Source organism: Aedes albopictus, chromosome 1, assembly GCF_035046485.1.
Source record: "Aedes albopictus strain Foshan chromosome 1, AalbF5, whole genome shotgun sequence".
NCBI classification, from domain to species: domain Eukaryota; kingdom Metazoa; phylum Arthropoda; class Insecta; order Diptera; family Culicidae; genus Aedes; species Aedes albopictus.
This window is the reverse complement of record NC_085136.1, coordinates 192,528,182-192,600,270: the sequence shown is the minus strand read 5'-3', so window position 1 is coordinate 192,600,270 and position 72,089 is coordinate 192,528,182. Positions and strand designations below refer to the sequence as shown.

At 40.7% G+C, this 72,089-nt stretch overlaps 2 protein-coding genes across 2 annotated transcripts; both read right to left on the bottom strand.

The window, feature by feature from the left end:
* Nucleotides 1–12,863: 12,863 nt before the first annotated feature.
* On the bottom strand, nucleotides 12,864–67,031 carry LOC115266637 (peroxisomal carnitine O-octanoyltransferase). Its single transcript, XM_029873145.2, has 4 exons — nucleotides 66,364–67,031; nucleotides 13,771–14,697; nucleotides 13,274–13,701; nucleotides 12,864–13,217 (listed from the first exon to the last, which is right to left on the bottom strand). Exons 1-4 carry the CDS (start codon nucleotides 66,613–66,615, stop codon nucleotides 12,968–12,970), a joined length of 1,857 nt encoding a protein of 618 aa, XP_029729005.2. The 5' UTR covers nucleotides 66,616–67,031; the 3' UTR covers nucleotides 12,864–12,967.
* On the bottom strand, nucleotides 48,110–66,357 carry LOC134285407 (uncharacterized). Its single transcript, XM_062846053.1, has 2 exons — nucleotides 60,938–66,357; nucleotides 48,110–60,878 (listed from the first exon to the last, which is right to left on the bottom strand). Exon 2 carries the CDS (start codon nucleotides 57,746–57,748, stop codon nucleotides 50,918–50,920), a length of 6,831 nt encoding a protein of 2,276 aa, XP_062702037.1. The 5' UTR covers nucleotides 57,749–60,878; nucleotides 60,938–66,357; the 3' UTR covers nucleotides 48,110–50,917.
* Nucleotides 67,032–72,089: the final 5,058 nt, after the last annotated feature.

Sequence of the window (72,089 nt, the reverse complement as noted above, 5' to 3'; positions counted from 1 at the left end):
TTTTATCCTTTATTATTTATTTTTATTCTTTAAAAGGAATCAATAATAAAATCTCAATTTTTGGCCTAAGTTACCAAGCGTTTAACTTTTTCCATGAGCATCAGATCACTTTGCGTTCTTCGGCAAAGTTTTTCAGCATATCCTAGACTTCACTTCAATGTAATTAGTTACATGGTTTTAGACAAAAAAAATCAACTTATGAGTAAAATACGTTTTCCCATACTAAATTCCATACAAATTTCAATTGCAATGCGGAATACAGGGACGCAACCAATCGTTTTCAAATTTTGCACAGTTGTTTTGGACGCTAATATAAATTGGAAAAGCTTTGTTCCGAGTTGATGCGACCAAAGTTTAATTTTCCCTATATAACGTTGACTCACTCTAACAAATACATCTATGACTAAGTCACGGTTAGGTTTGAACAGGGTAATTAATAAAATATTTGTTTTGCAAGTCGTTATCACATTACGCTTTAAGACTTTGAAATACTCACGGAATCTTTAATCCGTTAACGCCCAAGGCGCCTAATAATTGTAATGTTAATTTCGTTATCAACAGCTTATCAATCAAGCTCATAATTTCACGAAAAAATGGAAGTCCTATAGAAATCCCGAGAGGAATCCCTAAAAAGTACAGAAGAAATCGCTGAAGTAATCCCGGAAGAAATCCCTCAAAGAAATCACGGAAGGAATCCCGGCTGGAAGCTCGGCAGGAATCCCTGAAAAAATAATTGATGAAATCTTGGTTGGAATTTTTGGAGAAATTCAGAGAAATCCCTAGAGGAATGCCAAAAAACGGGAAACATCCTTAAAAGGTCCCTAGCAGAAATCCCGGCACGAACACCTAAAAGAATCCCGGCAAGATTTCCTGGAGAAATCGTTTAAGGAATACCCCGAGGAATCTGTGAAGAAATCCTAGCAGGAATCTTTGAAGGAATCCTTTACGAAATTCCGGAAATAATCTTTTACACAATGGCAGCCGAAAGAATGCCGACTTACACGCTTGAAAGAATCTTTTCGAGATTTTCTAGCGCAGTCCCGGCAGAAACCCCTAAAGGAATCCCGGGAGGATTTATTAAAGGAATATCTGGTAGAATCCTGAAAGGAATCTCGACTGAAAGCTTGGCAGGCACCCCTGAAAAAATCATAGAAAACAAATCCCGGGAGGATTCCCTAGAGAAAATCTTGAAAAACTTCTGGAAAAAAATTTCTCAGGAAATACTTGCAAGAATCCTGGCACATATACCTAAAAGAATTCCACTAGCACTTCCACTGGACATATCGCCGGCAAGAATACATGAAAGAATCCTTCCCTGAAGAAATCCCTTGATGAATACCTGATGGAATCATTAAAAGAATCACGATACAAATCCCGGCTAAAACACCAAATCCCTGAAAAAATCATAGAATAATTCCAGGAAGGAATTTTTGAAGAAATCTATAAAAAATTTGGGAATTTTTGCAGGAATCCTATCTGAAATTCTGGCACGAATACCTTAAAGATTCCCTCCAGGATTACCTGAAGAAAAGTCGGAAGAAATCTATACATTTTCATAATCCTTTAAAGGAGAAATCCTTGGATGAATCCCAGTAGGAATCTAAAAAGGGGAGCTTTACGAAATCCCGGAAGAATCTTTGAAAGAATTCCAGCACGTATCCCTGAAGGAATATCGACCAGATTACCTGAAAATTCTTGCAGGATGTCCCAACGCAACCCCTGCAGAAACCCCTGAAGAAATCCCAGGGGAGATCCCTGCGGAAATGTCGGAAAAAACATGTGGGAGGATCAGCCAAGGGCTGAAAGTCTCTTTAATAAATACAAATCAATCAAATCAATCAATCAATGTAGGAGGAATCCAGGTAAAAGTCTCAAGAAGAATGCTTTATGAAATCCTGGAAAGAATTTCTGCAGTTACCTCGAGAAAATCTCATCTCATTTCTTCTTCTTACTCTTTACACTACCCTCTACCTTTCCGAATACTCTAATTCTCTACCCTACCCCATACCTTAACCTTTTACTCTACGCTCTATCCTAATCATCGATCCTGTCATCTACCCTACCCTTTGCACTCTACCCTATCCTCTATCCTTCCTTCTATTGTAATCTTTAACCCTTCACCATACCCTCCACACTCCTCAGAAATCCGGAGACGGTTCGATTCCCATTCCGGTTCGGAAAATTTTCTTGACTTCCTGGACATAATGTATCATTGTGCTTGCCTCACAATATACAAATTCATGCAATGGCAGGCAAAGATAGCCCTTTAACTAATAACTGGCCGGGGTTCTGCTAAACCGAACTAAGCGCCAAAAACATTATTCCGAGATAATTAAGCTTAAAGTTCAACCAGTCACAAATAAACAACAGTGAAGATTATTTGAAACTTTTCCGCACATATGCAACTTACAAGCCTTTATTAACCATCAGAGATGAAGTATACATGTAAATTATATGAAATCATTGATATAATTACATTTAATTTCTTAGTACTTTGCACTCAGTTCACTCTGGCTGAACAAATACATTGGAATATGGTTTATAGTTCAGTGTGGCTGACCGTGTTTATTTGTTTTAGAGGAAACCAGCCGGATTGTAAAAATAATCTCGATTTTTTCATCGTCTATGGAGTTGAAATCGATATCACTCACAATCCTTCACATCAATCAGAAACGACGCGTATAGTATGGTAGTACGGAGGTTTCAAAGTAGTTTGAAATATGAACGGCGGAAGCCCACCCATCTCAGCCCTCCCCACCCATGTTTTTTTTATAGGCAGTGTATGTGCAGGTACAGAGCAAGAGTGATTATGTCAAAAATGATGTCCTTGCATGTCCTTAGGTCCTGCGATGTAAAAGTGGAGCAATTTGTGTACTTCAAATTTATACTGGTCGAAGAAAACCATGAAAATGTTCTGCCAAAGTGAACTAAGACAAAACAAAATAAAAAAAAATATGAAAGAGATTCGAACTTGGATCATTTAAGTGATAACCTAGCGCGTTACCTCTAGGTCATTTTACCTAGCTGAAGGTCAGTCGTTAAGTCTGAATCAAGTTCTAAAAGTTCTTCTCAAGGATGGTTTTCGTGAAAACGCCATTTTTCGATCAGCCAAAGCGAACTAAGTGTTTGATTTTTTTTCAAGCTATATTATTCTAATTAGCCTTGTTGTTCAATGACGGCTCCTGTGTTAAATTATCAGTATGAGGAGTGTCGACATAATGCAGGTATTTAAAACCAGTTGATTTTTGTATTGTTGAGAAAAAAAGATTCTAAAATGCAGTGGATTTGGTTCGGTCTGGCTGAATGTGATTTGGAAAAATTGTGATCAGCGCCATCGAAACATAAGTGGTTTCTCCAACACCCATATTTCTAATTACGTGTTCAACTCTATCACAGTTTGCTACTATGAGTCGGTTAGAAGTTAGAAATCTGACGGCGATGAGGAGAACTTGAAATGTTCATCACCTGGACCAAAACTAAAATGTTTCGCTGATTCTATGGAATGGTTTACAGTTCGCTCTGGTTGGATGCAATTTTATTTTTTGTATGTTCTGCCAAACAGAAATTATGAATTTCCTCCACGAAGAGCTGTCAAAATTACTGGATTTTTATACGGAAGGAAGAGCATCTTATTCTTCATCCAATGGATAAGAAAACTCAATTTTTCACAAAATGGTCTTTGGTTCGGTTTAGCAGAACCCCGACCAACTGTGGAAATGCGAAGTTGAATAGAGGCAGGCCAAGCTCGAGGGAGAACGAAGACCCACATAGAAGAAGAAGAACCCACTACACTATCCTACATCTTACCGTCTATCTCCAACAGTCCACTCTGACATCTATTCAGCCTCTACCGTTACCCCCTACCCTAATGCTCCAGCCTACTCGCTACTCTAACCCTCTATCCTACCCTCTACCTTAGCATCTTCCGTCTACCTAACCCTCTACTCTGCCCTATCCTCAACTTTAAACCTCTACCTTAATGGCAAGTTTCCACTTCGTACGTACTGTGCAAAAAGATAGGACAAATAATGGTCAAGTAATGATTCTGCTTCAAAATTACTTGTGCAGTTCGCAGATGACAAGTAAGGAAAAAAGTGTAACACTCGTAACGCCTCCCGTGTGAATCAAATGGAGCTGTCACTTTTCCTTGCGGAAAAATAGTCCGCACTATTGTTCCGTAAGGAAAAGTAACGTTCTTCCCCATACTGGATCAGTTGTCAAAATTACTTGCGGAAAAAGGAGGAATTTTACTTGAGCGCTCTACTTGGCAACAAGAAACCTTCACTCTACCATGTACCCTAACTGTCTACACTAGCCTCTGCCCTACCATCTACCCTAACCATCTACTCTACCCTCTGCCCTACCGTCTACCCTACCCTCTACCCCACCCTCTACCCTAGCCCTTCACCATATTCTCTACACTACCCTCTACCCTAACCATCCACCCTACTATCTACCCTAACCCTGTACCCAACCCTCTACGCTAATCCTGTACCCTACCGTCTACAACCCTCTACCCTACCGTGTACACTATCGTCTAACCTACACTTAACCCTGACCTCCAACGCTACTCTCTACCCTACCCTATCATCAACCCTGACCCTCTACCCTTCCATCTATCCTAATCCTTCACCCTATCCTCTACCCTTATTATTCACCCTACCCTCTAACCTATTCTCTACCCTAACCCTTTATCCTACCTACTACTCTACCCTTCACCCTAACTGTCTACCCTACCGTCTACCCTACCCTCTGCCAGGAACCTCTACACTACTCTCTTCTAATACTCTACCCTACCGTGTACCCTACCCCTCTATCCTATGTTATACCCTATCCATCTACCCTACCCAAATGCTCTACTCAGCCCTTTACCATGACCCTAAGAAATAATAAGCTTGACCAAATAATTTCAGAAAACATCCAAAATGTATCGTTTTGTAGAGCTGAGAAATTAACGAATCAAATAAATTCTACAACAGTGCCATCTTGTAAGGAAATTTTCTACTAAGGATCAACTATATAGAAGGTTTGTATTTCCGAAGACATCAAAAACAAGACATTAGAAGACATATTTTTTGTCACAATAGAAATGCAGCTCATACATTGTGACAATATGTTATCTTTGCAACAGCGTGTACGCCATCTAGTGAACCAGTTACAAATTGTTTTGTCCGCTATGGAGATGACAGTATTCTAAAATTTTGCGTAATTCTGGGGATATTCACGTCGAAAGGACTGTCCTATGACCCTCGAGCAGTCGCTTATTCGACCACCTTCAACGACATCACGCTCACGTTCTGTACCACAAGCAGGCATTTTTCATGATGCGTGAACACGACGTGACCGCTCCCGGAATAAATATAGACTGTTTCAGAAATTATAAATACACTTTGTTTATTAAATTAAATGAACTGTTCTAATGATTTTTCCCAACTTCTTTCAGAGTATAGCATATTGTACTCCATATTTTTATATTTCCTTTCAATTGTCTTGATATTTTAAAGAACAGTGGAATTCTCTAACAAATAACTTAATTTTTCAAATTTGCAATTGCACAAAGGTGTTTTTTAATGATTTCAACATTATTCATCACTAAATACCAAAAATTATCTAAATTTTTATCATATTCGCTTTCTCAACAAGTTGTCTAAGGGATGCCTTGATCAAAATTTGGGAAAAATCGATAAAGGCATTTCCACAATATTTTTTCGGAGATCAAGTTTCTTATTTTTTAAGGTTTTCTACGAAGTATAAGAACTACCACACAGTTTCTTAGATTTCCTGAACGCATTTAATCTAAACAAATTTATTTTTTCTGCTCATTCGATCCTTCAGATGGCAAAGCTTGTCATACCATAAAAACGAATGCAGTAAGCAGTAATTAATGCATTCGTTTGCTAAACGTTTTTTACTACTGGTGTTGTTGAGAAATTTGAAACAAAAAATTTTGTATTGAGAAGGCCCGTAATGGTGGTTCTTGATCAAATATTCCAGTAAAAACTACTCATCCCAATCGAGAAATATCTTTTATTATAGATGCAGTCATTTTTAATGTGTTTGGAAATTAAATATTTTATCCGAGAGATTTTTTTTTTCTTTTCTACTATGCTACATTTCACGACCACTTTGTGCAACTTCAAATTTTAATCATCTAGTTTACAGAGCATTATTTTTTAACTTTTACCAGAAACATCAACTAAGTTGGTATTATTTGCTTCGTTAGCATGTTTGCTATATGAGCTAGAAGAAACTTTTTTTGATATTGTGCTCAAATTGAAATGACAGTTAATCGTTAGTGTATTTATAATTTCTGAAACAGTCTATAAAACACTGGGAATTGTGCCCTATAAATGAGGCACTGGGCCCCATATCCGCCCCATATCCCCAATCTACGGAACTAGCTTTGAGTGTAATACAGCGAACAACTCATTTTATCTTGGCACAGACTTTGAAGACCCAAGAAAGTTATATAGAGAAGCTTAGTGTATTTTTGGCAGCTTTGTAATGGGTCAAACGTGAGCGATTGCCATTAACAGCTGTACTTCGTACTTTGTACAGCGTCTAAATATATTAATTCTATTAAATCGAACCGGATGCCGTTGTGTTGCTTTCACTTTTCTACTCTACCCGTGGTAGAATGATAAGGCCCTCTCCATAAACTACGTTCACCTTTTTTAGACCATCTCAGACAAGCATGTGTTATGGTGTTCATTTCAGCTCATCGAAGTATTTTATTTATCAACTCATAACAACATGTTATCTGTTAAATTACATGCATTGTTTTACCTGCATTAGCTGCATTATGCAGCTTATTCAGCTAAAATTTTATTCATCCACTGTACAGCAATGTTGTTTTTTGGGAAGTTGGCGCCTATGCTCATTGATCCTCAATTGCATTGACCATAGGAATTGTTTAGTCTCGTCAAGTGGTCATCAATCAATTATTAAGATTCGCATCACCAAGCTGCGAACCGCTTCAACGTGTCTCAAAACGATAATATTTTAAGCTAGATTTATCAGCAACTGATAACCGGAATATAAAGATATAAATAAAACGTACCAATGATGCGAAAAGCTCAGTTCTTACGTATAGCGCAAACATGAAGTCCGTTGTCGTTTTTATATTTGTTTTGGTTGCTGTCCTTGGAAGTCCTGTACCCCAAGCGGATCAATGGCATACGTTTGGAAAACAACTGGGAGCTCGCATTTCGAACACAGTCAAGGGCGACGATTCAAGTTGGCAAGATGGAACCAAAGCCATTCAGGGCTTGTCACAGATGATGTTTATAAATCCGGAGCAGATTCAGAAAATTGTTGATGCAATTCAAAACTCTCAGCCACATTCCCCTGAATCATCTGCACCGAGTTTGCCGAATGCACCTATCTTTGATTTTAAGCTACCACCTTTCCCTATGGTAGCAGATATTGAAAACAAAATTGACTAATTTGTTGATATTTTAAATTGAAATAATAACATCCCAAATTTGAATATCTGCAAATATTCCCCTCTAGTCGTTAGACTCGTTCATTAATAAATGACAAATGTATATGATAGTTTCATTTACTGTTCCATCGCGTGGTTCAATATCACAATGCCAAATCAAACCTTCTGTTACGTAAGATCGACGACTTTCACATTGAAAATGAAGCTTCAATTTTGCAGCAGTAAGCCCACTATAACCGCCATTAATTTATCCACCGTTCTATACAGTCCTATTCAAACGTCGATCTCATCACCAAAACATGAAAATTTGACCGCTCCACATTTGTATTGGGAGTCTCCAGTTAATCTAGTAGTTAAGGCGGGTTCGATTCCCGTTCCGATCGGGAAAATTTTCCCGACTCCTTGCGCATAGTGTATCATTGTACTTGCCTCAATATACAAATTCATGCAATGGCAGGCAAACAAAGCCCTTCAATTTATAACTGTGGAAGTGCTCGAAGATCACTAAGTTGAAGCGAGACAGGCCAAGTCCCAGTGGGGACGTCGAGCCACAATAAAGAAGGAAAACATTTGTATGGCGAGAGAAATAAAGTTCTCAAAATTCACGGGGCTCTGAAATCGTGCCTTTGGATGAGCAGAACAATAAGTGAAAGTTTTAGCTCAATCGGTTAAAAACTGAGCTGGCGCAAATGCGTTGAAGATTTGTATGGGATTTTCAGGCCAAATAAATAGGAAATTGGATGACCTCCAGTTTCTCATTCAGTACGACTTAAACAGATTGTTCTTCTTAGTCAAAGGCACAATTCTACAGGGTATCCCGTGGAATTTTACGACATTTTTATATTTTGGTGAGTCTAATGAAAATGAATTAATATTCTGTTAATTCGTACAGGTATAGCTGTCTTACGCAGGTGAACTGCAACTAAATCTTCCTGCTATCAAAGAGGTACAAAGTAACTGAAACAATCGAACGCAACGTAGAATCTTGAGTAAGCATTTTCGGTGAAAAGCAATTTTGATGGATCACGGTTATCAAGATCTAGAAGACAGAATAATTATCAGATAAATTTACTCTACTCCAACCACAAGAAACGTGATAAGGAACGGGTATTTCCAAGCGATGATTATTCCAAATACCCTGAATATAATGCTTTTCTGAATCATGCATCATTGAGTGATAATGCAAATGAGCAGTGCTGTCAAGATGAATTCAGAGCTGGTCACTCAAGCGCCATATTTCAGTGCCCCCTATACTGGTATGCCCTCATGGAAACGTCTTTAATATTGCGTTTATTTAAGAATACTTCCAGAGAAACCTCTGCATGAATTATTTCAATCAGTTCCACGCATCTGTTCTGTGATTATCGCGGAAGGGGCATTCTTGCAGGAGTTCCTTCTATGAACTCAACAAGAATTCTTTTAGAAGTGCATCCGAGAATTCTTTAAGAATGTACTCCATTTATGCTCTTCTTTAGAATATTCTTCACCTCCAGGGTGGTGTCCCTGGATGATTTTATCGATAGTTCCTGCAAGGATTTTAGAATGCATGTCTGTCTTCGTATTACTTCGAAAATTTCTCGGGGTACTCATACAGAGATTCTTTCAGGAATTTCTCCAAGAACTTTTCTTGGGTCTTCTTCAGGAGTTTCTCAAAAGATTCATCTTAAGACTAAAGACTTAAGAGTTTTTCGAAAGATTCGTCTTAAGACTAATCCACGAGTTTCTTTAGAAATTCCTTTTTGGAACTCCTTCAGGGATTTTTAAGGAAATTCCTGCAATGATTGGCTTCAAAAGCATGTGCATATGAAAGAACAATATATTTCTTGAAATATTTTGAGCGAAATCCTTCAGGAATATTATCAGAATTTTCTACATGGGTTGTAACGATATCTGTTTCTTTTTTCTTTTTCTTCTTCTTCTCTTTATGGCTCGACGTTCACATTGGAACCTGGCCTGCATCGCACTTCCTCGCCTTTGAGCACTTCCTCAGTTATTAATTGAAGGGCTTTCTTTGCCTGCCATTGCATGTATTTGTACATTGTGTGGCAAGTAAAATGGTACACTGTGCCCAGGGAGTCGAGAAAATTTTCCCGACCGGAACGGGAATCGAACCCGCCGTCTCCAGATTGGCGATCCAGAGCCTTAACCACTAGGCTAACTGGAGTCCCTTTTTTATTGTATTTGAAAAAATATTGATATCGATATGTTTGGCAAAATTCTTAGCAAAACACAGTTTCCCGAAAAAAATATAACGCTGGACGGAATGGTGTTGTAAGCTTTCCCCTATATAATGTTGCACGTTATAGATGGCGCTTGATTTAAAACAAACCCGTTATATGGAATATTATCTATCTTCCAGGTATTCAATTTCAAAAATTCAAAATAAAATCAAGTAATTACATCAGCTTTTTTCTACATGATTTTCTTCAGAAATGCAGGGATATAAGCAGCCATTTTTTAGAAACTACAGGACATTTTAAAGCTGTCTGAATAGCCCTGCAGCGATTTCCTTGAAAATTCCTTCAGCGATTCTTTCAAGAATTAATTTTTATGTAAATCCAGGAAGAACTTTTTTTCTTGAAAAAAAATCCCTGGAGGAATATCTGAAATTTCCTGCTCGCACTAGTGAAGGAATCCCAGGAGGCATTTCTGACGGAACCGCAGGCACTATTTCCGAAAAAAAAATCTACAGGGATGCTTGCAGGGGTTTCTCAAGGAGTTCTTGGAGAAACGCTCAGAAAATTTCAGTTTTTTTAATAAATTTCTGAAAAATTCCGTGTAAGAACTTTCGGAGAAATCCCTTACTGAAATTCCTGAAGAAATTCCTAAGATTCCGAAAAAGCCCGAAAAATCGCTAAAAGTAAATCGCAAAAATATTGTATGGCGAATAGCATCTAAAGGAAAATTTATCGAAGTGGAATACATTATTCGAAAAAATATTTGGTAGTGGTTGTGCACAATGGTGACAAGTATTAAGCCTACCAAATATTTTTTTCTGTGAAAGCTTTCTACTTCAAGTAATTCAAGTTTAGATGCTTTTCACCATACAAAATAAAATGGATTTACTCCTGCTGATCAACTGTGGGTGTGCGCCAAGCGGGTAGTCCATTCTTCAATAAAAAATAATTTTAGAGTATTCCTGTAGCAACCTTTGGATGTATTTCTGATACAGTTCCTGAAATAATACCGAGCCAAACGCCTAGATGAGCTTCTGTAAGGACTCATAGAAAAAAAAACTCTCGAAATATTTCTAAAAAATCTCATAGATATTCATAGGAAATATAACTGAATAAACCCCTTGAAGAATACATGGAAAAAAATCTTGAAGCTATGCTTAGAGTAAATGGCAGAGAAACTGGGATAATACACTACTACGGGAATCTCCGGAGGGTTTCTTGCCTGAATCACTGAAAGTAATAATGCAGGATTCTATGGAAGAATTCATGCAAGATTTTCTAGATTAATCTCTGAAAAAAAAGTAAAGGACACGTCCATGTGAGAATTTTCGATTGAATCGATTTACCAATTTAACGAATTTAGCAAACTTCTGGTGGACCTCCTATAAAAAAATCTGAAGGAATCACTGAATGATTTTCCGATGAGCTTCCACTTGAAGGATTGAAACAAACCATTTTTAAAGAATTTTTGAAGGAAACCCAAGGGAAAACTCTGCAGGAATCCCTGCAAAAATTTCTGAGAGATTCAAAACGAAAACATAGAAGAATTCAAAAGTAATTGAAAATAATTCTTGGAGAAGTTTCTGGAAAAAATCTTCTAGAAATATCATGAAAGTCATGGTGAAATTTCCTAACGAATCCTTGAAAGAATTTCTGAAGAAGCTGCTGAAGAAGTTTCTGATGGAAACCTTGCTAGATTGTTTTATTTTTTCAACCACCTAAACCTAATTTACAGCTCTTTTGCCCACCATGGCGCTGCGTGAGCGATTCCAATTAGCATCTGCACTTACTTTTTTTACAGCGCCTAAATATATTCTAATCCAATTCTACTATATCGAACTAGTTGTAGCCTATGCGCTGCTGTCACTTTTCTACCCTGTCCATGGTAGAATGATGAGCACGAGGATGTTCCAGTCTGATTGGGGGTCCATTATGAGTTGCCGTTAGCCGATATCCAAGTTTCCGGGTCCATTAGAGAGAGTCAGATGTCAGCCGCTCTCGACCATCCACTTATGAAGTGAACGTGTGACCACTACGCCAACGGCCCCGGCACCTTGGTAGATTACAACACCGAATTCCTGGAGTAATTTCTGAATAAATCTATGGAGCAGGTTATGGAAGGAATACCTAGAATATTTTTAAGGAGTCCTTGGATATATAGGGGAAATTGTGTATTTTCGGCAGTTGTGTTCTCTTCGTCATGGGGGGTATTTTGAAAGCTTCTGAACTCAGAGTTGACCTCAAATCCTTCCCAACCAAGCTGAAATACACGCCCACATTCAGACCCGGATCAAGGATTGTGGGGGCCCGGGACCGAAGCGGATGTGGAGGCCCCTCGGAGGTACAAATGCGAGCTATATGAAAAATAAAGTTAACGTGTAGCAAGCAAAAATGTTTTTTTTTTGTGGGGGCCCCTAAAATGTGGTTGTAATTGTATTTATTTTTGTTGCTGGCTCCAAGGCTGGACACAATTCCTTAACCTTAACCGTTATGTGTCCAACACTACTTTTTGCTTTTTTCTACACCGTGCTTTTTAAATGGGTGCTGGGTACCCGGGTACCCTGTCGGCCACATAAGGGTTAACTACGTAAACCCATTCTGGATCATTTTAGACACCTTCTCCCACCTAGACTTTTGCGGCTTTGCGTAGACTTTCCAAATGAAATTTTTGAAACTTTTATGGAGCGTAGACATTGGCCAGACCCCCTTTCTTCCCCCGTAGCTCATGGACGAACCCCTACGGGCACACGGACGTCGATCAGACTCTCTTAATATGTACAGCAGACGCTGTTGTATGCCTCCTCTAGTTGACCTTGTTATGTTCAATTAGTGGCCATGAAAGCAAAAAAAAATTCCACCGTGCGGTATCCTGTTGATTATTGTGGGCGAGTACCTTATTAAGCACGATAACAAACCACAGTGTTGAAACAGAAAATCATCATCTGAAATTATTTTCCACTTCAATGTCTATTTTGCGGTTTCCGACTGCGGCTATCATAATCGCACACGGCGTGCATCGATGTTTATTCCCCAATCGATTCATATACTACCGGAAAAAGAGATTTACGAATACATGACACAAACGTCGAGAATGATATCGATTTTAATCACCCTCACTCATAGTGGCAGCTAGACTGCACACTCCATAAATTGGTTCTATGAAACCTACCTATTTGCATTTTCAATCCCACTTGAACCCATATCCCGCCAAAAGGACCATTATTGTTCCGACAAACAATAAAAACAGTTCACCGATTTATTTACAATATAAAACAATAATTAATCACCTAATACCATTGGAAATGTATAGTGAACATGAGTTGCATAAAGTACAACTTCGTTTCTGTTAAAGGCTAGCTTTAGGGTCGGCATCTAGAATGCATCTTATGTCCTCCATAACCTGATGAAATGAAGCACGCATTTTGTGACAGCTTGTGACTTCCGATTCCTTATAAGCGGTGATAATGGACCATACATTATCCGTCAGCATTGAATAGAAGCAACCATAGCCGTCCATACACATAGGAGCTACGAATCCGCAATTTATGGTGAATCCCAAAGTACTAGTTGACAAGATGAAATTGCCACCGCCGCCGCTAAAATGAGAGCCAGATTATTTAAAAATCGAAAAAAAAACCTTCCGACAACAAACCTTTTACTATACAATGGATCATCGTACAGCTCGGGAACAGGAAGACCTTGGTCATAAGCTTCACACCACAATCCGAAAAGGTGTCTGTCGACACCTTTTCCCTTTCTAGCCTCATTCATTAATTCCGTTTGACGGTTAGCAGCTGCTCGGAAAAGTTTAGCCTTGACACTGGTTTCTTCTTGAGGATTTTCCATGGCTTTTATGAAATTCACCGAATCCGTACTACACGAGCGACAAGTTTCCGTCCTTCCTTTATAGTAATGACGCATCATTGCAGTCTCGTATGTCGGAGCAAACGTTCCGTGAAGCCTATAATAAGCCAGCAGCAAAGCAGTCTGAATCCACGAGTCCGGATGGATCTTCTGTGACTTCATGTACTCTTTTCCGTATCCAACGAATTGGTCAACAGTGACTGCCACGCAATTTTGCTGAAATAGGATTGAAGTTATTTATGGAGATCAAATATCTATAATAATTCAGACGACTCAGATTCTTACCACTTTATCAGAAACATCCTTCATACGAACGATTTCGGCTCGGATTCGGTCGTCCAAATCAAAGACCAATTCAACGGGTTGCACCAACTTTCTCGGAGGTGTTGTCCAGTCTGGAATGCCATCTTCGAATACGCTAAGCATAGCGTAAAGGCTCATTGAAACGGAAATAGTTCCATCGTAGCAAGAATGTTCGCCCAAACAGCCCATTCTACCATTCTTGAAGCAAACTGTCGCACAGCTTTTATCCGCCCATCTTGAATGTAAATCCCCTGCCAGTGTAGTGGCAGCCACTTCTGAATGGTTATCAGGACAATTGGTGTCCATTGAAAACAAGGAAATGGCACTTTCTACATCCTTCATGACGTTGCGATTGTTCTCGGACAACTCTAGCAAATGAGTTCTGTTACGGGCCCACGTAGTTCTGTCGTCATTAGTCAATACTGGTACCCCTGCATCACTAGCATCCTCACTATCTACTCGATGTTGAATCTGCTGGAAACATAAAAGAAAGTCCTGGGGTGCCAGAATCTCTCCGTCTTCGAAGAGTCCTTCAATTTTGAACATTCTTCCTTTGTAGATCACCAAAATATGCGCGGGGCAGTGACCCTCCTTTTCCGTTTTGAAATAGCTTACTATCTTATCCATTTCTAGGCCTGGTGCTCGAACCGTATTGAATAGCCGTTTGTAAAGATCCGAGGAGAATTTGATGTTCTTATCAACACTCACAATCGGTCGTAGTTTCTCCGTTCGTAGTAGTTTCCAAAAACGCATATTAATAGTACAACATATGGCGGCACTCTTCAAAAAATTCTCCGGAATGGGATCGAGCCCCACTGCTTCGAATATCAAAGGCTGAGCCATTACACAATACGGCATCAATGGCATACGCAAGGTTAGATAGGCGTAATCCTCCCACCATTTGTCAACCTGGAATAAAAATAGTTCAAAGGAAAAAGTAATCAATCAATCGCAGATAAACGATAATAGACAATCAAACCATCAATTCACTTTTAATTCGATTATCATAATAAGTGTGCGTAAAGATGACCCGAATCATATATAAAGGAGGGAAATTTATATGCGCAATCATTCATTAAAAATGTTCAAAGTAATTGCAATTTCGTCTTTCCTCCTTTTGGCACTAGTTAAAGGCGATGAAACCATCGCTAATAACACAGTTGGCGACATCGTAACGGTGAACGTTGATGTGAAAGCCGACATTAACAATTCAATTCATCAACACTACGACAACTACGCACCTTCCTCATTGGACGTATCCAACGGAAAAGACATCTGGGATAGGATACAAGAACTGGTCGGACAATTGCCACTGCAACCGCAGCCGTGCCCGCAGTTGCCAGTGCTTCCACAGCCAAACCCGCAGTTGCCACTGCCAGAGGGAGATGGACCATCCGTGCCAGTTGATGTTATGCCAAAACCAGATAATTCTAAACCTTGGATCCACGCAGAACGGAACCAAATTGTTAAGCAAATGTTTGAATTCCTTTCAGCAAAGCCAGAAGTATGGCAAGATTTACAGCAATTAATGAAGCACCTACCAAAAGATAACGTCAATGTAGCCTAAGGTATAAACCACAAGAATGAAGAGTAGTTAACGGTAACAATTAATGAGATGTAAAAGTAAATAATGGAAGAAAGGATCAACTGACAATAATAAAACTGAATAATTAATGATGTTTACTAAATAATTTTCTTTGTGCTGCACGCCCTCTTGTGCCAACCAGATCAGTAGCGAACACCAACTTTACTGAGTTGTCTGGCATTCTTGCAATCCATCCAGTTCATTGCATCCTTCCAGCTTTGACCTCCTTCTGAATGCTGGGTTCGCCGTAGAAAACAGCGAGCTCATATTCATCCGCCCTAACCGCCACACACCGCACACCTGCACACCGCCAAAGATCGACCTGGGCACATGATCCTCGAAAATTTCAAGTTCTTGCGGGTCCTTTGAGAGCGATGTTGAAGAGTAGGCATGAGAAATCGTCACCTTGTCGCAGCCCCAGCGAGTTTCAAAGGCACTGGATAATTCACCCTTTAATCAGTTAGTCAGTCAGTCAGGGAAGCCGTAATTGTCCGTGATTTTTCATAGCTCTGTGTACTCAATACCATCATATGCTGCCTTGAAGTCGATGAGCAGGTGATGCGTTAGGGTCTGGTATTCAGGAGATTTGTCGAACGGTGAATGCTGATCCGTTGTCGACCGGCCGTCGATGAAACCAGCTATATTACCTCTCAAAAACTCGTTCAAAATGGTGATTGCCCTGAAGTTCACTTTCCAAATGATTGTCTTCCTTGTGAAAGGGGAAAATTATCCCATCCTTCCACTCCTTCATTAGCTGTTCGATTTCCCAGAACCTGGTTTTGAGCTGATAGTTGGTATTCTTAACTACTTTCAGCGTGGGTGTTGGATAAGTTCCATTCAGTACTAGGCTAGTGTAGTCTTTTCCTCCATTGCCTTTATCTCCCGTGCCTACGTTCTCGTCGTCATTCGAGTGGACATCGAAGTGCTACTTCCACCTTTCAATCACCTTAATGAGGCTCCCGTTCTAATTGTAGCACATTTCGGCTTACGGCACGAAGCGTTGAGCTTCTGGCAGAGCTTCCGTGTTCCTTGAGAATGACACATCAGCTCCATTCCTTCGTACTCCGCTTCTTCCTATGTGGCAGAATCAGTGCCCACCATGTGCAATGACCGGGAAATAAATTAGCTGGTAGACAAAACAATGGTGTCCGTCAGTTGGAAGGAACACGTCGAACATTTGATGAATGGTAAAACTGAAGATATTCCAGGAAACAGGAATAACATGGTTGATGACGGTCCATCAGTGGAACTATTTACCAATGAGGTAATTAAGTCGTTAATGTAGTGAAAACGACAAGGCTGCTTGGTAGGATAAGACCCCGACCGCACGGCAGCGGGTAGCAGCATCAAACAATCCACCAAATTCTTATTCAGATATTCAGCATCCTCTGCTGAGGGATTTGAATTCGAGTAAAGACACGAACACTTGTGAAATACCGACCCGCATTATTTAATAGGGTGACTTTGGGTATTATCGGCAGGTTTGTTTCACTTTCGTCATGAGGAGTTTTTTTTTTCGACCAAATAACCTGAAACTTGGTCGAATAATTCAGCTTGGTTGAGAAGGATTTGAGGCCAACTTTAAATTTAATCGGTTTCGTATTACAGCTGCATCTACAGCCTTTTACTGACTACCTGACCAGTATTAGTCTCGCAACAACTGGTGCAGTTTGAATTGTATGGTATTGTTCGTGCAGTTGAAAATCAGAATTTTTGACACGCGAAAATAGATTTTTCTCCTAAACCGTGTGTCCGGACGTACGTCGGGCACAGTGCGCTGGAAAGAGGGCAAGGTCCGCTGTCCAGCGCACTACGTCCGACGTTAGATTTCACGTATGGATTTTGAGAAAATTCGATTGTCGGGTGTGGGGTAACTTCGGGTTTCAACCGCGACGACAATAGTTAACCCTGGAAAATGCGCCGTTATTTCGTTCTCTCGGAGAAAACAGCCAATCCTGCCTAACTATCAGTTACACGGGACAGAATTTCAACGAGCAAACCATGTGAAAGACTTAGGTGTAATTCTGGATGATCAGCTGACTTTCAAACACCATTTGTCGTATGTTATCGCGAAGGCTTCCAGGACTCTAGGATACATCTTCCGTATTGCCAAGGACTTTACCGACGTCTACTGCCATAAGTCTCTCTCTCTCTCTCTCTCTTCTTGGCGTAACGTCCTCCTGGGACAAAGCCTGCTTCTCAGCTTAGTGTTCTATGAGCACTTCCACAGTTATTAACTGAGAGCTTCCTCTGCCAATGACCATTTTGCATGTGTATATCGTGTGGCAGGCACGAAGATACTCTATGCCCAAGGAAGCCAAGGAAATTTCCTTTACGAAAAGATCCTGGACCGACCGGGAATCGAACCCGTCACCCTCAGCATGGTCATGCTGAATACCCTGCGTTTACCGCGTCGGCTATATGGGCCCTTGCCATAAGTCACTCTATTGTTCTATTGCCTGGCTTCCATACTTTAAGAACGGCAAAGAAAGGATTGAATCGGTTCAGCGTCCATTCATCTGTTTCGCGCTGCGCATGCTTCCCTGGCGTGACCCTCGCCGATTGCCGAGCTGTCATAGTAGATGTCGATTAATACACCCCGAAACGCTACAAACACGCATAAATACAAACCATCATTGAGACAATAAGTCTGTTGATGTAATAAAAATAAATAAATAAATAAACACAAACAAAAATCGATTTCCCCCAACAAACGTCAAAATCCGAACCGGTTGGATATGCCCGCCGCCGCCATAACCGCTTGCGGATAAGTGGATAGTGAGCTGGTCACGTATTGAGAACTGTCGGAAGAAACAATTGCGAAAACAATATAGGGTAAGTGTGCCATCAGTAATCTCACGCTCCCATATTCATCTTATTCGAAAACAGGCGATTACGGCACCAATTCATTCCGTTCTTTTTGTTTCCATACGTGCTCACTTCTAACAAAAAATGCAAAAATATGAAACAAAACAAACAACGCTTCAATCCTTTGTTTTTCGTAGGATGAAAATGGGAGCCACATGCTTAATAAGGGAACCAATACCCTACATCTCCGAACCAGGTAGAGGTCGGCGACTTGGTAGACTGCTAAAAACCCGTAGATTGCTTGTGATTAAAGAAGACTTGGGAACCCTACACGTTCGGGGAAATTAAAGGATCATTTCGCAAGACCAACGTAGATGGTATTGTATTGTACGTTTGGCGTTGGAGAAAAGTTACGTTGTAGTACAAAGGCAGATACAAATCATTGCACAAACATCTGGATTGACTAGATCAGCATTTGAATAGTTTCAAACAGCTGTTTGCTTTTCAGTAACGAAATGGATTAAATATTTTTTCCTGTTTATACTAATATGCACTACACACACATACTAAAGAAACGATTAACAAAAATATATTTGTTTACTGTTTAGTTGTTTTGTTTTATTTCATTACATACAAATGAATGTTCGAATGTGTTAGATTACTTTAGCATTACGCGCTTCATTCCTCCTCCTAGCAGTTCATCAACATAGTCCAAAGCTTCACGCAGTTGTTCGCGAAGGTCATCCTTGGTGGTTTCAATTCGTTCCCAGAGCTCGTCCGACAGATCAATGGAACCATCGTTGCTGAGAACGAAGTAAACGGTATCCTCCAGAAGATCCCATGGGATGGCATCGAAGAAACGGTCAACCATGTAATCCATGGCTGTGTAAATTTTCTGACGGAACTCGTCATCCAGTTCAATCAGGTCTGCGAACACTTCAAACTCGTAATCCAGCAGCTTCTTGCTGCCATCCTTGAATGTCGCCTTGGTATCTTCAAGCATGCTCAAAACTTTGGGGCTGAAATCAAATGCACCTCCGTTGGCCAAAACTTCCTTGGTGATTTCCTCCATCAATTCGAATGGGGTCAAAGAGAGCATGTAATCCACAGAGTAGTCGAAGTATTCGTGAAGTTTATCCGTAACCTCATCTGGGAGCTCCTCTCCATTGGCAGCGATTTCCACCATGACGACCTTCAGTTTTGCGCTCAGTTCAACGCGCTTGTCATCAAGTTTAGCACGAAGTTCCGGTGAGAAGTTGAATGCACCATCATTCTCCAGAACTTCATGGACAACTTCTTGAACTAGATCTGCTGGGTAGTTTTCTACGACTGTGCGGTAGGTGTACACAAATGCGTCGAATACCATGTCCAGTGTCTCTTGGGACACCGAACGGGTGGCACGGTTCCGGACGGAGCCACAATTGCCTACAGCCACCAGGGCCAACAGAAAGACCGCAATGAACTTCATTGTTAAACTGGAGCCTTGAAACTGACTACCGAAGATGGGAAACTAGGGCCATATATACCATTACTTGTTATCTATTGGTGAATCGAAAGATGAAGTCTAATATATGTATGTAAAACTTATCTCATGGTGCATTGTTCAATTTCATTAGTCACAGTGGTTTTCTAAGATACCGAACTAGGTATTGAATTGTATAATCTAGGGGAACCTTGCAGTATGATGACAGCTTCCAGCCACTGGCTACTGATAAGGATATTTTTCGATGTGGGAATTACTAATCAGTGCTAATAATATGCTCTTTTTGAATGAATTGTAAAAAACAATCTGACAAAGCACGTTTATGCTATGAGAACAATTCTATAAGCATTTACGACATGGAAGGACCTGCAGCTATAAAAAGCTGTTGCTTAAACATAAACGCATTTAGAAAAATATACAGGCACAGCTCTTTTAAACAGATCTCAACGTTTCGCAAATGCTTCAAAAATTACAGACAAGCTTTTCTTATTAAAACTTTGTATTTGTAGAAATGATTTTATTGGCTTTAAAATGCAACCTTTGTATAGTATATAGGGTGCGAGTGGCACTACCTAAGGAGAGCTATTTATACAAAAATAACGAGAAGATCAACGAATGTCAACAATATGTTAAAAGACAGCGTAGTTTCCACACTTTACATGAAAAATATAGAAATGGAACCAAAACTACTTTTAGTATTTATTATAGCGTGTGCCAATGATAGGAACCCTGTACCAGTTATGGTTACATTTTTTAACTTCGGTTCCTTTTCGCACTATTTGCATGCATTCCTTATGGGGTTAGCCATAACTGGTACACTATGGCGACAACGGGTGCAAGGAAGCCGAAATTTTAAGGAAAATTACAGGTCGGACTCGATTATCCGGAGTCGGGTTCTGACGCTTCCCAAAATAGTATCTCGCAAACAAAGTGCTGTAAAAAGCTGAAAAGATACTCTATGCCCAAGGAAGTCAAGGAAATTTCCTTTACGAAAAGATCCTGGACCGACCGGGAATCGAACCCGTCACCCTCAGCATGGTCATGCTGAATACCCGTGCGTTTACCGCCTCGGCTATATGGGCCCTAAATGGGCGAATAAATGGTACTATAGCCATAATTGGTACACTTACCCTATATATATTTAGAATTTAACTTTGAATATTGATAATACCTAACATTAACATTCACTATTCACGATATTTAGGTATTAGCCCTCGAGTGATTGCGCTGTTGTATTTTGTACAACACGTTGAAAAAATCTCGCTTTTTGTACTTAGCGTTAGCGAGGTGCTAACGGTGGAGGCCAACCGTGCGACTAACGGAATGTTATTAACTTATTATTTTTTTATTTATATAATTCTTGTAACTTAAGGCTCTGCCTTTTTCAATGTAACATTATGGGTATAATAAATAATTATTGAACAATTCTTAATAACTATGCTCAGTGTACCAGTTATGGCTATAGTACCTCAAATTCGCCATAGATGATTTTCATCATCCTTTAATGATGCATATATATAACAAAAATATCGTGAACAACAGATGGCCGGGGTTCTGCTAAACCGAACTAAGCGCCAAAAAGTTTATTCCGAGATAATTAAGCTTCAAGTTCAACCACTCAGAAATAAACAACAGCTAAGATAATTTGAAACTTTTTCGCACACATGTAACTTACAAGCCTTTATTAACCATCAGAGATGAAGAAAACATGTAAATTATTTAAAATCATTGATGTAATACCATTTAATTTCTCAGTACTTTGCACTCAGTTCACTCTGGCTGAACAAAAACATTGGAATATGGTTTATAGTTCAGTGTGGCTGACTGTGTTTCTTTGTTTCAGAGAAAACCAGTCGGAATGTGATAAAAAAATCTCGATTTTTCAGTGTCAATGAAGTTGAAATCGATATCACTCACAATCCTTTCTCAAAATAGTGTGAAATGTAAACGGCGGAAGCCCTCTCAGCTCAGCCCTTCCCATCTATGTTTTTTTTTATAGGCGGTGCATGTGCAGGCACAGAACAAGAGTGATTATGTCAAATGATGTACTTGCATGTCCTGAGGTCCTGAGATGTGAAAATGGAGCAATTTGTGTACTCCAAATTTATACTGGTCGAAGAAAACCATGAAAATGATCTGCCAAAGTGAACTAAGACAAAAAAAAATCTAAAATATTAAAGAGATTCGAACTTGGGTCCTTTAAGTGATAACCAAGCACGTTACCTCTAGGTCATTTTACTTAGCTGAAGGTCAGTTGTTAAGTCTGAATCAAGTTCTAAACATTCTTCTCTAGCATGGTTTTCGTGAAAACGCCATTTTTCGATCAGCCAAAGCGAACCAAGTGTTTGATTTTTTTTCAAGCTTTATTATTCTCATTTGCCTTGTTGTTCAATGACGGCTCCTGGGTTAAATAATCAGTATTAGGTGTAGCAACATAACGCATGTATTCAAAACCAGTTCATCTTTGTATTGTTGAGAATAAGTTGATTTTTAAATGCAGTGGATTTGGTTCGGTCTGGCTGACTGTGATTTGGAAAAATGGCGATCAACGCCATCGAAATCCAAATCGATCCTCCAACACCCGTATTTTTGATTACGTTTTAAATTCTCTCACAGATTGTTACTATGAGTCGGTTAAAAGTTAGAAATCTGACAGCGATGAGGAAAACTTGAAATGTTCATCATTTGGACCAAAACTAAAATATTTCGCTGATTCTATGGAATGGTTTACAGTTCACTCTGGTTGGATGCAATTTTATTTTTTGTATGTTCTGCCAAACAGAAATTTTGAATTTACTCCACGAAGAGCTGTCAGAATTACTGGATTTTTACACGAAAAGAAGATCATCATATTCTTCATCTAATGGTCAAGAAAACTCAATTTTTCAAAAAATGGTCTTTGGTTCGGTTTAGCAGAACCCCGACCAGATCACATTCACAAAAGATGATTGCAATCTTTCAAACTTCTCAATTTGCTCAAATTATGATAGAAATAAATCATTTTCCTTAACTTATCGGCTTCCTTGCACCCTATTTCGCCATAGTGTACCAGTTATGTCTAATCCCATAAGGAATGTATGTGAATAGTGTGAACTGGAACCCAAATTAACAAATGTGGCCATAAGCTGAACTACTGAAACGAAAAATCGAACTAAGTTTGTTTACAAGTTTTCTATGGACGCAACACCATTTGCATCCCCAGTACGAGCAACATCATCATGGAGTCATGGACCTTCATAAGTGCAGATTCAGTACTGTGACGCTTTCTGAAGAAAGCCCTTCAATAAATAACTGTGGAAAAGCTCAAAGAATACTAAGTTGAAGCGAGGCAGGCCAAGTCCCAGTGAAGACGTAGACGTAGAGCCATGAAAGAAGAAGAAGAAGAAGACGCTTTCTGAACCCTGATTGGAACGGGCTAAGAAAATTCATCCTGTCAATGAATTCGAATATCTGATCTCTAATCAACCTTTCAAAAACTTTAGAAGCAAAGCTCGCTGCCGCTTTCTACGGCACCGTACCGCGGAAAATAGAAGCGTTCTCCAAAGACTTGAAGTTGAATACGACGACTGTGTTTCAGCTTCCTTCCGTGAGTATGTTTTTCGTATCGAAGACGAAGTCAAAACCGTTCCATCCTCCTTTTGGCGCCACATCAGGAGTAGGAAAACTGCGTCATCGGTTCCGTCGGAAATGACATTTGGCAACAAAACGAGTTGTGATGTCGAAAGTTCGACTGAGCTTTTTGCCGATTTCTTTAAGGACAAGGTATTTGGAGTACATAGCTCAAAATTTCTAGAGCACCGTTTTTTAAAACCGTTGAACGAATTTGGATGAAAATGCATCACGCTAATTGTTCAGTGGTTGTCAACAGCGTGATGCATTTTCATCCAAATCCGTTCAACGGTTCTAAAAAACGGTGCTATAGAAATTTTGAGCAATGTACTCCAAATACCTTGTCCTTAAATCCGTTTATAACGCTGATCCTCAGATGGTTTCTCCGGATCTTTTGAATACTCTCCCGACATACGACATACACTTTCCATGCCCGACATTTTCTGTAGCAGATGTCACTAATGTATTGGAATCCGTTGACCCATCTAAAGGACCTGGATGTGACAAACTTTCTCCGGTATTTGTACATTTGCGGCGCTAGGACCACCTGTCTGTAGTAGAATTTTCAATTTATCGCTATCGAAAGCTGTGTTCCCGGATGCATGGAAAGTGGCTGCTATTACCCCTATCCATAAAGCTGGCAATGTTCGTCAGGTTGAAAACTACCGGCCTATTTCAATTCTATGTTGTCTAGCCAAAGTTTTAGAAGTTTTGATTCACGACAAGATCAATTTTGCTGTTAAGCCAATAATCTCGCAGTCTCAGCATGGATTTGTTAAGAATCGTTCTACAACCTCGAACCTTATGGTATATGTAAGTACGCTCAACTCCAGCCTGGAAAAACATCGTCAAGTGGACAGCATTTACGTGGATTTATCCAAGGCGTTCGATAAAGTACCGCACGATTTGGCTTTAAGTAAACTTGAGCGATTGGGATTTCCTAATTGGCTTATCCAATGGTTACATTCGTACCTGAAAGACAGATGCGCCTACGTTAAGCTGAGTTCAGTTACGTCTAATCTCTTCGCAACGCCTTCTGGGGTGCCGCAAGGCAGCCACCTCGGACCCCTTATATTTATACTTTTCGTCAATGATTTGTGCCATCGGTTGAAATCTCTCCTGCTAATGTATGCCGACGATCTTAAAATTTATCGTATCATCGCTCTGGTTGATTGTGCTGCTCTACAGCAAGGCATGGAAACCGTGGTTGACTGGTGCACCTCGAATGGAATGACGATGAACGCGATGAAATGCAAAGTGATCAGCTTCTGCAAAGCACGTGCACCGCTGACTTTTGAATATGCAGCAAATGGCAGAATTCTGGACCGAGTAACGTCAATCAACGATTTAGGAGTGACACTGGACAGCAAACTAAACTTTGCGGAACACATTACAAGGACCACTGCCGATGTCAATTATTCACAGGTCCGGGTGAACGTATATGTTTGCCTGTATTTGTCGATAAAAATATGTAAACAAACCGATCAGCTGATCGCGACGTCACGTTCGCCAGAAAATTTGTTCGCAGCTTCTGGAACGTGACGTCACCTTCGGCAACTTCGTGCGATTTCGGCTTGCCGAAGTTGACATGACACGACTACTACTTCGAAATTATCATATCACAAACACCACTTTTCCTGATGGGCCTAACCTGGTAAAATTTAGAACATTGGACCACTGCTAAAGCTTTTGCCGTGTTGGGTTTCATAGGTCGAAACGCATACGAATTCCGTGATGTATACGCTTTGAAGGTACTCTACTGTTCACTGGTTCGCAGCATCCTGGAATACGCCGGCTCCGCATCGCGAGACACATATTGCCAGGATTGAGAGAGTGCAACGCTGCTTTGTCCGTTTCGCTCTTCGAGGATTGCCATGGAACGACCGACTGAGATTGCCGCCATATGAACATCGTTGTCAATTAATTCATCTAGAAACTCTGCGACGGCGACGTGTGGACCTTCGAAGGATGTTTGCGTTCGATTTACTCAGTGGCCGAATCGACTGTCCGGCTCTCTTGGAACAGGTAAACTTTTCAGTTCCGGTACGACGTTTACGACATCGAACGCTGTTTTGGTCCGCTTTTCATCGCACTGAGTATGGTCAGAACCATCCTCTTGAAAGGTGTTTTAATCTGTTAAATGAGATCGATTTTACGTTTGACTTCCATCATAGTAGAAATAGTTTTAGAAATAGTATTAGGCAACTAGATTAAGATTATTCAGTCTGTGCAGCATAGCTGAAGACGGTGCAATAAATAAATAAACAAGAAGTAGAACTGAGCAAACTTATAGGCCTTAGATTCGTAATGGCATCACTAAGCTTATTTGGCAACATTATGGAATGTTAGTTCACCCGGAAACGATCGCGATCACTTGGCAACCGTTTGACTCATTTGTCCATAGCTCAGTCCAGAAGCATATTGAAATGTGGTGTTCGGCAGACTTGTAGATTAGTGTTTTTCCTATAATTATCACCAAGGACGCCATATTCTAACTCTTATGTATACGCTGTGAAAGCGCTAGTACCACCTACTCATACTAAACGATCGAAAAATTCGATCGTTTAGTATGAGTAGGTGGTACTAACAGTTTTACGCCGTAAATATTACAGTTAGAATATTGCATCCTTGGCGATAATTGTAGGAAGAACAATAATCTGCAAATTTGCCGAACACCACATTTCAATATAATGCTTCTGAACTGAGTTGTAGACAAATGAGTCAAATGATTGCAAGGTGATCGAAAACATCCTTGCAACAGATCACGTTCATAAAAGATGATTGCAATCATCGGGTTACGTACAAAAGGCTGAAACACGAAAGGCTGAAATAACAAAAGGCTGAATTACGAAAGGCTGAATCACAAAAGGCTGAAAATGTCAAAAGGCTGAAATAACATAAGGCTAAAATAATGATTCGACTAGTTTTCAAACGGCGAGCTTAAAGGCAGTCATGCGAGCCTAAAGGCAACACTAACATCACAGACAAACAGACATAATAATCTAATTATTCATATCGTACACTGATATAATGATTTTTATGAAAATTTGCTAGTTGACCGACCACTCAGCCCTGACACTTGCATTGGTTTTGCTTGAGTTTGACATTTGACGCACTCTACCGCTCATTGGTTGATGGTTCATTGGACGAACATGCTTCCGTTACTATGTTCGAACTCGGAAAGCAGTAGAACTGTTTTTCCGCGCTAAAGTATGCATTATTGATCGCCTACATAACTATGACAGTATTTCTCCAAAGAATAGCATATATTAAAAAGAAGGAAAAATCTCTGATCACATTGTTGGCAACTGTAATAGCAACCAATCTCCATAACAGCATGACTCGAAAGAATAGCTCATGCTCAAAAAAGGAAAAATCTTCGATTGAAATACCATCAGTCATTTTTTGTGTTAGTTGGTATGCATCATTAGCCTCTTCACTAAGCGCATTCTATGACTAGGACTCATATATGTAGCCGATCTGCTTAGCGAACGGGTAGTCATGCAGAGGGTGACGGGTTCAATTCACCCTCGGGCCAGAAATTTTTTGTAATGGAAAATTCCTTGACAATCGCGACCATAAAGTATCTTCCTGCCTGTCACACGATATATTTACAAATGCAAAGTGGTCATTGACAGAGAAGGCTCTCAATTAATAACTGTTGAAATGCGTATAGAAGCTGAAAGCAGGCTTTGTCTCAGTTGGGACGTAGTTGGGAAGAAGTTCCATAACCCATTTCCTGAATTTTGCAATTTCAGCCTTTTGTGCATTCAGCCTTTTGAAATTCAGCCTTATGTTACTTTCAGCCTTTCGTGTTCAGCCTTTTGTGCATTCAGCCTTTTGAAATTCAGCCTTATGTTGGCATCCCCATTCACAAAAGATGATTGCAATCATTCAAACTTCATCATTTGCTCAAATTATGATAGAAATAAATCATTTTCCTTAACTTTTCGGCTTCCTTGCATCTTGCACCCTATTTCGCCATAGTGTACCAGTTATGGCTAATCCCATAAGGAATGCATGTAAATAGTGCAAAGTGGAACACAAATGACCAAATGTGTCCATAACTGGTACATGGTTCCTATCATTGTCACATGGCGTACTTGAAGTACTTGAAGTACTTTGGGCTCAGTTTCTATATGTTTCCTGTAAAGTATGAAAACTAATCAATCATTTGACATATCGATGACATTCATCGGTCTTTTTCCCCTTTTTTTAAATGGTTTTCCTTAGGTAGTGCGATAACTGGTACCGGTACCCTACATGCACCATGAAAAATGCGTGCTTGTGGTACACAGCGTGAGCGCAGTGTCGCTGAAAGTGGCCAAGGGCGCGGCTGCTCGAATGTTAAGCACCACATACAAGACTATCATAAGTGAGTAGTTTACAACCCATAGTTAAAAAACGCTATTCTAGATATTTTATTTCCAATCATTAGTACAACATCTTTGCATGGACATGACTGGGCCAACAATGCCATGTCACACATTGCGGTTCGTTGCTGCTTACCTCTAACCTCGGGTAATCTGGAGAATGTTCTACCCTCGCACAAATCCCTCTTGATCTGGTCAGCCTACCTTTTCCACAGTGCTTCATGACGTCTTGTACTAAAAAGATTTCTTGTGAATTCAATCTTTGCAGAGTTGCTGGCAACATACGCTGCCCAGCCCACCCGTATCCTTACGGCTTTGACCACCTTAAGGATGCCGGATTCGCCATTTACCGCAACAGGTGGGATCCTATAATTGAGAGGATAACACTAGTTTACAGCATTTTTGAACTCGGTAAGCTGATGACCATTTTTGGTGTAGAATCATGCCCTGAGTTCGAAAACGCGAAGGAAAAAAATTACAGTAGAGCGGAAATTTTTTCGACTTTCCATACAAGGTTGGTGATTTGAAATCGATTTTTGTTCTATTTTTAAGAAAAGTCGCTCACTTCAAACATCTCATTCTCCGTAATCAATGCTCCGATTGAGCTGAAATTTTTACTGTAACTCGCCTACATATGATATGTCAAATAAACGTCGAGAAAGAATTTTGAGGTTGTTTTTTTCTTATTGAAAAAAATACATTTCTTAAAAATTTTTTGGGAATTTTGCAAAAATTTAAGAAGATCGTCCCTAAAACTCGCCAATATCTTGAATTTCATCAATCTGACGCAAAACCTGTATTCAAATGATCGAATGGTATTGTATTCAGCTTTCAAATTATGGAAAAAGATTTAAAATTGGTTGAACAATACGCAATATATTTGAATTTTAGTAAATTACATATTTTTAAAAGTTACAAAACTCGATATTGAGCTAAAACTCAAAAACTGTTCTACTTTAAATTTTTTGAAGGTCGGTTTCGAAATCAGCACTAAATTGTGCTTCAAAAATTTTGGTCGTTGACAGAAGTTCACGACTTTCGTTTTATTTTGTAAACTTGTGTAATTGTGGCCAGATTCAGAACACGGGCTCATAACCTTACCATGATCCAATGTTACTCGCCAGCCGATGCTGCCGAATTGCAAGACAAAGAGAGCTTTTACAGTCAAGTTTCATGAAAGGTGATATCAAGATCTCCATGAACGACTTCAACGCAAAGGATGGTTCCGACAACTCAGACTATAAGCACGTTATGGGACACCATGGTCTCGGAAAAATGAGCGGAAACGGTGAGCTGCTTGCAGAGTTTTGTGGCAGCCAGGGATGGGAACACTCACTTGCAACGAGTTACATTCACTTGCTATTTTCTCAGCTCAGAAGCGTGCAATCAAGAAGCGATGTATGGGTGACTTTTGCCTTGTGATTTCGTCTAAAACTTTGCCGAATAGAGTGGGGGTTGCACAAGAATCCCAAGGGCGTGACAGAGCTGTGAAAGCGACTCTCCACGAAGTGAGTGTAATTTACATTCACCTCGTGGAGAGTTGCCTTCGCAGCTCCCTCACGACTTCGGTATGCGTGTGTGACCCCTACTCTATTCGGTGAAGTTTTAGACGAAATCACAAGGTAAAAGTCGTCCATACATCGTTTCTTGATTGCACGCATCTGAGTTGAGAAAACTGCAAGTGAGTGTAACTCTTTCCAAGTGAGTGTTCCCATCCTTGGTGGCAACAATGACATGGCGTCACGAAAAATCAAATCGACCACATCTGCATCAGTCGGAAATGAAGACGGAGCGTTCTTGATGTACGGAACAAACGTAGCGCTGACGTAGCGTCCGACCATCATCTCCTAATCGGCGAGATCGATTGCAAGGTTCCATCGACAGGTGGAGAAAATCGGGCGCAGGTTCAGCACACGCCAACTGGAAGACCCTGCGGTGAAAAGATCCTTCGGCGAGGAGCTGGAGAACCGTGCTGGGGATATTCCGGAAGCTGGAAGCGTAGAAGATCAACGGAGCGCCATCAAGAACGCCTTCATCGCCACCGGCGCGAATAATTTGAGTGAGCTACGCAACCAGAAAAAGCAGTGGATAACAGATGACACCCGAAGGAAGATAGAAAAGCGAAGGAACGCCAAAGACGCGAGAGAGCGAGCGAAAACACGAGGAGCTAAAGCCGTAGCCGCGTAGCTCATCAGCGTTACTCAGCTCTCGACAAGGAAGTGAAGAGCCCATGACGAAGCCAAGAAAGCCGCAAATATCGGCGACAAATATTGTCTCTCCTACTATGTTTCACGTTGCATTAATGGGACTAAGATGAATGCTACGATGCCCGTGAAAGACGGATTTCGAAAATGCTTTCGGCCGTCTCAATCATGAAAGCAAGAGCCATCAGGATCAAGGGCGTCCATGAGAAAATCATCGGCCTCATTAAAGCACAATACAGGACATTTTCGTGTAGAGTATTGAACAACGGTGTTTTGTCCGATTTCATCAGAATCATTGCTGGAGTGAGACAAGGATGTATACTATCAATGCTACTGTTTCTCATCGTAATCGACAAGATCCTGGTGAGTGCGATTGATCATGAACCAAATCATGGGTTGCTGTGGCAGCCCATTTCTATGGAGCTTTTAATGACTTAGAACTGGATGATGACGATGCTCTCCTGGCTCAACCAGTGCTCCGATATGAAGAGTAAGCTCGACGATCTTGTCGATCGCTCCTCTGCGTCAGGTTGCAACGTCAACAAGACCAATCGTGTAATGTAAACATCGGATCGCTTTGCGGTCTTCAACAAAGTTTTTCAGAACATCCTAGGCTATCATTTTACAGTATCAGTTGAAAAGTTTCAGACAAACTTTTTCAACTTATGGCTAAAATGCAAAAAAGTATGTTTTCCCATACAAAATCCCATACAAATTTCAATGAATTACCTACATCGGCTGTTTCCCTACTCTCCGCATCGACCAATGTGCGCTAGCTTCTATGCGCGAAAAATCGCTAAAAGTAAATCGCAAAAATATTGTATGGCGAATAGCATCTAGAGGCAAATTTATCGAAGTAGAATACATTATTCGAAAAAATATGTGGTAGTGGTTGTGCACAATGGTGACCACTATTAAGCCTACCAAATATTTTTTCGGGAAAAGCTTTGTATTTCAAGTAATTCAAGTTTAGATGCATTTCGCCATACAAAATAAATTGATTTACTCCTGCTGATCAACTGTGGCTGCACGCAAAGCGGGTACACACTTAATCCCGAAATTTGATCTCGGTAAAAGTGAATAACGAACTTAACCGGTAACGTATATTTTTACTGATATATCGTTAAAATTTGACAGTTCATTAAAAATAACACATCAAAATTAACGAAATTCGTTTATTCTCATTAATTAACGATTATCGGCAATCTTTTTTGCAAGAGCAATCGGCAATCCAATCATTTTGCTGAATTTCGGTTAACCGCGTCTGTCAAAAACAGATCAACAAATGCGCTCCAAGCTGCCATCTTAAAAAGAAAAAAGGAACTGAAACAGAATCGTTTTCGAGGCGAATAACTTTCATCGCTGGACTGTTCTCTCGTAAGTAATGTAAATGAATTATCTGTAATCTGTATTTACTCTGAGCATTTCTTTCAAAACACATAGATGCATTTCTTCATTTTTCAGTTCGTTGATTTTGGAGATGTGCGGCGCTATAGGGGGAATGCCGTACCCCTATTTCAGGAGATTCCTTTGCTGTTTTTTTGCTGTTCGGCGGGTCGCTTCTAGATTCATCATCAAGAAATCAGTTTTAAGTGTTTTAACTCTTCCGTGGCACGAGGAATGTTACTAAATTGTGTTAACCATAGGGATCCGCACTTGTTGCCTTCTATATGTCGCTAACCGCGTCTGACCGCTGCCCGGTTGGCGGCGGATAGCGATGGATGGGTGCTGTTTTTTCGGTTTGCAGAAGAAGTAACTTTCCTCTTGTTCCGTAAAATATTTTTTCATTACATGTTATTGCGTAAATAAAACTTTTCATAAATTGCATGCATAAATTGCTTTTGTTTTTTCTTAAATTCTTCTTATCGATGAGTAGAAACGTACATAAACCTTTACTGAACTTCGATAATAAATATACCGAAATTTTCGGCAATGCATTACCGAACTGCTCGTCAAATTTTGACAGTTGATCTTCTTCAAGTTTGCAGTCCAGTCGACAATTTGAACTTTTACCGAGATTTTTACCGAGCACTCAGCTGTTGGATTCTCGGCAATTCATTTTACCGACTTCGGCAAATTAAATTAAGTGTGTAGTCCATTGTAATGCGTTAAGTGTAGGCGCAACCGATCGTGCTCAAATTTTGCACAGATACTCAGGACCCGAAACGGAACCAAAAAAGCTTTGATCTGAGAAAACGGTTCCAATGACCCACACTAATGGTCATGGGTTCGGTCCCAGCCCCGGCACTAGCCCTTTCCGTCTGAGAGCAGCTAACACTGACCCTCTTCTGAGCCCCATGGCTCAAATGAGCGTGGATACTTGGGCATTGGCGAACGGGCAACTCATAATGGACCCCCAATCGGACCGGAAAAAAGAAAAAAAAACCAACAGCCACACATCAACATCCTCGTGCTCATCATTCTTCCATGGGTAGAAAGTGAAAGCAGCGCAACGGCAACCAGTTCGATATATGTAGTACAATTAGAATTGAATACATTTAAGCGCTGTACAAAGTGTAAGTACAGCTCCTAATTAGAATCGCTCACGCAGTGCCCTAGTGGGCAAAAGAGCTGTAAATTAGGTTAAGTGATTGAAGAATAAAAAAATGCATATGATTCTAAACAAATATAACTAAGTAGACCTGTCTCAAGTTCCGTAAACAAAATTCTTACAAGAAACTGCTACATTTTGGAAAAAATGTTTAAATGGCCAAATTTGAAAACTTTCAATCCGGGATGAAGTTGATCAACCAATGACATAACTTTTAATGGTTTCATAACTTTTAATGGCTTGCAGTCACAGAAATAAGCGTTGGTTCTTTTGTTTCATCGCCGACGTTTCGATCCTCCTATCGATCCGCCGACGGTTTGTATCTTCTTCAGGATCTGTGGTTTATTGACGCTTTCATTCTCGGTAATTATACCTACATTTTAACGTTTACTTACTCGAAGTTAACCAACTTGTGAAATGCCGTGTTTGCACGGGAGTATGACGGGATTTTGGTGGAATGGTCTCACTAAGGTTGAAAAATGTTTTTGTAGGGTGTTGTTGTGGAGATAAAACAAATGAAAATCTAATGTTGTGATGTTGTTATTGTTAATATATTATTGTTGAAGACTTCTTGTTCACAAATACAACAAACATTAAACACTTCAAGAACGATTAGGTTTGATTAAATCAAGTGAAATCTTGATAAAAGATAGCATACTAAAACTAAATTAGAAACAATTACATGCCAACACAAATTTTCAGCTGATTGTATCTAAGGTCAAGAATAAAAGCGCTGTCTCTTCACTTATCTATCTTATCAAACTTTGCCACACATCAAAAGTGATAAGGTACCTACTGTAACTACAGCTCTACAACGCAAAGTCATATACTTTCAATATCTATTCATTTGATGATGCGTGGTCGTGGAAAAAGTTTCAATCTTACTGTCACTATTGGAAAGCACAAAACTGCTCTAAGATTTAGACTTTTCCACAAAATCCCGAACATCCTGTCTGATGCTGGCTGGGAAATGCTGTATAAATTCTTCAACTTTTCCATCTGGCGGCAGAAAATACGCACTACGGAGCTGCTTCAGCTGATCTTGTACTTTTCTGCGGAGCGGCGGCGATAGATGTTCCAGCCCACCACGGAGGAATAATTCCATCAATATCTCCCGCTGAAGGTTTTCCGGTAAGATTTGCTGCAAACGTTGGGGGCTGATGGGGAGTGGAAGATGTGGTTTACCGTTGTTGGCAGGTTTTTCAACACCTGCTTCGGTCAACCCAATGCACAATGGTCCGAGGACCAACATTAAGGGGAAAAAATTAATAACTCAAAAACCATCCAAGATAGAGTCTTCATGTCTTCTAGACATTTGCTCGTGAGTCCAAGCCGCGTTATATGCAAAAGTGTCCTAAACGCCAAATCTTAGAATACTTCATATTTCAGCACCTAACTTTTTTATTTCAAAAGATATCGAAATAAAATGTTCTGCAAAGTTTAAGAAGGTAAAAACCCCGACAACTTTCTTGAAGAGCAGTTTTTTCTATCTCTTCAATCTGAAGAGATATAACTTATTGAAGAAATAAAAAGTCCGAAATCGGTTTTTTGTCATATGTCAAAAACTATCATTTTTTCAAGCCTACTATGTTCAGAGCAATTGTACATATTGCCAAAATACACATTTCGTCAGAAGACATCAAAGCTGTACGATGTTTCTATCAAAAGATATAAGTATTTTTGTACTTTTTTAAGCCAATTTTTCTAGCGTAACATTTGAAAAAGGCGCAAGTGAATCTTTAATTTTCTCCCACCACCGGATCTAGTATGACAAAAACTGCATTTTAACAAATTTTGGAGAGGGTGTTTTTTTGTTTTGCGTTTTAAATGTGATTTGACTATGACCGTATTTTAGGCATCAAATTCACGAAAAATGACATCCATAATGTCCGAGTTCAACATCTACTCGTGTTTCAAGATCACTTATCTTAAACATTCGAGTAGCGATGAACCCAATGTTGTCTTTTTTGTTTTGTTTTGTTCCTTTGTGTAAGTGAGCAAAAATATAAAACAAATTCCCTATAGTTTTTCGATTTCTTAATTCATCAGATATATGCATCTGGTGATCGTATGCATTTTAAATTGAATTGTGGACCGTCCAGTTTTATATGTTTGACATATATTATGAAAGGCCTTTGATCCTAGGATAGGATGCGACACGTAGTCAGTCAATTTCGTCAACGATCAAAATCAAGTGCTGCCACTTTTCTTTATTCCAAATCTTTAAAACTATTTAACTTTAACGATTGAAGTTTTGATGCATATTTCGCACCGTAAAGCACTATTTGCAATTGCAATAGCGTAACTTGCTACTAAAATTGCTTTCAAACGCAAGCTCTTTCAATTATGATGAAATCTATCAAAAAATCAATTGATTTTGCACCAAATCAATGGTTTTAACCGGTGTTAAGCCATGGGAGTCACATTAGGTTGATTTGCTTTTGAATGCTGACATATTTGAGGCGATAAAGCTTGAATAAAAAAATACAATGATTTTAAATATTGGTATCAAATGCTAAACCTACAAACTAGCAACACGGCCAAGCCAACAACAAAGCGATATGATCGCAGCAAACGGATATCAATTTCGACCAATCAGCGACTGGTCTCCGTTTGACAGCAAATTGGTCTCAAATTGACTGACTACGTGTCGCATCCTATCCTAGGATCAAAGGCCTTTCATAATATATGTCAAACATATAAAACTGGACGGTCCACAATTCAATTTAAAATTTGCATACGATCACCAGATGCATATATCTGATGAATTAAGAAATCGAAAAACTATAGGGAATTTGTTTTATATTTTTGCTCACTTACACAAAGGAACAAAACAAAACAAAAAAGACAACATTGGGTTCATCGCTACTCGAATGTTTAAGATAAGTGATCTTGAAACACGAGTAGATGTTGAACTCGGACATTATGGATGTCATTTTTCGTGAATTTGATGCCTAAAATACGGTCATAGTCAAATCACATTTAAAACGCAAAACAAAAAAACACCCTCTCCAAAATTTGTTAAAATGCAGTTTTTGTCATACTAGATCCGGTGGTGGGAGAAAATTAAAGATTCACTTGCGCCTTTTTCAAATGTTACGCTAGAAAAATTGGCTTAAAAAAGTACAAAAATACTTATATCTTTTGATAGAAACATCGTACAGCTTTGATGTCTTCTGACGAAATGTGTATTTTGGCAATATGTACAATTGCTCTGAACATAGTAGGCTTGAAAAAATGATAGTTTTTGACATATGACAAAAAAACCGATTTCGGACTTTTTATTTCTTCAATAAGTTATATCTCTTCAGATTGAAGAGATAGAAAAAACTGCTCTTCAAGAAAGTTGTCGGGGTTTTTACCTTCTTCAACTTTGCAGAACATTTTATTTCGATATCTTTTGAAATAAAAAAGTTAGGTGCTGAAATATGAAGTATTTTAAGATTTGGCGTTTAGGACACTTTTGCATATAACGCGGCTTGGACTCAAGAGCAAATGTCTAGAAGACATGAAGACTCTATCTTGGATGGTTTTTGAGTTATTAATTTTTTCCACTTAATGTTGGTCCTCGGACCATTGTGCAATGGTTAAAGCTTTCTTCAATGCATTCTGCACATCGATTAGCTGATTGGGCTCAAACTGACTCAGAAAGTTGTTGACGGCTTCAGAAGTGGGAAGATAGTTTCGCACAGATAATACATGATTCTGAATTTTCGTCCTTAGCTCAGGTGATATGGATAAGATGTGGTCGTTGTGCTGCACTTCTTCAACAAATTGATTGCTTATATCCTCGGGAAAAGTCTGATGAATAACATCGATAATAAGGGGTGATTCAATTTCCGTTGCAAAAACGAAAGAAATAGCCGTGAGCACTCCTAAAACGGTCAACATTTTGCTGTTTAGTTTGCAGACTGATTTTTCTTTTTGTGAGTTCGATGAGTCGTATCTAATTTATCGTAATGGGGAACATGTTTTAAGTTTGTTATCTATTCGTTTGTGTCTTTGTAGGCAGATAACAGGTTGCTACCTTTCCGGTTACTATTGGATTTTTTGGAACGGTTACAAATTGTCTGAGAGTTAAATTCGGAAGTAACAGTTCGATTCCATTATGATGACCCCACGTCGATATGCTTGGCATATGTACAAGATTAGCAGACCAATATATGAGTTAGAAAAACGTGCTTTAGAAAACGTGAGTAGGACTTTAATCAGTCATTGTGGGTGATGTTTCACTTTCACGTGCCTAGCTTTCACTCCGACAGCACTGGCTGATGTTGACAAAGACGCATGCTACCTTTAGCACCTTTTTTTTTTCAACACATTCTTTCTTATCATTACACCTAGCACCCGTAACGTGAGTAGATCACCTAGGAATGCTGCGTTACCCGAGCAGAGGAAAATATCAAAATAATAACAACGGAATCACAAAACTTGTTTTTATATCTCGGTTTGTTATTATTAACTTATTAAGTCATCACCGTTCCATAACATGTTCTGTTGGGCAATCTTATTTTGTTATGATCGTGCTCTTTATATATTTTCTTTAAATTACATTTTAATAACATGTTTTGTTGTAGCACAAATTCAGTTATTATTGTGTCATTGAGACTATACAAATATTTGATCAATTAAATTACAACATAACTAGCTTTGCAATCAAAACTACACCATTCGAGATTTTCGTTGTTCACAGCATTCATCAGTTCCTCTCTTACTGACATTACGTTTTAACTGTGACAGAGCCAACTTATCAGCCTTTTGTTTTATAAGCACTTTGAAAAGTATACTGTACGTCTTATGGCGTAGTTCCAAGAAAATTCTTCAATGTGGGCCCTCAACATCCGATATATTTTTTTTTCAAGCTCTGTTTTAGCACAACTTTTATACTATCGTTGTATTCTGATCCGTATATTAATATATATTATATACAATGCAAGAAAATGACTGTCAGACGACTGTCGTGACCAGAGCTACCAACTCTGTCACTTATCAGCAGCTCCAGCCGCAGTGAGAGTTATCCAAAAACCTCACTGCCTACCAGCTGCTTCTTCTATTGATTTTCGACGCTCTGACCGGCAGAGCGTCGACCCAATCGTTCTACTGGTTCTCAATCCAGTCCGTCGTCTACTGCATCAGCCTATCAACTGACTCGCTCACAGCACAGCACGGCGCACAGTTTGCGTAACAAGTCGACAGTCGACATTCCGAGTTTGACAGTCGCTCGGACTGTGAAGCATTGGGCAATTTCGCAACACAGGATTGGGAGCACATACTTTTATATCGATTAGATATTTGAATACTTCATTCGTACGTTAGATCATTATTTATATTTCATACTTCCAATCCCTTTCTCTACATATACCTGTTTTTTTTGTCCCAGTTTCAGTTAGGTATGAATACGAAAATAGAGAGTGTAATAGAGTGTTAGCCATTTTATGAAACATTTTGGATCAACTGGTGGAATTCAAGGACGAACAACACATTTTCGACAAAAATGTAAAAAAATAAGTCATCGAGAACTCCATTGATTATTTTTAGACATTTTATTTTTATTGATTTCACTGCATCGAGCATCGAGCCCACTTAGATTCACTTGGATAAATGTGCCATTCAATGAGGTAATAATGTAAATTAATCTTATAAACAATGAACCACCTAATAAAGGGTTTCAAAACGACGGTAGTTTTTCATCGTAAGTTGTTTGGAAAATAAACGAAAACTATTGTTTCTCTCTGTTTTCGATAATAAATCGCTTGCGACAACAATAGCGTCCCAATCCGAGATGAACCAGCCCTGGGCTGAAAATCTCGTTAATAAAGATAATAAAAAAAGCGTCCCAATTATGAATGTAACATTTAACAATAGATCCTATTGTTGCGTATCCCATTGAATGCATATGGGACTTTGGAGGAGTTCCTATCCGCAACAGAAAAAAAGGCAAATTTTGTTTTCAGATTGTTATCAATAACGTATTCATATCAAAATTTGTTATTGAAATATTTTAAAAATACGCTGCTATTAAGTTGTTATTGAAACTAACAAAACATGTTATTAAACAGGTCTTCCAGGAACATTTTTTTGTTATAATTTTTGTTATTTTGCCGCTTATGACAGACAAGTTTGTAACAGAATATGTTATGTAAATAACATGAAAATAACTCTTTCCGCTACTCAGTTATTTTTCCAAAATAACAAATTTTATTATGATGTTGCTATTCCCTTCTGCTCGGGTACGGTGTAAGATCTACCATTTCAAGTTTTGATCTTGCTATTTTCCAGCCTGGTTTATTTAAATGTAGGAACATTCCAGGAACATTGGTGTACTTTTTTATACTATTTATTTATTTATTCTATTTTTTTTTCACTGCTAATATACCGTTTATTTCAGAGGGATGGAGGTAAATTTAACCTATATACAGGGGATGGCCAAAATGTTTGGGATAGGCAACTTTTTTTCTCTCACAAAAAAGTTCAACATGCTATAACTTTTCATAGAGCGCATCAAAAAATCTCAAATTTTGACTGTTTGTCAACCTATTATATGTGCATCATTGGTACAAATTTGGGCTCGATTGATTAATCTTTCGCAAAGTTAGAACCGTTCGGGTAAAACACTATTTCTCAGACAACTCATTTTTGAGCTTTCATATCTCGGAAACCAGTAAACCGAATTGAATGAAATTTTGAACGTACACTAACAATATGTAAATGCTTCACTAATTATTAAAAAATAGGTTCTTTTTAAACATTGAAAAAAGTTATCATGGATTGACACTTTTTGGATTTTTCTCGAAAAAATGCAATTTTTTCACATCAATGTCAATAAATTTTAGTGTTGATATCCAAAGATTTTCCACTTCTGTTCTCAAATTAGCTCTAATCATATATACATACATTTATTTGTTCAACATCATTAAGACAAGACATAATCAACAATAGTACGCCACAATACTCGGTTTGTGGCTGCCGCTCTCCATCCTCGGTCGCGCCCAATGCTCGCCAAGTCACGCTCCACCTGGTCCGCCCATCGTGCTCTCTGCGCTCCACGCCTTCTTGTGCCAACCGGATCCGTTGCAAACACCAGCTTTGCAGGGTTGTTGTCCGGCACTCTTGCAACATGCCCTGCCCACCGTATCCTTCCGGCTTTGGCCACCATCTGGATGCTGGGTTCGCCGTAAAGTGCAGCGAGCTCGTGGTTCATCCTTCTCCGCTACACACCGTTCTCCTGCACACCGCCGAAGATCGTTCTTAGCACGCGTCGCTCGAAAACTCCGAGTGCTTGTGTACAAAAAGATGTACTTTATTTCCCTTTTCCCCCCATGATACTGTCATCAAATTGATAACTGCTACATCACTTCCTTTCTTCACTTATATTGTCCATTGTTCTTATAAAACTAAAACACTTAAGACTAAAACTTAACACTTGAGCATAGCTCTCACTTTCACTCTCTAGACTTCTCCATCTAGACTTCCCTATAGACTTTTCATCTATAAACTAACTCCTATCAACTGACTTCTATAAACTCAACTATTAACTGACTACATACTGACTGCCCCCCTCTGAACATGGTAATGTCTTTTATAAGTTGGCTTTCAAGTAATATTTATTACTGTACACGTCTGTTTTGGCTACCTAGTTCATACCTTTGGGTGTTAACGGACATTCGTTGAACCCCACGTGACTCGCTATTTACTATTTACGTTAACGGTGGTTCGTAGATTCCAACGTGCTCGCTCGGAGCGTTCTGACCTCTAGGTCTTTGTTTATCTTAACGGTGAACCGATGATTCACATGTGCGTACTCGGGCGACACATTATATTTACTGTTTTTACATTTAAACGCAAACTTTATCGCTACTAGGGTAAAAGTGCCAATGTTCCACATAAGTGACAATAACATTATATTTACTGAGGAATCCTAATTAGTATGGAATAGTAAGGGTGATAACGACTTAGGGTCGTTACACTTGTAGGTCCTCCTCGAGCATGGTCCATGTCTCGTGCCCGTAGAGGATCACCGGTCTTATTAGCGTTTTGTACATGGTGCATTTGGTGCGTGGGTGAATCTTTTTCGACCGCAGTTTCTGCTGGAGCCCGTAGTAGGCCCGACTTACGCTGATGATGCGCCTCCGAATTATACGGCTTACGTTGTTGTCAGCTGTCAGTAAGGATCCGAGGTAGACGAATTCCTCCACCACCTCGAAAGTATCCCCGTCTATCGTAACATTACTACCCAGACGGATCCGGTCGTTTTCGGTTCCTCCTACCAGCATGTACTTTGTTTTTGAGGCATTCACCACCAGTCCGACCTTTGCTGTTTCGCGTTTCAGGCGGGTGTACAGTTCTGCCACCGTTCCAAATGTTCTAGCGATAATGTCCATGTCGTCCGCAAAGCACACAAATTGACCGGATTTTGTGAAAATCGTTCCCCGGCTGTTGAGCCCGGCTCGTCGCATCACACCTTCCAGCGCGATGTTGAAGAGTAGACATGAGAGTCCGTCACCTTGTCGCAGTCCCCGGCGAGATACGAATGAACTGGATAGTTCACCCGAAACCCTTACGCAGTTTTGCACACCGTCCATCGTTGCTTTAATCCAGAGGCTCCCAAACTTTTTGCTACCGCGGCGCCTTTTGTAATTTTCAAAATTTTCGCGGCGCACCAACAACTTTTTACAAAGAATTTTAATAATTTTAACTCCTTCAGTTCAAAACTTCAAATATAAATCGTAAGAAAGCCTTCAATGTCATGCTTTTTTATAATTAAAAAAAAAGAAATATTGCTAAAAGATTCGCAGAACTTAACACAAATTTTAGATTGCTGAAGGATTTCATTGCAAAACTTTTAAATTTTTAAAATAAAGTACGTAGATTACCAAATTTAACCTTTCAGGACGCGCGTCATCAAGCAGCCGAAACTGCATCGCGCTCGAGCTGAATACGATGTGCGAGGTTTTTTGGTAGCGTTGTACTTTTACTACAGCGCGCGTGCTGAAGGGTTAAGGGAAAATAGATATAAAAATGAATTGTTCAGAAGTTGTCAGAAAGGTGAGTGACGGTGAGGGGTCATGTTTTTTTATTCGGAACTTAAAAAAACTCAACTCAACTCAACAACTCAAAAAAGGCAGTTTTAGAATCATGCATGAAATCGACACATAAATTGTCACAGATTTTTTTTTGTAATAAGGAGCTAAACCATTCTAGAGAAGGAAATCTCAATAATAGAGACAAACTAACGAGTTATGATAGTGATGTAAGTAAAAATGTCGTCCGAAACGTTTGAGACAGCACGAATACCTGGAGATTGACAGTAATTATAGATGAAAGTATTATGGAAAGAACTTCAAAACAGTTTCTTGAAATATCCACTTTGAATAACAAGCTATTGATAAAATCGAAAACTAAGCTGAATCATAAAAAGTCCAACAATTTAAGAGTCTTACAAAAAAATTCAAAATTCCGGAAGAATAATTTTTTGTAAAAATCTAAATGTTTTATGAAGGTTTCATAAATTCCGGAAAACATTCGTAGACTATGGAATATTTACTATTTAATTGAAAATTTAGAAGTTGGAAACCCCTTTGAATGAATTTCTTTTGAAGTCTTCCTCAAAAAAGCCAAAACATTGGTATCGAATCCAAAAAAGGTTTGATGTGACACTGGTTTTACAAAACAACACAAAAACAGCAAAAAATATATTCTGCCTTCAATAATTAGAGTTTGTTCTTTGTGTTTTGATCAAGAGCCTGCGGCGCACCTGAGAGATGTTCACGGCGCACCAGGGCGCCGCGGCGCACAGTTTGGGAAGCACTGCAATCAGTCTAGTCAGCTTCCCAGGAAAGCCGTTTTCGTCCATGATTCTCCATAGCTCTGCGCGGTCGATACTATCGTATGCCGCTTTGAAGTCGATGAACAGGTTGTGCGTTGGGACCTGGTATTCACGGCATTTCTGGAGGATTTGCCGTACGGTAAAGATCTGGTCCGTTGTCGACCGGCCGTCGATGAAGCCGGTTTGATAACTTCCCACGAACTCGTTTGTTTTAGGTGACAGACGACGGAAGATGATCTGGGATAGCACTTTGTAGGCAGCATTCAAAATAGTGATCGCCCTGAAGTTCTCACATTCCAAATGGTCGCCTTTCTTGTGAATAGGGCAGATTACCCCTTCCTTCCACTCCTCCGGTAGCTGTTCGGTTTCCCAGATCCTGACTATCAGCCGATGCAGACAGGTGGCCAACTTTTCTGGGCCCATCTTGATGAGTTCAGCTGCGATACCATCCTTACCAGCTGCTTTGTTGGTTTTGAGCTGGTGAATGGCATCCTTAACTTCCCTCAGCGTGGGAGTTGGTTCATTTCCGTCCTCCGCTGCACTGGCGTCGTCGTTTCTTCCGTTGCCGTGGGCTCCCGTGCCTACGTTCTCCACGCCGTTCAGGTGCTGATCGAAGTGCTGCTTCCACCTTTCGATCACCTCACGTCCGTCCGTCAAGAGGCCTCCGTCTTTATCCCTGCATATTTCGGCTCGCGGCACGAAGCCGTTGCGGGATGCGTTGAGCTTCTGACAGAACTACCGTGTTTCTTGGGAACGGCACAGCAGTTCCATTTCTTCACACTCCGCTTCTTCCAGGCGGCGCTTTTTCTCCCGAAAGAGGCGGGTCTGCTGTTTCCGCTTCTGCTTGTAACGTTCCACGTTCTGTCGAGTCCCTTGCTGCAGCATTACCGCCCTCGCTGCGTTCTTCTCCTCCAAAACCGTTCTGCACTCTTCGTCGAACCATTCGTTCCGTCGATTCCGTTCCACGTACCCGATGGTGCTCTCGGCTGCGTCGTTGATGGCTGCTTTCACTGTACTCCAGCAGTCCTCTAGAGGGGCCTCATCGAGCTCGCCCTCGTCTGGCAACGCGGCTTCGAGATTCTGCGCGTATGCTGAGGCGACATCCGGTTGCTTCAGTCGCTCTAGGTTGTACCGTGGCGGTCGCCGGTACCGTACGTTGTTGATGACGGAGAGTTTTGGGCGCAGTTTGACCATCACCAGATAGTGGTCGGAGTCGATGTTGGCGCCACGATAGGTCCTGACGTCGATAATGTCGGAGAAGTGCCGTCCGTCAATCAGAACGTGGTCGATTTGAGATTCCGTCTGCTGTAGTGATCTCCAGGTGTAACGATAAGGGAGGCTGTGTTGGAAAAAGGTGCTACGTATGGCCATGTTTTATCATATATATTAGAGCCTATTTAGATTGAAGGAAGAACACATTCAATAATTTTTGTGTGGTATTGTAAATTTGACTTATTTTCCTCTATATGGGTAAAAATTTCAACCCGGTATAACTTAATTCGCCGTGAGAAAATATTACATTTTATAACGTCGTACTAAGTATCAATATATTGTTGATAAAAGTTTAAAAATTTATTCAATTCAGTTCACTGGTTTCCGAGATATGACAGCTCAAAAATGAGTTGTCTAAAAAATAGCGTTTTACCCGAACGGTTCTAACTTTGCGAAACATTAATCAATCGAGCCCAAATTTGTACCAATGATGCACATATAATAGGTTGATAAACAGTCAAAATTTGAGATTTTTTTATGCACTCTATGAAAAGTTACAGCATGTTGATTTTTTTTGTGGGAGAAAAAAAGTTGCCTATCCCAAACATTTTGGCCATCCCCTGTATAAAAAAATACAAAAATATAACAGTGGAGAACGTATCACAATTTAATACTTTTTCTATTTTAGATTTACAAGCAGGCATGTAACCGTCGGTTCCAAATTTTACTTGTAGCTCCACCACAAGATCAGTTTTACCTCGAATTTTCCTTAAATTCCTTTTTCCCGATCATGTCCCCACATACTCATGCCATAATAACACGCCCTTTTCAGATATTCCTCCAACTAACACTATCAGGGAGCCGTAGCTGCACTCAGCGGCTTGATGAGTGTAAGAGCATTTCTCCTCGCTCAAGTTCCACGCTGTTTGGGTGGCTGTCAAAACGTATGACAGTTTGAGCGAACGGACCAAAACATAACTGGGTCATTTTCACACACAGATGGAGCACGTAAAAGTAGGGTGTCTGATCATATTACCGGCACAAAGTTACAAACAATATGATTGTATGTTGTTTGTTTGAGCTGTATGTTTAATGTTGGTCGTTTTTCTTAAAAGGCATGGAGCTTCGGTTCTGTGGTCTCTTTCCGATCGTGTTCGTTGAACAGAATAGAAGTGCGCGCGTGTGTCAATTGTAAATTGTTAAAATGGTAAAATGAATACCTATTGTATGATGAAGTTTTTATTACCTAGTTTTGTTTCTTTTGTCTTAGGCTAAATCAATTAGTACGATTAGTTTGGTTAGTTATGTGAGTAAAATGTGATTAGTCAGCAAAATCGATGTGGTTAGTAATTGTTAGTAACTGTTGAAATGAATACCTAAACGTAATGTGTTATTTTCAATAGTTATTGCTTAAATATTATACAAAGAAGAACGTACACCAAAACAGTTAAAACTGTGACAAACAACCAACCAGAAAAAGGTAATTCTATTGTACAAAAAAATGTGTAAACTTGTAAGAGGCATAGTGAAGTAACGTCACGGGTACTAATTTGTGTGGTTAGGTCCAGAAAGTGGGCATTTTTCTGTGTATTTTTCATCTAATCGTCAGGAGTGCCCCCGGAGATACATTTCCCGGACAAGCGCGTAGTGCAGTGATCGGAAGGACTGGTCAGGAGTCCGGCGGCGAGGAGTTCACCGGCTATCGCTAATTGCCGACCTCGCTGGAAGCATCCGCCATCTCCATTCGCCGGTACTGTCGGCATTTTCGGCCATCGTCATCCGCCGGCCCCGTCGCGATCGTCGGTCATTGTCAACGGCCACCATCGCCAAGAACCAACACCAAGCCCCATATCTACGACAGCTAGTGGTCTACCTATCATGGCCGCCAGCTAAACGAAGGCCTGCTCCACAGCCACACAGGAACCGGATCCGGAATAGTAGCGCAAGTACCCTAGAATGTGACGTCACCCAAATAAAACCCATTGTAAAATGTAAAGACCTCAGCGGTAGCCAATTCATTTAGAGCTGGGTAGTAATTAGTTCACCATCTCTTTTGCTTTTCCGCTTTGTTCCGGACTCACAAAGGAGTCCCCAGGCCTCGCTGTTCTCCCGAAACATCGGAATTTTTGTGTATTGTAGTATTTCAGCCTTTGTTCTTGTTTTAATGATCGTTCACCGCTACATGTTTACTGTGCCTTATCTGTGAGAATGTTAAACCATAGTTCCTGTCCATAAAGTGCCCCTAAACTAGTGCGGAAACTGAGAGTTCAAGCCATCCCATAAGCACGACCCTGAGAATCCCTAAATCCCTTAATCCCTGAGCTAGAGAGTTACAAAATGGCGTGATCGATTTGGAAAGATTATCTAATTTAAAGCGCACGCAATTTAAGCGATTGCGCGCTGATTATGGAATCAACATATTAACTACCATCCGCCTCCAACACCTTCCATTTGCTGCTGTAAATAGTAAGATGGAGCCGCCTGGTATTTCACTAAAATTCAAAGCGGGAAATGCTAGAGGTCGTATTGCCCCACCTCAAGGTGCGTTTTGCCCCAACAGTTTTTCAGCACCCAAAACGTAACACTTTTTTAAAATGTTAATTTGATCCAGTAAAATTGATACCACGCAGTCCAAAAGTTGGCGTCTCTTAGTCAAATAAGTAAACTAACTTTCAAAACGCAAGACACCCATAAAATCATCCCAATCTTAGTTATAGGGCCATGTTTGCTTAGGGAGTGCATATTACCCCACCTTCCCCTATATCTTTCTTTAGAAAGGTCAAGATTACCGTACGATACAGTGATAAGTAGACCACGTTTTCCGCGTCGATTTATTCGTGCCGAGTTCCATAATTTCGATTTCTTTTTCGAACATTTACCATAATGTATTTTTGATCATCACACCTTCAACTTATATTGCTTTTTTCACTGAAAATTTTCCTTGCTTCGCTGAACAACATGACGTTTTCTTCCAGCGAAGGCTTACGCGATACAGAAAATCGCTGAATTTCACACTAACACTGCAGAAAATCTGTCAACAATAACTCAATACACATGCATTTTCAGTGAAAAGATCTATTTGCGTGACAACAATCCACTCCCATGACTACCGGGCGGCCGTCGTCAAATATCAGGATTGCCAACTGTCCGGCGACTGCTGTCAGTTTTCTTTGTCGCCGAATCTGGCGCTGGGTCTTCGGCGCGGAAACCCAAAGGTGGGAATAAAATTTTGGGGTTTACGCGCAATATTACGCGTTGCGAACATTCGCGAATAATAAATATGTACAACGGTTTTATTATCCGCAATCTTATTAACACGGGAACGCGAAAAAAGTAATACAAGAACATAGGTGAAACTCAAAAGCAACGATTCTAGTTGTTTAGTTGTCCAGTTTTCTCGTAAAGCTACGGCGCGAGTTTTGGTTTTCAGCAGTAACACTAAACGGAATTGCATACAGTTTATTTTCTGACTGAGAAACGATAAGCTTAAAACGTGCGTTATTACGAGTTGATCCGACATAAGCGTGGTTTAAAAATTATTCATACCCGGTATATAATTAAATTTAATACACAAACATACAATAAAGTGATTGTATTCTTCCGACAGCCGGCTGGCGGAAGACTAAATCATATCAAGGGTTGCATAGCTCACATCACTTACCAATGTGAATCCAGATCTATGTAACTTTCTATCCCTTCCCTTCCCACTAACAAACTTCCTTCCTGTGACAACCGTGGGGATGCGGAGGTACACACGATCTCTAGTAGCAACGGATGCCACACCAACATTTCTTCCCTTCCCCGATGACCGTAAGGACGAGGCCGGCGCCGGTACTGACAATATAAAGTTTTGAACCTTCAAAATTGCGCATTGAGGATGGAAAGCAACACCCAGGACCCATCCATTTGGTTCCCTGTGCAATATTGACTGTTCTGGTCAGTAACGGAGTAGCAACTACGAATTGTACGGTCATCTCATGCTCATTCTCATGCTCATTCTTTCTTATCATTACACCTGAAAATAGACTCTGCTCTATTGATGTCAGTTAGGGTAGTGGAGGTATTTTGGACCGGGCAGGTATTTTGGCCCACCTAGGGAGTTTTATGATATTTATCACACAATCTCTACTAAATCTTGGTAAATTTTTATTGGAACACGAAAAGTATTCAACTATGTGATGACCTTTATTTTGAATGTTAGTTAAATATGCTGTTCAGTAGTATGGTACACGCTTGTATGGAAAAAATAAATCCTCGCTCCAGTCGACCTTTTAGATCCCATTTAGGTCCCATATGAACTGTACAAAATTTCAGCGCAATCGGTGAAACTATAATTTAGCGCAAGCGGTTCAAAGTTTTCATAGGATTTACTATGGGAAAAGTTACACTTTCAGATAAAAAATCCCAGAGGTCGTCCCTTGTCTCCTTAATTCAAATCGATCAATATTTCTTGTAGAAGAATCAATTATGAAACTTTCCTTCGAAGACCGCAAAACAATTGGATGCTTGTGGAAAAAGTTATTGATTTATTACTGATTAGTGATCCTACGAACGGCTTTTTGTTTTGTTTTATCAGCAGCACTGCTGCTGCCGTTGTTGCATGGGGTGGCGGGAGGCATCACCAGCCCCAGAAACAGCAGCAGCCAAGGCAACAGCTACAGTGCTGCTAATAAAACAAAACAAAAAGCCGTTCGTTGGATCACTAATAGGTAATAAATCAATAACTTTTTCCACACGCATCCAATTGTTTTGCGGTCTTCGAAGGAAAGTTTCATAATTGATTCTTCTACAAGAAATGTTGATCGATTTGAATTAAGGAGACAAGGGACGACCTCTGGGATTTTTCATCTGAAAGTGTAACTTTTCCCATAGTAAATCCTATGAAAACTTTGAACCGCATGCGCTAAATTATAGTTTCACCGACTGCGCTGAAATTTTGCACAGTTCATATGGGACCTAAATGGGATCTAAAAAGTCGACTGGAGCGAGGATTTGATATTTGTCCCATACTACTGTTCAGTATCAAAAATAGAGAAAATGTTTTCACTTCCAATGAAACGCACGAAAAAGCACCAGAAACAAAGAAGGTGACAAATTTGTAGTCGGCTTCGAAGAGGTATTAAATTTTACAAATAAATATTTATTTCATGTAAATGCAGTTAGGGCCTTGTAAGAACTCAAAATAAACTGTTCTTAACCTCGGTGGAGCGATAATATTTACTAAAATGGTAGTTTGAGGTATGGCCAAAATATGTTCAACATAATCAGATGTGGACATATTTTGGACCACCTGTCAGATCCATCTCTCCAGTTCCTACTAAAGGGAGAAAATATTCATCCCAATGTCATGTTAGAGTACATATAAATAAATAAATAAATACAATAAATAATACAATAAGTTGGGACCTCCCGTGATCTGGGTTGTTATACGTTTATTTTACAATGAGATTGTTGAGGGTTCGATTTGTTCTAACAACTTTTGGCCAAGTTAAAAAATTCGATTCGATTTGTGTCATAACAACTTTTGACAAGTTTCAGGCGTTCAGTCATCCAGTTTAGAAAAGTTGTCCTTCTCGGCAATCATTTTATGACTGAGACAATGTGTTTTCTAATGTATGTTTGACAATTTACGTGTCATTCAAATTACTTTATTTTTGATGGCCTTTCAACTCATTACAATGTGTGGAACGCCTTTATATTTAGCGAAATCACCAGACTTTCACACTCCTATGAAGCGTTACGTAATTTATGCATGGTGACTGACGTCATGCATACACGTTTTGCGTAACATTTTTTTATGAAACATCATACTACAATGAGTAAAATCTGGCAATTGCAACAAAATGTCATCTTTTTTACCCGTTACGTAATTTTTAAACGTTCCCTGCTTAAAAAAATGAATGAAAAATATGTAAACTTCACGTAGTTTTAACTATGTTTAAATTTTTGCTGAGGTGGCTTTCATTTCATCAATCAATTGAAGTATTATTTGGTGGGCCAAAATATGTGCACTTGGTGGTCCAAAATAAAATCAGGTGGTCCAAAATAGAAGCCCGAGATCCTTCAGGAGTTTTGATATTTCTTGTATTTACTACAACAATTTTGAGTTCTGTTTGGCCTTTTTCGACAGAAAACATGTTGCTCTACGTAATGCCTACTGAAATTATCCATATTTTGAAGTGGGAACTTTCTTTTTTCGCTGAATAGTTCATCCACTTCCTAAAGGGGTCCAAAATACCTCCCTTACCCTAACTACTTACTTACTTTCAGTCCTGGGCACCCACGGTGGTGCAGGGGGCCGAATTGAAAGATTTCCATCCTGGGCGATTGCCAGCCATCGCCTTGACCTGTCAAATTTCTTTGGTCTGGCCAAAGTCTACGCTCCATACAAATTTCTAAAATTTTGTATGAAAAAAAGTCTTCGAGCGGGGAGGGGGGGAGTTCTGAGATGGCCGAAAAAAAGTCAACGTAGTTTATGGACAGCGCCTATGGCGGTCGTCGCTGCCAAGATCGCGTTTAAAACCGACACAAGGCCAGAACAAATCTCATTTTCTTGTTTTGTCACTTTGCTTGTTGACTCGTCAAGGGGGGGGGGATGATAAATAATAAATATATTTGATGAAAAATAGCCTAAACAATTATGCAAAATCGTCAAACTCATCGGATTTGCTAAGAAATTTTCTCGACGACTCTTTTAAGTTTTTAAATTTCTCAAATAACTTAGTTGTGTCCCCCCTCAAAACGTCGAATTCCGACAAAAAAATCCGAAGAGGGGGGTGGGCGACATAAGAGAAAATCGAAATTTGTGTCAGCCTAAGAACAAACAAAAAAGACCTGCTTTGAGGGTCTCTGTTACTGCCAATGGGATTCCGTGAGGTGATGGTGAACGATTTTCAACCGAATGCAAAATTCTGTTAATTTTACTGAAACATTGTCAATATTACCATGCCTGCTGTACCGTTGACTGAAAACATTCTTGATGTAACAATTTTGACGTTGTATTTTTGGCCACGTTTGACCACGCGTAACATTCAAGTCGACATGGTCGAAATGACAATGCCAAAATAGTAGCACCAAGAATGTTTTCAGTCAACGGTACTGCGCGCATGGTAATATTGACAATGTTTCTGTTGCGATAGACTTAGCAGGAGTTCTTTCAGCGGTAATCAGTCCCGAGGTATTCGGTGAGATCAGCTTAAAGCTAAAGGGAAAGTTTTATTTTAGGATAAGTTTGCATAGTACATTTCTTTTTCACTCACATTTCAGTCTCCGTACTACCGTTTGTCTAATTCACAACAATATTTTAAACGTTCTAATTTTCAACCTGTAGATTATGCACAATATAGTAATAAGTTTTAAACTAGTTTTAAGAATATAAACAATTCACCTTAGCATTAAATACAAATCCAAAAACGATTCAAATACAATCCAAATAATTTGTCTTGGTTCACAATCCAATTATCACCGTCTGTTTAGAATTATGTTTTGCTCGTCATCCCATTTGACGCTTCATCGCTGCCGTCAGATCGAACGACCACAGGCAGTGGCTCACGTTGCCATTCAACAGGGGCATTCAAAACTATGGGCTGTGTCGGCGAACATCCTCCCCCCCGTGTCGCCCTAACTTCCGGTTCGGCGTCACCAGATCCGGCAACGTCCAACACAGCCAACTTAGATGTCGGCCTCTTCAGTACTCCTCCTGATGTCCTCACTTCCGCTTGACGCGGTACTCCATCCTTTCCCGGAATTGCCCGTACTACTCTTCCACGCAGCCATCGATTCCGGAAATTTTCGTCTGCTACAAGCACGAGATCCCCTACTTTGATCGGCTGCACGTCTTGGAACCACTTCGTCCTTCTGATGATAGTTGGCAGGTATTCCTTGACCCACCGGCGCCAAAAGTTGTCCAGCGTGTGTTTCACCATGTTCCAGCTGTTCTTCAGTGCCATACCTGCATCTGTTGGCATCTTCTCCGGTTCTCGCACTCCACTCGAGCTCAGCAACAAGAAATGGTTAGGGGTCAGCGATTCATGGTCGGCCGTTTCTAGCGGGATGAACGTCAATGGTCTGGAGTTCACTATATTTTCAGCTTCTGCTAACACCGTTGTAAACGACTCGTCGTCGAGCTTCCTCACTACCGGAACAGATCCTAGGGCTGATTTAACGGCACGTACCATCCTCTCCCAGCAACCTCCCATGTGCGGAGCGGCAGGTGGATTGAATTTCCACTGGGTTTTGGCATTTGTGAAAGTGCTGCCCAATTTGGTATGAATTTGGCTGATTTCCTCCTGCAACTCTCGATTCGCTCCAACGAAATTCGTGCCATTGTCAGAGTATATCTCCAAGGGGGAGCCTCGTCGTGCTATGAAGCGTCTGATGGCTTTCTTGCACGAATCGGTGGACAAACTTGCGACTACCTCGAGGTGAATGGCTCTAACCGTGAGGCAGGTGAAAAGACAAACCCATCGTTTCGCCACGCTGCGTCCAACTTTCACTAAATACGGGCCAAATAAGTCTATTCCGACGTATGTGAACGGGCGTACAAAGGGCTGCATTCGCACCGCTGGTAGTGGTCCCATCTTCGGTGCCACAGGTGTTATCTTGTTCACACGACACCACATGCAACGCTTCCTTGCTAGACGAACTTCAACTCGCAGGCGTGGCACGTGAAATTTCTGCCGCACCTCATTGACCACAGTTTCATCATTCGCGTGAAAAAATTTTCTATGCAAGTAGTCCAGCAATAGCTCGGTAATTCGGTGCTTCCTTGGCAAAATAATAGGGAATTTCGCGTCATAGGCTAGCACATGTGCTTCTGCAGCTCGACTTCCGACCCGCAGCACACCAAATTTATCCGCGAATGGTGACTGCTTCGCAAGACGACTTGATGCTTCTAGTTGTTTCTGGTCTTCACTACTGCGTTCCAAATTCTGCTTCAGCGTCGCAACCTCATTCGGAAACTCCTCAGACTGTGCAACTGACCATAACGTTCTTTCCGCCTTCTGCATCTCCACACTTGTCAGCCCAACAGAGTACTTAGGCTTACTGCTTTTCCGATCCCGCAGCCTGTCCACGAAATGATGAACGTACGCCATCGACCGCAACAATCTTTCGTACCGTGAAAATCGGCTAGTATTGACAATCGGTTGCCTCAGTAGATGACTGCACACGTACGCCTCCCGTAGTTCCTTATCGCTTTCATCTATGCCTTCTTCCGGAACCATCGACCAATGGTCTGCGCTGCGGTAGAGAAAATCGGGTCCTTGGAACCAACGGCTGTTCACGTTGCAGGAAGGTCCCTTTCCCCACTTCGTCGCTTCATCTGCTACATTCGCTCTTGTCGAAATCCACCGCCATTCATCGATACTCGAAAGGTTTAATATTTCGTTGATCCTGAACGCGACAAACTGGCGGTACCGACGCGTGTCGGATTTGATCCACGAACAAACGGTCGTAGAATCGCTCCAAAAGTAGGTCTTCCCGATCTCCAACGAATGGTTCTCCTTTATCGTCTTTCGCAAGCGAGCTCCCAGCAACGCTGCCATCAATTCTAGCCTCGGTATCGACAGTTCGCGGAGTGGTGCGACTTTTGTTTTGGATGAAACAAGCGCCACTCTGACTTGCCCTTGGTCGACGATACGGAAATACGCAACCGCTGCGAAAGCTTGTGCGCTCGCATCCACAAACACGTGCAATTCAAGGGTTTTGAAGCTCTCTGGGTCGTAGCCTGGAAAATAACACCGAGGAATGCGCAGGCTATCTATTTTCTTCAGCACCGATATCCATTCCACCCAGCGGGTAGCGATTTCCTGCGGAATTTTGATGTCCCAATCCGTGTCTGTCCGCCACACCTCCTGGATGATTATTTTGCCTTGTATTACGAACGATGCAACTAGTCCCAAAGGGTCGTAGATGCTCATGACAAGCCGAAGCATTTCCCTTTTTGTCGGAATGATGGAATCGTCCAGTAAGTAGCGCACCTTATCGCAGAACTGCAGCGTAAAGGCGAAAACGTCCTCTTCTTGCATCCACGCCATTCCCAGCACTCGCTCGAAACAGGTCTCCTTGTTCGGCAACATTGATTTTGCCGGTTTCTGCTTCGCTTCTCCCAACTGCTCCAGCACGCTATTGTCGCTCGACATCCAGTTACGAATGTGGAATCCTGCTCTTCTATGCACCTCGATCACTTCCTTCGCTACCTCAAATGCCTCTTCTGCCGTATCGAAACTATCCACGTAGTCGTCCACGTAGTGCCGCTTCTTTACCGCTGCTGCTCCTCGTGGAAGCTCCGCTTCTTGTTCGGCCGCGTTCATGTTCTTGACGAACTGTGAGTGAGCTGGGGAGCAGGCCGCTCCAAAAATTGCCACGTCGGAGACCATGGTACTCATCGGAAGCTCCGGAGAGTCCCTGTACGGAAAAAGCAGTGCGCTGCGGTCTTGCTCGCGAATCAAAATTTGCAGGAACATTTCCTTGATGTCTGCTGACACGGCTACTTGGCGTTCTCGGTACGGAAACATCACTGACAGGAGTGGTGTCAGAAGATCCGGACCCGTGAGTAGCATGGAGTTCAACGATATGCCCTCGACCTTCGCTGCGGCATCCCAGATGATACGAACTTTTCCAGGTTTTTTCTCGTTGACGACGACTCCAATCGGCAAGTACCAGGTCCGTCGTAGATCGAATCCTTCCAGTTCCTCTACTGATGCTTCGTGTATATATCCTTTCGCTTTGAAGTCGGCTATTTGCCGACGGACGGCATCATACAGCTCCGGGTTCCTGGCTAAACGCTTCTCGAGAAGTCTAAATCGTCTTTCTGCCATCGGTCGGCTATTCGGAAACTCCACGTAATCGTGTTTCCAAAGCAGACCCGTCTCGTACTTTTCGCCGTTCGACCGTCGTGTGGTCGCCTCCAAAATTTCGCACGCACGTTGCTCCTCTGCTCCTTTCACCGCCGGCACGACGGCCACCCCCAAGCTCTCGATATCAAAAAATCGGCGAACGTACTCGTGAAGATCTTCGGTAGTCGGTTCGGCGAACATGCTAAGCTGCCTGTGCATCGTTCCCACTTGGGGCTTCCGCAGACTCCCACATACGGCCCATCCAATCCTGGTTTTTGTAGCAATCGGGTCGTTGATTTTGCCTTCTCGCAGCTTCAACGTAGCCAATAGGTGCGAATTGCTCTGTCCGATAAGAATTCCAGGTACAGCGCGCTTGAAACTCTTCACCGGGAGCTTGCCGAGGTGAGCGAATCGCGAAGACAGTTCTTCATAGTCTGTTGTCTGCTGCGGTAATCCGAGGTTCTTCACCGTGTACACTTCCGACAGCTTGTAGCGTTTTCTCCCTCCGGACTCGGATATCTCCAGCGTGACTCGTTCTGACCCATCGATTGTTTTGTTGATTCCGCCCGTCCACTCGATGTGCAGCGTCTCTAGCTCGCCGCTAACTCCAAGCGCATCAGCGATAGATCGCTCTACGAGCGTCACGGATGATCCGTCGTCGAGGAATGCGTAGGTATCGACTTGTCCTTTACGCCCGAACAGAGTGACCGGAAGGATGCGAAAGAGCGTGGTAGAAGACAGCTGACTATGTACTGTAACCACGGCGCTAGTAGTTTTGGCCGCCGCTGGTGGCTCGAAATGAAGCAAACGGTGGTGCCGCTTCGGGCAATCATTGATTCCGCAGACCTCTCCTTTGCACGGCCACCGCGCGTGTGATGTAAGACACCGTGAGCAGAGCTTGTTCACTTTCACTGCCTTCCATCTGCCGTCCAAATCCAAGCCTTTGAACGAACTGCAGCTCTCTATTTCGTGGCCGTCAGTGTTGCAGACTGGGCAAGTTTTTCTGCTGTTCGTATCCCCACTTCTTCCACTGTTCGCGACGGTTTTACCAGCCTGCTCTCGACGATTCTCCTTCGGCGCGGCCGTGGATAAGTGTGCGTTCACGAACGATCTTTCCTTCGGGTGAGTCCGCTCTTCTTTTACCGCTCTCTGCGGAAGGTTAGACAGCTGTGTCACACCACTTGCAGCGGAAGATACCTTCCCCAAGTAGTCGCTGAATACGCTCAAATCTACAACCGGAACTTGTTCTTGGTAGAGCGCCCAGCTAAACTTGACCGTCGCTGGTAGTTTGTCGACCAATTCCTGGAGAAGAATGGGGTTTGCTAAATGTTTCTCTAGCCCTACTGCCTTCAGATGCCCGCAAAGGTTTTGAACCACCAGAGCAAAGCTAACCAGTGTCTCAAACCGATCGGGCTTCGGAGGGGGTGTCGCCCGAACCTTCGCGATCATGTTATTGACGATTTGCTCTGGTCGCCCGTACAACTGCTGCAAAGTGGACAAGATTTGCGGCACAGTTGACGGGTGGAGCAGAAAACTGCTGACGGATTCCTTGGCGTTTCCTCGTAGACTACGCTGCAGGCGCAACAGGTTTTCGGAGTTCGTGTATCCGCAAGTCTCCGTCGAGTGCTGATAGCTGCTTATGAACAGTGGCCAGTCTATCGGATCCCCAGAAAAAATTGGAAGTTCTTTCGTGACCACCTGTCTTGCCGCGAGTTGCTGGGGCGACGGCCCGAGCAGAGCGCCCACGTAAGCCGGAACTACAGCTTGAGAAAGCAGCTGGGGCTGGATATTTGGCACGGCAGCCAACGTGTTCACAGTAGAAAGACTTGGAGGGGGCGGAGGAAGAAGAAACGGAGGATTTACATCGCAGTGGTTGACGCTGGCTGTGTTAGGCGCGTTCACGGGTTCAAACCACGACGCCGGAGGTGGAGGTAACGGAGGAGAACAAGCACCGTCAGCAGAATGATCCTCGCTTCGATTGATGACCTGTTGAACCTCCTCGTGCAGGTCCCAGTACTGATTCTCCGCTTCATTCCGTACACGAATGGCATCGTGTTCACGCTGGCGACTCGCTGCAATTTGAGACTGCAACTGTTGCTCCATTTCACGAATACACTGTAGCTCGCTCTCCAGTTCTGCTACTTGAAGTCGAAGTGCTTCGCATTCACGCTCCCGCTGCTCGAGTTGATTGCGCAAATCTACTTCCGAAGTGCGCATCCGTTCTTTCTCCTCGACGAGTTGCTTTTCCAGAGTCCCAATCCTGGAGTTCAGATCTGCCCGTTCACGATCCTGCAGCTTTCGTAAATTCGCCTCCGATTCACGAACCAGTTTCAGCTCAGCGTCGTGCTGCAGTTGCAGGCTGGTTATTCGATTCACGAGATCGACTTCCCTCCTACGCCTGGTGTCGATATCCACTCGGTGCTTCTCCTGCAGGTCCTGAATGGCCCGACGTTCCGCTTCCGACTGTCGCTGCAACTGTAGTGCATTTTGTTTCCGTAGCTCCCCGGTTTCAACACTCCATCGCTTGTAATGAGTACCGAAACGGTTAATCTTCGGAATTGCGCCAGTGTTCGCGCCGACTGGCATCACTTCTTCAACCTTCAACAGATCCTCATATGGCTGAAGATTCACGAGTGGTAATTCGTCGCGTTCGTCTTCGTCTGCTTCGACTGCACCTTCGAGAGATTCCTCGGACTCGTCTCCGATAATGATGCTTCCCAGAGTTCGCGGGATCGATTTCACCTCAAATCCCACTCCTACTCTGTTGTCGCCGATAACGGGGGGAACTACTGCTGCCGTAGATTTCAAGGGCGTTGACGAAGGATGTACCACCTGCGGACGACCAGAACTTGCACCACCCTGATGATCAGCAATCGCAGACGTCGGTTTTGGTGTCTGTACAACGACCACCACACCGGAACTCTCGGTTACCTTGGCCTGCTTCACCCATTCTTCAGTGCGTTTCTCGCTCCTCTGGCTGCTCCGCATACTACGTACACTTCTGTCTTCGTCGCCGTCCTGCTGGTTCAGCAATTCATGCTTCTGCGCGATGTACTGCCTTTCTCGTTCCAGCTTTTCCTGCAGCTCTCGCTCGTATAGCGCCCGTTCCTTCTCGGCCTTCTCGCGACTCAGATCTTCCAAAAGCTTCTTCTCTTCCTCTAGCCGCTGCAATTCGCGTTCCACTCTTGCCCTACGTGCACTCGACGAACTTGACAAACCACTAATCGCACTAATTACACTTGGGGTTGGTTCGAGTGCATTTGAAGCCCCCCCCAGAAGTGCATTTCGCACATACGAAAGTGGTTGAACGCACAGTGGTCGTGTCAACATTCGCGCAGGAAAAATGGTACCAGAAATTACAATTCTGACAATGTACCATATACCGCTCAGCGTTGTTGGGTAATTCACAACCGCCGCATTCGCGCAACTCACCTTCGTCACCATTTCCAATGGTAGGGATAGACGAATCATTCGACGACGAAATCGACACCTTATCGCTATCGGTCGGTGCTACGTTCGCATTCTCCTGCTGTATAGCCCTCGTCCGTGACCGGGTCTGTCGAACGTTGTCCTGAAGATTCATATCGATCCGGATGAAATCTTTAAGAAATTGTTGCGATAGACTTAGCAGTAGTTCTTTCCGCGGTAATCAGTCCCGAGGTATTCGGTGAGATCAGCTTAAAGCTAAAGGGAAAGTTTTATTTTAGGATAAGTTTGCATAGTACATTTCTTTTTCACTCACATTTCAGTCTCCGTACTACCGTTTGTCTAATTCACAACAATATTTTAAACGTTCTAATTTTCAACCTGTAGATTATGCACAATATAGTAATAAGTTTTAAACTAGTTTTAGGAATATAAACAATTCACCTTAGCATTAAATACAAATCCAAAAACGATTCAAATACAATCCAAATAATTTGTCTTGGTTCACAATCCAATTATCACCGTCTGTTTAGAATTATGTTTTGCTCGTCATCCCATTTGACGCTTCATCGCTGCCGTCAGATCGAACGACCACAGGCAGTGGCTCACGTTGCCATTCAACAGGGGCATTCAAAACTATGGGCTGTGTCGGCGAACAGTTTCAGTACAATTAACAGAATTTTGCATTCGGTTGAAAATCGTTGGTACAGTTCTTAATTTTACCATGGATTTGGTAGAAACTACAACAAAATTTATTTCAGTGTACAGGATCGTGATGTTCAAAACAAGAGGAGTAATAGCTCCTACAGATCAGCATCCAGTTTACGCGTCATGATCCTTGCCCTTGGCCCTTCTTTCGTATGTGCCATTATAGAAGTGAATACCTCAGAGGAAGTGGAGGAATTCGTCTACATCGGATCCTAGTACCGTAGTGTACTAGAGCTAGTTCGTCTCGCAATTGCTGTCGTTGCATATCAATTACACACACGCAAAAAAAACCGTTCCGAAAATTGTCCACATTGAGTCACGAATTCCGGAACAAGCGAGAACTTCATTTACAAATATACACCATGAACTTAAATCACGATATCAAGAACTTAGTTCCACGTTATGTCCGTAACACCTGCGTAACGCAATGCTAGAAGCAATCCAAGAACCAAATTCCTGATAACGTGAGCTGTGTTCCAGAAGTCGTGATTTCACATCACGGTTCCGAGAACATAGTTCATGGTCTGCAACCGAATGACAAGCACAGCAGAACAAAAATCACGGGAACTGGAACAGCGTTCTCGGAGTCGTGATTTTAATCACGGCTCCGAGAACATAGTTCATGGTCTGCTTTACTGCACGAGGCGCTACCAGAAGACAAATCATGTGCTCGGGAAAGCACTTCGTGGTTTGCGACAGATCGAGCGAAGTGATTTTTATTTTTGGAAAATGTGAAAAAAACGATGAGTTATTTTTTATGTGCTTTTTTCAATCCCATATTTTGCAGCGTCCCTTAGTTACAGCTAAACTTCTGAACAAAAACAAAATATTTAGTTTTCTTTTATTTATTTTAGTGCTTTTTACGTTTTAACATTAAACAGTGTTGTTTAAAAAAAAATACATTTTACATTCAAACAAAATGTCTTGAGGTTTAAAATCATGAGACAAGGAAACATACCGTTTTGACATAAACCTTCGTTCTAATCAGAAATGCTTTTAATCAAATCTCTTGTCACCTTCGGCATTTCCAGAACTGAGGCGTAAATGCCGAACAAATACGACTGGATAAACATCCAAACGGGTTTGCAATCTTGGGCATATTCCAAGTTCAGAACGAATGACACTTGCAGACACAAACATATGGCGTGTAATATGTTATCCGCTTTGTATTCCGCACCACCAAAAACAACAAAAAATCCGGGCGATTCCTTCGGAGAACCAACCATTACAATTTGTGGTTGTAAAGAAACGCTTTCGTAATGCTGATCTAGATACTGAATCCTTTCGTTAATTTTACGCCGAACTTCTGAAGGGGTCTGGAACAAAATGTATTTACGTAATGGTTGCGATAAGAGTAAATTTTACATCAAAGTTTTCATATCTATCTAGAATTCATCAGCATTTACTGGCTACTTTTACTATTGTGAATTTACCGGCTACTTGTATTCCACGTAAGGCGAAACTGGATGCATTTCTTCATTTTTTGGTTAATGATTTTTTTTTTTAATTAAATAACGAAGCAATGTTTTCAAATTTGGTTTTCGTACACATGTAGAGTATAGATCAAAGTATCTTCAGTTTTTTTTGTATGTTATTGAGTGACCGGTGAGGAATCGCGCATTTACTAAAAATGTTAAAGCGTATGTTTAAGTTTCTCTTTTTATGAAACGGCTATTTTGTATTCCACCGGCCCTACTGAAGTGACCGATGGAATACAAGTAGCCGGTGAATCCACAATACTATTGTGAAGGAACCACAGCCATATCTTACCTGCACTTCTAGAATGAAGCTCATTTGAGCTTCCTTGACAGACGGCCGCCACTTGCCTTTAACTCGATAGTTCGTTTGCAGAATTAAAAGTAGAAAACTGCACAACAGAAGGTTTTTGTATTCTCCTTCAGTCGCACCCATATACTCATTGTAAATGCTTTCGTGTGCTTTTGTTTCACCAACCTTCTCAATGTGCTTCCGAAGCTTCTGATGAAGTGATGGGAAGCGCAAATAAAACTTCCTCTCTGCTTCCGGATGAAGACGTTCGAAATCTGAACAAATCTAAAATGTAATGTAATGAAAGTAAGTTAACAAGCATCTTTAGTGGACAATATTACCAAAACGCCCCCTTCGGATACATTTTAAAAATTGTTGATAGGTCCTTTTCCATTTGGAAGTCTTGTTTTCTTTTCTCGAAGCATAGGTCCCACTGCCTCCGCACCTCCTCGATCGGGCTACGTCCGTGAATCAGCCAATTTTGCGCTTGGGCCTGTGCTTCAACGTCTGGGACTTCATTCGTGGTACTTTGTATACTAGATGTTCCTGGCACGTTATGTAAGGCGTCCGGCTGAACTCCAACCTTAGGACCTCGTAGCCCGAGTGCTTTGAGCTCTACGCTTTTCCGTTTTATGAACTTCCCGCATGGCGGTTGGCGGTTACCCTCTCCATCAAAATAACTTGCTCGATAATATGTCTCCTAAATACAGCACATTTACGTCACATTTAACAACATTGCCTACAAATGCATCGCCTTACCTGCTTTTCTCCGGGAAATAGCTCAACGATCTTTCCGGTCATCAGTGAATGGAATTTGCTGTCCAGCGTTAGTTTTAGATTCAACCCTTCGAGTAAAATGAGACGTACGAGTTCGTTCCTCATCGAATTAGACAGCTCTCCGTGCTTCTCATAGTGGGTCAAAATAGAACGTCCTTCTGGGCGGTTTTGAAGAAAGTTTTTTTTTCGAGTGTTTTCCCAAAATATGTGGTTAAAACGTTTTATTACAATATCTGGTAAATAGTGTACAGTAACATGCTCAATTGGATTTAGAATTCAAGCATTTGTAATGGAAAACGTGCAAAGATTCAAATATGGTATTTTACCTAGTGTGGCCAGCAAAGAATATACATTTAGAATGTCAGCAAGGGAGCATCTTTGGCCAAATTTTCAACACCCCCTCCCCCGTCGTAGCATATTTTCTCATACCGTTTCATAGCAATTTCAGGGACTCCCCTATCCCCCTAAAATGCTACGTGATTTATGGACGGTCCCTAAGAAGTCCGGCTACACTGAAATCTTTGTCTAGATAGAATTCATTCTGACAAATGGTATTGATATAACATTGAGATTGCGTTTGGAAACATTAACAGAAAAGGGAAGCAGGGGGAGTTGAACGAAGTTAAGACGAGTTTTAAGTTGAATGTAGAAGATAGGCATAGGGATCTTATTGAACTGTCTAAGGGTATCCAAGTACTACCTTGAGTACTTGTATTGGATCTACAAACAGAGCTAGTGAGCATTTGAAGTTGATATTCACCAAGCTGCTTGCAATTACACTCGGCCAAGTAATTAGTGCAATGACTGTTTAGATTGGAGACCCAAACCCCTCGAGAGCTCACTGAATTGCCTTTAAACTTATCGTAAGTCTCCAGGAAGCTATCTTGATAGTCCATGGAGTCCTCCTGAAACTCCCTAAACTTTCCGGAAATCCTTGATACGCTTTGAAACGTCTTGTAATTCCTCTGAAACTCCAGTTCCTGAATGCACCTGAAGCACCCTAAAACGCATTTGAACGGCCCCTTCAACACTATAAACCTAAACTATTAACTTCATACCCCGATGTAATGATCAATTTGATAGTTTGGTGGTTGGCTGACAGCCCACTCGTGGCGCTCGAAAAAGTGCGCCTTTTTTCGAGCTTGACATTTGCACACTTCTGCTACCCGGCCAATGATTGACCAAACTTAATATTTTTATCATTGTGCAAATATGCTTCCATGAGGTTTTCAAAAAAAAAGGTTTGAAGCAGTGTTCGAAGTGTTACATCTGTTTGCATGTGCCCGCAAGGTATCACCTCAAAATCTCCTAGCCCGGTGATGAACCAGCCTTGGGCTGAATTTCCCCATCCCCATAATAAAGAGCTAATAATAATAAATCCCCTAGCCACTTACCCTGCAAACTTGAAATCCGTTCTAATACTTATTCCAGCGTTTCTCAAACTATGGGTCGCGACCCACTGGTGGGTCGCGGGCTGAATTTTAGTGGGTCGCGAAGGTTTAAGCGTTATTGTAATAAATATCTACCTTAACTTCCTTAGCTTGTGTCAGAGAAATTGACAAAAACTTTTAGTTTTCCCTTAATTTTTCCAAACTTCTGTATTGTGAGTCATAGTCCGAAGCATACAGAACATTGGAGCTATTCTTCTCTTCAAATTGCCTGTTCTGAAATTTGAGTTTAAGTTGGATTAGTGCTTGAATCGGGGTATCAAAAATCAAGCAGAAAATTACTGAATTTCGATAACAAACTATCGAACGGTTATGTCTACCGAAACATATGTATATTTTTAAGAACTTCGGTTAAATTTAACTTTGAATAAAATATTACTGAATATAAACTTTTTTTCAATCCGAACCCAAGTGACTCCTGTGAATGAGTAAAATAAGTGTGTATGAAGGATTTAAATTGAAGATTAAAATGTTTAGAAGGAATTATCTGATCATCCAACAGTACTATAATTCAAAAAATTCTCACCATAAATATGGCGTCGCATTTACTGCCCAAACTGTTCAATATATTCAAAAGTTATACACGAGAGAACACGCTAAAAATGCGATTTCAAGTGGCAACGAAATTTAATTTCAATTTGAAAGAAAATTTAAAGACTGGGAAATTTAAGGTTTTATTTTTGTTCCTAAACTTTGTGTCAAAATTCTTAAAAACTTGTGGAGTTCCGTATGCTACACGAACCCGGAATGGTTCAAATTTTATTAGAAACATACCTACTTATCTCAATTTCTTAAAACACAAGGTTTACAGAAGCAAATTCATTTGGCATTTTAACCTTATTTTGACTGTTTTCAGAAAACGAAAACAATATTGTAAATTAAAAAAGCTTGGAATGGCTTCGACACTTTTGGCACAAAAAAATTTATCCCACAACGAAAGTGATAAAATGTATTTAAAAAACTATCCCAATTTGTTTTTTTCTTGTGGAAAAATTTACTGGTGGGTCGCTAAATTTGACTAAAATCCAAAGTGGGTCGCAAGCTCGAAAAGTTTGAGAACCCCTGACTTATTCCATTTAGTGAAAAATATTTAGGTAAAGTTGCGTACTTCCGGCTTGTTACCCTAAATGGAAGTTTGGGTGTACAGTAGACGTTCGATAACTGCAACATGTTTACGTTTCACTAAGCGAACAAAATTCGATAACTGCAACGTTAGACAGGCGTCCATCAATTGACGTTAAATGAATGCAAAATTCATTCGACTGTTCATTTGGGCTAACTTGGCGCACCGTTTTGACGGATATCGGTGCGATAACTACAAATTTGTTGCACTTGCCGGACTTGCAGTTAAAAAGCATCACAGTTGAACCGTTTGCAGCGACCGAACGTCTATGTACCCTAGAAAGTACAATGATGTATATTTTCTCGTTGCATTTTTACAATTTTAAGCAATTTTGTGTTCGTTCAGTGGAAACCCGAGTATACTGCCGAGATTATACGGCGTGAAGAAAAATAAAAGAACAGAACAACTTCTTACCATCAAAAACCGAATTGGGTACTCATTTACTTTGCTGGTCACACTAGTATCATGGCACTTTTCCCTAGCTTTTTATAATAAAAACCTAGACAAACCTTTGGTGGTCCAGCGTCGTTCAACAGCGAAGAACTTCCTTGTTTTGACACATTTACGGAGTTACCTTTCTGCGGAAACAGGTTTAGTTTAGAAACAGTTCTCTGCCTAAACTTAAAAGTACTTATCAGCTCAGCCAGCAGCTTCCTGAAGCGGATCCGGTGACTGATCACCTGGCAAAACAAGTTAATATCCTCTTTCTCCATCTCTGTAAACGTTTGCACATCGGTGATGCCGTGGTCATTTTCAAGAACGTTGGTGTACGCTTCCAGATCATGCGATCGAAGAAACTCTCCCATCGCCTTTTGCCGTGGTGCAGCTTCCTCGACCAAAACGTAGCGAACCTCCGGTTCTTCCAATCCGCTCTTCTCTTCAATGGTTTTATTCGCAAGTTTAGGAGCTTGTTCAATGATGACCGGAGAAGAGAAAATATGTGTGGCCTGGCAACCTGCTGCTGCTCCGGAGATGGAGTGAACAATTTCCTCTGACGATGCAATTGGATCGACGGCGGCCGGCATCTCCCCAGGTTGCATCTCCAGCAAAGCAGCAATGATTTGTTGCTTCGTAAACATCTTTAAATCTGTAAATAAACATTTTTTTGATTGAATGATGCAAAATGTATCAATAAAATTTGGAATTAAATCGAAAAATTGAGAAAAATTTACTTACCAGTCCAGTCTGTTGACGTGCGATGCGATTTTTTTTATTTTTTCTTCGTTCATGCGTTACAGAAAGTGACAGCGACAGATTGCCGTAAACATAGTTCACGGTATCGGGAACAAAATCACGTGTATTGGATTTCAAAGTCACAGAATCTAGAACACTGTTCCCACATTCTAGTGCGTAAAGAATTTTATGGCGGAATGAAACAGACATGAACTTTGTTCTTTGAATCAAGATAAAAAATCACGAAAATGCGGTGCAACAAATCACAAAAATGAGAACAATGTCACAAAATCCAGCTTGACGACTGTTCCGGTTTTCATGATTATTTGTTCCCAAAAATCAGAACGGTTTTCTTAGCGTGCATTTCTAGCATCGCTGATCTGCCACAATGTCTATTATCATCCTCGAGCAGACAAGTAGTAGTTAATCACGCACGTACATAATATCCCTCGTTCACATAGTCCCCTGCCGTCAGCCATCTGCTAACGGGAGTGACTGACGTTGATCGGTCATAGCAATATCGCCAGGTACACCATGGCCTTGATGATTCCTATTGCTACTGGTCCTGGTCTGGTTCAGCTCCAACAGAGGCTTGCTTGACTGGCGATCGCATTCTCCAATTTCTTCGTCATCTTGTCTTTATGTTGGGTGCACTTCCATTCCCGGAAGCTAAGGGTTCTGCATTGGCATTTTCTTATTCATGTACAGTACAAAATAGCTTGACTTTCCTGGTCGGTCAGGCGATATTTTACCTTGAGCTGCTTGGCACGAATTAGGACTTCCACGATCAATACAGCTTTATGCATGGTTCAGTTAGCACTTATCATTATTGGGTTCAAATCTGTACAAAAAGATGTGCTTTTCATACCATGCTATTGGTCCAAAATCTGAAGTTCATGATTATAACGGTTGAGGTAAGCTGATCCAGCTAACACTGGATAGGCAGCAACGACATGCTCGATCGTTTTTCCCTATTTTTCTTACTAAATTCCTAATTCCGACAGTTGTATATTCCACGACTTAGCCGATCATCCTTCGTCGCAATCACCCGGTACTGGATTTCTACTTTGAAATCTTCAGTTTCCTAGAAGAGGTCAGTCCGCACCAGACATCTTTACGGTATTCCAGCATTCAAGTATGTAGAAAAATAAAGAACTAAAAGAAAAATGTGCTTCTCCATTTGGGAGATTTGCACCCGCACAGAAAAAAGCTACTCTTCTAAATAAACTTTTTAAAATTCCATTGAAGAATATAGGAGTCAGCACATGATTCAAAATTTTGGATGCACCAGCAACTTGTATGTCACCGGTCACTTCAGTAGCAGTTTATAAAAAGGACTAGAAAATGATCTTTAATATTATAAGTAAATGCGCGATACTACTACACCTACTCAATGACATTTATTTTTTGACAATTGACTTTAATAAGAAAACGGCTACTTAAGTGGCCAGTAGAGCAAAAGTTTAATTTTAATATTTAATTTTAATATGTACATAAAATATTGATGAAAAATTTGAAAAATAATATCAATGTAACCAGGTAACCATTAATGACGGTATACATAATTAAAATGAGTAGGTACACAAACTGCAGCTGATAGAAGAAAATCGCCTTAATGTATACCCCAGTAAAACCGAAGTTTATTACTGACGATGATCACTTACCCAGTTCTTTTCGCGTTTGGACTTCTCCTCAAGGCTACGATGCAATTTTGCGCCAATGCCATTTTTAAACTCCTCGATGATTTTGGCCGTGTTCTGCAGTTCCTCGGCAGTGCCAAAGGGTTTCAAGGATTCAAAGTACCTTTTGAGTGTATCCTCCAGTTTTGGCAACGGGAGAGCAGGCAGTGATTCGTCATGGCAGAAAGTTGATTCCTTGCTTCCTTCGGGCAAATGATAAATTGAGTCACGATTCATTTCTGCAGCAAAACCACTAAATGTCCAGTAACAATGTAGGCAACTAGTGAGTCTAAAACGACCAAAACTTCACAACCAATACGAAATGGCTCTCAGTCGCTGCTCGAAGTTATCGGTGGACTTTGGAATTTACTCAGCCATAAAAACAACGCGTCAACACACACAATACACTTTTTATCGATATGACCCACAATGACTCTTGATTTCCAATAATGGAGAAGTTTGACCTGGGTACAACTACAAAACCGGTAATTGAACCATTGGATTGTCGAACTTCTGCTGCCCTACTAAATCAAGTACGTTTGAATTCACACGAAAATGGTATTTAAATAAATGCTGTTCTGAATGTGAAGAAGTTCGAACTTCAATGCTACCTGATAGCTCTGAGCCTCCAGTGAAAGCTATTACGTATATTGAAAGCAAAACAAACGATGAAAAGCAGAAGGCATATGGAAGACAGCAACAACAGGGTGACCAGAAATTTAAATCTACAGTTTTATGCTGTTTAAACATACTTATGCTTCAACATTAAATTTCGGAATTCGAAACTTGGTACGCATAACGCACAAGAATCTCGATGCGTAGGAATTAATTTGTGCAAGAAATCTCTCAAGAAATATGTTTATAATTGAAAGCAGAACGGAGCTTAGAAGAAGCGTCAAATCAAATAGAGTGTGCCGTGCAAAGTTTCTTGACCATTGCGGCCAAACAAAATGTTGCACAGAACTGAACTAACTTGAGCGATTACGATTGAAGTCGATACTTAGCTTAAGTCTCTGTGTTAAAAATTCAATTCGTCCCGAGACTTAGAAGTAACAGCGGAAATAGTAGTGGAGGTAGATTATTTCCTAAAGAAAAGCCAGAATATTGTTACTCTGGGATGTACAAAAATTTTCAGTGTTACTTTGTAGTTTGAAATTATAAGATGGGAAATTAGAAAATACCAATATAGCTGCCACTATGGCTGACTAGAGCCCTTACTCACGCACTAATCTTGTAAATTTGTAAGCAAATGAGCCTGAAGTTTTCCAAAATTAGACAACATTCAACTTTTTCAGCTCAATGCGCTAGTTTGCACATGTAACCCGTAACGTGGGTAGATCACCTTGGAATGGTGCGTTACGGTGTAAGATCTACCATATCAAATTTTGATCTTGCTATTTTCCAGCCTGGTTTATTTAAATGCAGGAACATTTCAGGATCAAGATTTGGTGTACTTTTTTTTATACTATTTGTCAATTTATTGTTTTCTCTCTCTCTCTTCTTGGCGTAACGTCCTCATTGGGACAAAGCCAGCTTCTCAGCTTAGTGTTCTGAGCACTTCCACAGTTATTAACTGAAAGCTTCCTCTGCCAATGACCATTTTGCATGCGTATATCGTGTGACAGGCACGAAGATACTCTATGCCCAAGGAAATCAGGGAAATTTCCTTTACGAAAAGATCCTGAACCGACCGGGAATCGAACCCGTCACCCTCAGCATGGTCATGCTGAATACCCGTGCGTTCACCGCCTCGGCTATATGGGCCCTATTTATTGTTTTACTCTATTTATTTTCCACTGCTAATATACCGTTTGTTTCAGAGGGATGGAGGTAAATTTAACGTATATATAAATAACAATTTACAAAAATATAACAGTGGAGAACGTATCACAATTTAACCCTTTGGAGCCGGAGGGGTCATATATGACCCCAACATAGAAACGGTTGTATAAATTCACCCATTCAGCAAAACAGAATACTGTCTTCGGCAAAGCTGTTGCAAATTGAGTCCTCTATGAAGTAAAAATGGGAATATTTGTATTTGAGACTTCATTGACAACCTAGAACATCCTGAACACCATGAAATTTGGAAAAACGAATTAATTGACATACCAGTTGTTCTAAAAGCTGAACTTGGACGAGCGTTACGTTTATATGTATTCATTAACCCTTGGTCAAGAATATCAAGAGATGTTTTATATTCTGGGATGTTCTAGGTGTTCCAAATTGTCCTAGAGTGAAGTCCTTCAAATCTACAAGAATAATTTTATGTATTTTCCTCACAAATAATAGCATTGCATAACCTACTGTGATCCGTGCAGCTTTTGACATCTACAATGTCATTTAGAGACACTGTAGGGATATGCCAGGTCAGCCAAACTACCTTGGTGCTCAGAACTTCAGATCTACACTCGTAACAGTAGTCATATCTGTTATACTGAGTAACTCTGCATAATCAACCGCGGTTACAGGAGTAGTCTGAAGTCTACTAGCTTATTATAACCCTTTGGGACATTCAGGGTCGTCCAAACTGTTCTCTAATGAAGTCCTTCAAATCTACAAGAATAACTCTATGTGTTTTTGCCATAAATAATAGTATTGTATAATCTGGGGGGATCCGTGAAGTTCTTGAAATCTCATTCATGTTCAAATGTCATTTAGAGACACTATAGGGATATTCCAGGTCAGCCAAACTACCTTGGAGTTCAGGACTTCAGGTCTACACTTGTAACAGTAGCCATATTTATTATACTGAGTAACGCTGCATAATTAACAGCGGTTACTGGAGCAATCTGAAGTCTACTAGCTTATTTTAACTCTTTGGGATATTCACGGTCGTCCAAAATGTTCTATAGTGAAGTCCTTCAAATCTACAGTATCGGACAATAAAAATGCACCAAAGCCGTTTTTCCATACAAACTAGTCAACTTTTGATTGCCATATCTCAGTTATTTCTCAATCGATTGTTTTCGGCCTTTCTGTGACGAACTACAAAACATTTCAATTTTTGAAAACTATTGAAAAAATTCGTTGATAACTATTGATACAAAAGTTACAGATAGGTTGAATTTTGACAATAAAACTGCACCAAGACAAAATATGTTTTAGCCAAAAATGCTGAAGTTAAACCATGTTGGTCTCTTCAGCAAATTTACTCGTCACCACACAAGAAACATATTTGCCTAAGACACCATAATGATATGACGTGACCATGGTTTGCTATAGCGTTTTTTGTCTTGGTGCATTTTTATTGTCAAAATTCAACCTATCCGTAACTTTTGTATCAATAGTTGTCACCTAACTTTTTCAATAGTTTTCGAAAATTGAAATGATTTGTAGTTCGTCACAGACAAACTGAAAACAATCGGTTGAGAAATAACTGAGATATGGCAATCAAAAGTTGACTAGTTTGTATGGAAAAACGGCTTTGGTGCATATTTATTGTTCGATACTGTACAAGAATAATTCCATGTGTTTTCGTCATAATTAATAGCATTACATGATTTGCTGGGAACCCTGAAGCTCTTAAAATCTCAAATGTCATTTACACTATAGGGGTATTTCAGGTCAGCCAAACTACCTTGGAGTCAGGTCTATATTCGTAACAACAGCCAAATCTGCAATACTAAGTAATGTTGCATAATCAACCGTGGTTACTGGACCAATCTGAAGGCTACTTTTTATTATTAACCTTTAGGACTTTCAGGGTCGGGCAAACTGTTCTAAAATGGAGTCCTTCAAATCTATAAGAAAAACTTTGTGTTTTCGCCATAAATAACATCATAGCATAATCTGCTGAGATCCGTGGAGCTCTTGAAATCTTAAAAGTTATTTAGAGACACTATGGAAATATTCCAGGTCAGCTAAACTATTTTGGAGTTCAGAACTTAAGGTCTACACTCGTAACATCAGCTATATCTGACATACTTTATTGCAGATATTCTCCGTTGGTCAACAGACATGATTCTCCGCTCATGATTCTATCGAGTTTCTAAAAGATATAATCACGGTAAAGGCTGCCAATACGACTTAGACGTCTTGTACAGTCCTTCAGCCTTCTCCCATGCAACTCCAATTCCTATCTCCGCGTGGCACCAGCCGGGTTACGAGCAACTTTAAAATATGGTCTGGCCACACGTAGCACCTACTTTGAGCACAATCTCCCTTATCGTAACAATTGGTGATCACCACAGCACACGGACTTCTGCGATATTATCGACTTCAGGACCTATCGTGACGACTCTGACACTACCTGGTGATGATAAAAATGCGTAACAAACTCTCTGCGATTAACGACGTACGGTACCGACAGCCGTCTCAGTATAACCAGGAGCAACTGAAGCAACCGGATTATAATTTTTAAATTAATTCTTGTTAACGCTTAATAAATATTTGTGAAGAATTAGCCTAAGTTAAAACTCAAGAAATTTAAAAAAAGTTTAATAAATAAATTAAACATAATCATAATGGTTGGTAATGTTGTGTAACTCGAAACAGTTAAAATTAGGTTTTATTACGTGGACTTCATGTAATATATTGCAGGACAGTGTGTACGACTCTGATTATCCCGAACTACTAATATGTCATAGTCTTTGGTTGTATTCTGTGAGCTCCAGTAAGCATAATAGATTGTCATAACTCTTTATAGCCAAAACAAAAGCTTAAATTGCTGTAGATGCTAGATAATAAACACCAAAATAGTTTGGATGGCCCCAGCTGATCTCATGATGTCTATTGAGCTTTCAGAAGACTTACTGGACATGATAGATTACAAATCGGAGCTTTGTATAATGAAAGCAGTTACCGTTACACCCGTAGACTTTAGGATCTAAACTCCAGGAGCATAGGCGCCAACTTAGGGGGGGCAAGCATAGGTTTGCCCCCCCAATATTTGACGATTTTTTAATGTTCCCATACAAAATTTCCGAAAAAACAGGCTTTGCCCCCCCAATAATTTGACCAAGTTGGCGCGTCTGTTTAGGAGACTTACTGGACATGATAGATTACAAATGAAAACTTTTTTTTTATTTATTTGTATTAAGAAGATTTTTAACCCTAGGCTAGTTCATCTCGGGACCCACGCTTTACTTCCTTTCCGAAGGAACAACTCACATTTTTTTTTGTGAGTTTGTCGGGAGTGGGATTCGATTCCAGGTCCTCGGCGTGATAGTCAAGTGTTCTAACCATCACCCCAGGTCCGCTCCGAAAAAAATGAAAACTTTGTATAATGAAAAAAGTTACCGTTACACCTGTAGATCTAAACTCAAGAACAGTTTGGATGACCTAGGATTACTCCACTTACCTTATACTCTCAATTGAACTTTCTAAAGACTAACTGGACATGATAGATTACAAATGAAAACTTTATAAAATGACAGAAGTTACCGTTACACCCGTAGATTTTAGGGTCTAAACTGGAGAACAGTTTGGATGACCTAGGATAACCCGACTGATCTTATACTCTTTATTGAACTTTCTGAAGGCTTACTGGACATGATAGATTACAAATTGAGGCTTTGTATAATGAAAGAAGTTACCATTACACCCATAGACTTTAGTTATGGTATTGATAGATTACAAACCAAAGCTTTGTGTAATGAAAGAAGCTACCGTTACACCCGTAGACTATAGGATCTAGACTCAAGAACAGTTTGGATGACCTAGGATATCCCGACTGATGTAATACTCTCTATTGAACTTTCAGAAGACTT

Coding starts and splice junctions, on each gene's coding strand:
- LOC134285407 (XM_062846053.1), bottom strand. CDS start 57,748: ATGATTCGTCTATCCCTACCATTGGAAATGGTGACGAAGGTGAGTTGC.
- LOC115266637 (XM_029873145.2), bottom strand. CDS start 66,615: ATGAATCGTGACTCAATTTATCATTTGCCCGAAGGAAGCAAGGAATCA. Junction 14,698..66,363: donor CCAAACGCGAAAAGAACTGG/GTAAGTGATCAT, acceptor TTTTTATTCCAG/GTTGACAAATGGTGGGAGGA. Junction 13,218..13,273: donor GATCCATTGTATAGTAAAAG/GTTTGTTGTCGG, acceptor CTCTCATTTTAG/CGGCGGCGGTGGCAATTTCA.